We start from the raw sequence: 68,401 nt of genomic DNA on the forward strand, positions 1-68,401 counted from the left end.
TTGCCTCCAGCTCCTCATCTGTGCCCACTGACAAGGGTGGGTTCAAAGTTTCTCCTCTGCTGAAGCTCCTTACTTTGAACCTGTGGTTAGAGGTATGCCCTTAGCACACAAAGTTAAGTATTTCTGGCATATGACATGAAAAACATTCATCTTTTCAGTCCCTTGGAACCCAGGAATGTCATTCTACATCCTTCCAAGCCAAGAGGACTTAAGCAGACAAGATGGAAGAAGTTTCTGATATACAGTGCTGCAACAGCAGTAAGTTGACCACACTACACTGAGAATATCTAATTAGGATTAGTCTCTAAATTAGACTCTTCAGAGGCGTGTAAACTAAAAATGGGATCCTGATAAGCTGCCTTGTATATTGCAACAAATCCAGTTGCAGGAACTGGTCCTAATGCTTCCGGCCCCCAACTCCCTCCCCTCTCCAGGGGTTAAATACTGCAACAGTATTTTACTCACAGGCTGTTTTTGTAACAGCCATCACTTAAATATCTATGTACCTAATGGACTTATCCCTAACACCACAGTGAGGGAGGGAAGCAGCATTAACCTCATTCTGCAGATAAACAGCAGAGGCCCTGATGGCTGTAGACTGTCTTACGTCTTATGGAGTAATCGCATGCATGCCAAGTGAGTGTGAAAATGCTGTTACACCAGACTGCAGTACTCACAGAGCGCCTGACAGAACTTTGGCATGCCCTCTGCTCCTTCCTTCCATAGCCACGTATGACTGTGAGGACGAAAGAAGTTCAGGATATGGATAAGTTATCATTAATTTCTCAGTTATTGATTGTTCCATTCAGCCTTGGAAGACATGGGGCCAAGAACAGTGCCATTCAAAGTCTTGAACGATTCAACAGTGGGTAATCACACTGTTGAACTGCAGCAATCGAAGTCTAATGTTCTCCTTCACTACAGTTTAGGGTGGCAGAGGGGCCTGTGCAAAACGAACAAAGAAAACCAGTGTGGCCAATGTCATAAGAAATCAACTTTTTATTTTTCCAGCAAGACTGGAAATATCAGTATTGTGCATGTCTTGTCCTAGCAGAAGGCAAAAGATTTAATTTCCTGGAATAAATATAAAAATTGATTCCTACACATTTGGGACGGAAAATAATCATGGGGCAATCAGGCCGCCAGGAGCTAGTTTTCCACAAAAGACGCGTGCATACCTGTAACGCTTCGGAATTTCCTCTAGCCTAGCAATTTTCGTAGCTAATCAGACCGACGCCAACCGGACAGCCCTGGTGAAAGGTGAAGCTCGGCACCCATCCGTGCTGCACCGTGGTTGGTGACCTGGCAAGCCTACAGGGTCTCGGTTTCGAAACCCCAGGGCGTGTGCCGAGCGCCGGTGACAGGGCCAGGAAACCGGACTCCGGCGCTCCTCGCTTATGTAAGTGAACCGCGCGGCCCGGCGGCGGCCTCCCGCCGGGGAACGGCTTTGAAGCCTCCCGCCGCCGCCCGCGCGCCGCGGGCAGCGGCCTCACCTCCCCCCCGACCGCGCGGCTCTCCGGAACCTTCTCGCTGGCTGTCGGGGCGCTGCCAGGCCCCGGCGGCGGAGGGCCCCGTGGCGGCGGGGCAGCAGCGCCCCCGCGCCGCTCGGGGAGCGGGCCGCTGTTTGGGGACTGTGTACGGCGCTGCCCGGCAACGCCGCGCGTCCCGCCCCGCCCCGCCCCGCCCCGCCGGGGCCCAGCGCGGCCGTTGGGGACCGGGCCCAGCGCGCGGCCAGCGGCCAACGGTCCCTCGGCGGCGCGCGGCCGCGCGCTGACGTCACGGGAGGCTCCGAGGAGCGGGGGGGAGGGGGCGCGGGGCGGGGCCTCGTCCCCCGGGCGTGATGTAACCTCTGCCCTGCTCGGCGGGCGCCAGCTGCGCGGTCCGGCAGCCGTTGGGCAGCGCGCGGGCGCGGGCAGCGCGGCGCGGCGCGGCGGGAGGCGCGCGGCGGCGGTGAGTGTGCTACGCCGCCTGGCGGGGCCGCATCGGGGCGGGGGGAGGGGCGGTGCGGGGGGAGGGGCGGGCTGGCTGGGCCAGACTCGGAGGCGATCGGGGCTGCCGGTGGAAACATGGTGTCACACGTGAGGCTTATGTAAAGTGAGCGGCGTCCGGCGCGGCCAATGGGGGAGGCGGGCGCGCCGCCCCCGCCCCCTTCCCTGGGTGCCGTCACGCGCCGGCGGCCAATAGGCGGCCGGGCGGGGCGGGCTCTCCGGCCTCAGTCACGTTTCTGCCTGTATGAAGTGGGAGCCGGGCTGCGCCGCGCCGGCTGGACGCGTCGTGCTCGGTAAGTGTGGGTCCCCCGCCGCGCCCCGCGCCCCGCCCGGCACCGGGGGGCCGGCGCGCGCCCCGCGGCGGCGGGGGACCGCGGGGAGGGGGCGGCGGCGGGGGGCCGGGGGCTCGCCGCGCCTCCGCTCCGCTCCGCTCCCCTCCCCCGCCCGCCGGCTGACGTTACGTAAGTCGCCGCGCGCCGGGGTTCTCCGGTTGCCCGGGGAGACGGGCCGGGCCCAGCCGGGCCGGGGGCTCCCGGAGGGGCCGGGGCGGGCGGCGCGGCCCGGTAGGTGCGGATCTGCCCCTCCCGGCGGGGGCGCGCGCGGGGCGGCGGGGAGGGGGCGGCCGTGGCCCCCCTGCCCCATCCATCCCCTCGGGCCGGGTGTGGGGGGCGCCGGGGGGCGGCCGTGCCCCCCATCCCTTCTCCTGGTGCGGGGGCGCCCGGAGGCGGTGTCCCGCCCCCCCGGGCCGGCGGGGGCGCGGCGCCCGGTGGCGGGGGCTCCGCGCGGTTCCGGCCCCGCCTGGCTGGCTCTGGCGTCCCTGGCGGCCGCGCGTGCGGGGCGCGGGCTGTGGCCGCCCCCGTGCGGCAGGTCGGAGCGGGGGTGCGAGGGAGCGCGGAGAGGCGCGGTGGCACCTTTGGAGGGCACAAGTGTCCCGGTCCGGTGAACATGAACCGCGGCTCGGCGCTCCGTCGCCTTCCCCGACGGGGCAGCGCTGCGGGCAGCTGCCTGGGTGGCTTCCTTCCCCCCCCCCCCTTCACGTGAGGAGCAATAGGGTAGCAAGTAGCAGGAACGGAGTGTGCTATGGAAACGTATGAGTGGGCAACAGGTACTGCGTTTTCCTTTTTTTTAAATGTTCCCTACAATGCCCCCAAGCAGACTTTGTTCCTTGAGACTGTGTGGTTTTGCTACTGTTGACATTAGTTGCATGCTAGTACATGCCTGATTACAAAACAGTTTATGTAAGTACAGTTTCATGCAAATAGATGAGCAGTATGGTAACTGTCAAGCTGACACTTCTCCACTGACTTCTTGGGATAGGTTAGGATAGGATACAGCATTATTCTGTCTTCCACAAAAGCTTAAAAAGCCCCCAAACAGGTCATTATGAGGTCTTTGGTACTTGGAAGCTGAAGGCCTTTGAAATTGTATTCACGTGATACACAATAACTTGAAGAAATGTATTACTAATATTTTTTTTTAGACTATGAGATGCCCTTCTTTTTCTTTTCCAAATGTGAGACTCTGAGGTTTGCAGTCTTGTACATCTGACTTGCTGAATATCTACTGTTTAAAAATATTTACAAATAATTGGGAAATAAAGGTGGAAAACTTGTAATGACTGGCAATAAAGTTGTCTGGTCAAGTCAAGAGCAGTACCAGAAACTGCTTTAGTACAATGAGAAACTGTTTCAGGTTGCCAGTATTGTTCTAAGCACAGAGATTGTTTATGGATGACATAAGTTAGCTAACATTTCTCAAAACTACAGATGTCTTTTGGAGCTGGCTTTTGCTTGTTGTCAAAGTAAAATTCAAAACAAACTGCGAAGGTGGCAGTGAGGCATATCTACTTAAATGCAAGTGGTTAGTTTTTGATTATGTAGTGGTGCTGATAAAACTGAAGCGTGTCAAACTGATGGTAGCTAAGGATTTGATCTTCTCGCCCTAGTCCAGAAATGGATACTATTTTACATTAGGTGGTTTTGGGGCAGTGAGCTTGATCTTAAACTTTTCATATCTTCTGGGATGCCTCAGTGTCTGTACATGCCCATGGGCTTAGAGCTGTGCTCTATCCAATGGCTCTTGAATAGAGCACCCCAAGAGTAGGGCCTGGCATTTGATTCTGGTCAGGGAGAGGGCCCGTGTTAGTACTCTGTGACATCAACTTCCACCTTGCTTCTGTTTGTGTGTTTGCTTGCTCTTGTGATCTTTTTGCCCATTCTTGCAGAAACTGGCGCTATTTCTGCATAGCGGGGAAGCTTTACTGGAGAACTGGGCAGTGCCCTCTGTTCATCCAGGCTTTGCTGTTAGCCTGGTGGTTATGGCGCTGTCCTGAGGTGTGGGGGTCTTGTTTTTGACTGTTGCTGACCTGAGGCAGGCAGCTCATCTAACTAGAAAGACATAATGCAAAAGATGGAGCCTTTGGCCCACAGTGAAAGAAAAAATCGTGGTGTTGTGGGGTGCTTGTTGGCTGTTCCGTGCAGGTGTTCAAGGTAGAAGGGAGAACGCTTTAGTTGGTTGAGTTGACATAAGTGTTCAACGTTGTGCATCAGATGAATTTAACTTCACAGTGAGGTTGGAGAAGGGCAACTAAAATGATTGACCGGTGAAGCAGTTGCCATGTGAGAAGAAATTAAAAAGGTACTTAGAGAGGAGAAGGCTGAGGGCATATGTGACTGAGATTTACAAAAGTCACAAAGGCAGTTTATAAGCTGAGTGCAAAAACTGTTATTCGCCCAGTTCAGCAGTATTACAAGTAAGGGCACTCAGTGAAACTAGGAGAACTGCATGAGATGGACAAAAGGAAGTACTAACTTGCACTGCAGTTGGTGAACCTGTTGTCACAGGAGCATATGGAGGCAAATGATGTGGACTATGATAAATGGGCACTAAAAGGAGTAGGCAGGGATGTACCCCCTGACATCTCTAGTGCAACAACTGTGGCTGCTAGGGGGATAGAGTGTAGCAACTGGTCAGGCTCCTTTTCCCTAAATTGCATCTCCTTTCCTCATTGCCTAAAACAGAATACTGGGCTAGATGGGTCATTAATCTGATGCATTGCTTTGACTCTTAACTTGACATTTGCTCCTTTGACTGTATGTGTGATATTCAATCATGTGGTCACTTAATGTGTGTTTAAACCAGAGAGTTTTTTCTTTCTGTTTTGTTTTTTCAATTCATTTCTGCATTGAACTTTAAATTCTATTTTTGCGTGATCACTTCCAAGGCTAAATGTCTTAAGAGAATATGGCCTGTCCTGCATTGTGGAGAAGTAAAGTGTAGTTTAGTTGGACCTAATCCATAGATACAAGAGCTAGAGGTGTGAAAAGCAGGATTTTGGCTTTTCTGTACTTTCTTCAGATTTGGTAGGTTTTCAGGTTTCACTTATGATCCAAAGACTACATGATTTTCCTGTCTTGTTTGTTTGTTTATTTGTCAGTTGCTAGCACTTGTTATAGACTTTCACAGATACTGTTCATGTGTTAAATCCAGTATAAGAAGTCTAAATGATCTACTTTATTTTTAGAGCTTACTCTTATCCCCTTTGTGTTCCCACAGAGAGGCATGAAGACAGAACGTGTTACAGTAACTCTTAGCATGATACCTTTATTTTCAGCATGCCTTTTCAGTCACTGAGACTAAAATATTGGGTAAGCTGAGGTTGTTACATTAAACTTATTTGATCCTATCCCTGGACAATAGATTTTTATAGTAATAAATTTCCTCTGGGAAGAATCACACTTTTTTGAGTAAATTGAGATTTTGATGGAGTTGAGCCAAGGTATGCGAATACAGTGAAATGGGGAAACTGCTTGGAAACAGAGTTCTGAATTTTTTTTTTTTTCTATCTTGGACTCTATTATAACCAGGAAGTGTTTAGTTTAGTCCCAGACTGCAGACTGATAAAGAAACCAGTTTTTTTTTTCCTGGGTTCTTGCCACACCCTTATTTCTTTAACACATTCACACCTTCACACTGTTAAAAGATGTTTTACTGCAGAAAAGCTTTTTTTATTTTACCTCTTAAAGTACAGAAGGTGCTTTACCTCTTGTGGGCACAGAAGCAAGTTTTTGTGGGACAAGGTATAGGTGGTGTGGTGTTGTAGAAAAGCAGGTACATTATCACTAGCCAGCAGAACGAGTAAATTATCACTAGTCTAGATCGACGGTAGTGTTTTATAGAGGGTTGCTATAGTTGGCCTCTGTTAAAAGGGAACATCATGTTCTTACCAAGATGTTGTGTAATACTTGGCATGAATGTGCTGTAGACGTTTTATTATACTCGTAATGTTACCACATCATAATTGCTAAGTAATCAGGTGTTTCTGAAAATGGATTTTTGTGTCCAGGGTTGCAATTGCATGCCCTAGAATTCCTTTGTGAAGATGATGGGCAACAGAGACTTCCAACTGGCTTTTCTTGTTGCTGGAGTCATATTTCCCACATCCAGTTATATCTCTATTCTGCAAGTTTTAAACTGCTTCAATATTTATTACATTAACTTCTCTCTCCTTAAGCACTGAGGAGCAAATGAGTTAATTAATATCTGTGTTATTCTGTTAGCTTTATTAATTTAAAGGGCTTTGACTTTCTGGGTATGGATGAGGTTGAATGCAAAAATAAATGGTGGACTTGAAAGCAGTGCAGATGATGATGTTCTGTCCAGTATTTAGAGGCGCCTGACCCCTTTGCTGCCTCACAACAGTTGTCTCAAACTTACCTACTGCTGTGATGGGGGGCAGGATATTATTGCTGTATGTGGTTTTGATAGTAAAGCAAATCTTTTGCATGTCAGTTGTTGGTAAGTAAAGAATGACTTCACATTTTGGTATGCAATTTTTTTAGCTATAAGTGAAATGCTTCCTTCTGTGAAGCGTGTTTAATGGGTACTGGAGAAGATGGCTGTTAAAGGCACACTTTAGAGGCTAATGATTTTATAATCTCTTGTTGGGATTTCTTGTGGCCCTAGGCAACTTGTGTGAAACACAGTATGGCAGAGAAGACCAAAATGGAGGATCAGATGGTCTGGGTATGACTGCAAAGGCTGTGCAGAGACTGTGAGGCTGCTTTCTGTAGCATGTTTCGTTCCTGCTGACAGTGAACCAGCAACCATATGTAGTAGGAAAGTGCCCAAACACATGGGAATCCTCATGCCTGAGCGTAGTGATCTGGTACTCTAGTAAGTGGCTTTGTAGATCACCAGGCACGCTTGGGCAGCCTGCTTGCAGACTGCCTGCCTTCAGTGCTGGAACACAGGCAGATCAGGCTTCTGTGCTTCTGTTTGCTACTTCCAAGGTCATCCTTTAAGTGTAGATATGGTCTTTGTGTCTGAATGCCTGCACTAGACTTGTACCAGTCTAGTACAAAGTCTTCTCACTTGGTGCTCTTTCCTCCTTGAGAGAGGGAGAGAGTTCCTGAGAAACAGCAGCAATGTACCAAGTTTCATGCAAGTCGCATGGCCAGTGGCTCTGAAGAGCATGTTCTCCCCACTTACCCGCATATGCAAGTGAGGTTATGAGTGGTGGTGTGTATGTGAGAGTGAAAGCTATTAAAAGGCCAAGGAAAGTTTTGTGCATGTGACTTCATCTGCTGTTCAAACACTGCTGCCTAGCATACTGGCGTAGTAAGAAGTGAGGCTAAATTTACCTCCCTCAAGATAAATAATCATAGAGTGCAATTTTTCCCTTTCCTTCACTCTCTCCCAAGAGAGTAAACTTTTTTGGAAGTGCTGAAGAGATAGAGACTAAGCATGCTGTTTAAATTAGGAGGAGACTGAAATGCACACAGAATGCACTTTTGTAGGCAAGAGTTGAAGGTTATCATGCAGAGTACGTGAGCAAGCTGTAGAAGTTCTATGCAAGCAGTAACAATGTTCATCTTGAAAAGATAGGGTAGTGGGGAAGAGAATTGGTTTGTATGCCAAAATGACTGGGAAAAACGTTGAGGTTTGGCTTCTGGCTGTTGTTGAGTGTAGTGTGGTAATTCTTAACACTTGATTTTATTTATTTATTTCCTTATGGATATAGTGGCTAGAAGTTTCCTTGTATAGGTGTTTCAAACTGTAGCTTATGAAAAGTCGAGCTAAAGCTGTCCTGTCTTTTGAACATCATGTGCTTCTAAAACTGCATAGAGGTACTCCACTGTTAAGTAACATCTGTATTTGGCATAACTGAGGCTTAGGGGCACAAGATGAAGTGGTTAGGATGTCCAGTACCTCTCTCTTTTGTTGTTCTTACCTCCTATTCTCATTATTCCTTGCAGCTTTTGTATCTTAGTATGATTTTTGTGCTTGATCTTATATTTCATGTATGTACTTTGATGTATCTGTCTTCTTAGTTTCTCCTATTTAGTTTCATAATTGTACAAAGTTCTTCAGTATACGAAGCACTTCTTTGACTTAAGTTCCCTTTCTTCTGGGTGTAATAGTTACTGTCTCTGCTGTGGATTTCTGTGTGACTTGAGCTCTCATTTGTCAGTAATAATAAATCCAGCTCATAGGATAAGTATATCATATTTGTTAGCTTGCACACTCTGTGGGTTGTATTAGCAATGCAGGGTGGGGGGAGGCATGTTAGTAATAATCAGGCAGTTTATTTGGTATAGAGTCTTCCAGAACGGGACTTTCATTTTGACTGAAATCTTTAAATGTTGTGTTTCAGATCTGGTTAAAGAGTAGCATTAGACTGAAACTTTTGTAAATGTAATGCCATTTGGTGAAATTCTGCCTTTTTTTTTTTTTTAATAAGGAGGAGAGTGGTAGGCATTCAAATATACTGCTTAATGGTGATGTTAACAAATATTAAAGTTGAAATGTGGTATTATAGATACTTTAGAAGATCTAGTTTCACCTGAAATAAAGGTGAGGTATGTGACTGCGTGATGGGGGAGATAATTTTTCCTGCCTGTGACAGCATGTTCTCTAATATATCACGTAGGATTTTTTGCTCAAAAAGGACAAGAGTTGATGTATGCAAATTTAGAGTTTTGACTACTGTTCTCCTGTTTAGTAATCTCCAGTCATATTTAGTTCTGCTCAGGAAAGGAAAAGAGTTTTCCTTAAAAAAGAAGTCACATATCTTTTCTAATCACATTTAATACAAAGCATTTTAGTTCATCTTTAGTAAGTATACAGAACTTATTGTAGAGTTACAAGTTTGAAGGATGTCTAGAAACTAGCATGGGGCAGGTGTGGAGAATGCTTTTAGCTTTTTCATGAGATGTCTGGGCACAACCTGTAACAACTTGTGATGTCAAGGGTATATTCCTGTGTTCTCTGCAGAAAATGCTAAATCTGTTGGCAATTAAACTTAGCTCTGTGTCACAGCCTATTGTTCAAGGTGAAGGTATACATTTGAGAAAGATGACTTCTTTTTGCTAGTGGGGGATGATGAGTCCAGATCTCCTGTTAAGATAGGAGCACCATTTGTGGTGATAACAGAACCAAGACTGAAAGGATAAAATAAGCTTTGCTTGTGGTCTGGCAGAAGAGAGCAAGTGCTGCTAGATGACCAAGTGGTCGCTCTGACTACCTTTGGGGGTTATTTTTGTGACTGGCTTCTTATAGTCATGTGAAGACAGATGATGGATTAGGAGTTTTCTAGGTCAATAAACACAATCTACATGAGATTCTTTGGCTCTTCATGAGGTGAACTTGCTAAGTTCAACAGTGTGCTATTACCATGCTGTTTGTGGTAAAACTGAGGTGACTTTGTCCTGTTACCTTAGGTTAACTCTTTGGTATTAGCTACTCCACAAGAAAAATAGGCAGCTTTAAAAACAAACGATCAAAAAAGCCCCAAGTGGGGGAGCTCTGAGGAGGAAATGAAATAATAGTGGTGATTAGGATGCTGTAAAAGTCAAACTTCTCCTGATGGTTTGGGTGCTTCAGGAATACAAATGATTGGTGAGATAAACTTAGGTCCATTTAGGAACCATCTGTTGGGAAGTGAGGGAGTTTGTCCAGTTTGGTTCTTTGGGATGTGGCTAAAGAAACTTTGTTCTCCAGTTCTTTTATAGGTATGAGTAAAAGAAGCATAATTTTTAATAAGCTGAGAACAGCTTTTGCTTTAAGAACACCTACTCATGTCTTCGAACATGGAACTGGTCTTGATGATGTGCATGCTTTCACTCAGTTGAATTAGCTCTCTGGGGAGGTTTTCATCTGCTAAGGCTAATTTGTAGTTGTATTTCAATGGTAGTGTTTTAAGGCCATCAGTTGATGATCTGTAGGAAAAGAAACACATCTTTTAAATCAGATATGTGATCCTAAATTTTATACTAGGTTTTACTCATTCTTCAGCTTGGATGCTCTCAAGCGAGTACATGAGTGATTCTTAAATACATTGTATTGACATCTGTATTGTCTAAACAGTGTTCTAATAGTAAATTAAGATCACAGACAAAGATGGAAATTTGTGGGGTGTCTTGTATTTACAAAAGGGAACAGAATTCAGTAAATAGTTATTCTGTGCATTTTGAAGGAAACAATTTAGCAGTTAGGTTACAATAATAGTAAATGTTGTTAGGAATAAAATAAATTCTCATATTCCACTTTGAATTATAGTCTTCATGTATATATATGAAGATATGTATATGTAGTTATGCATATATATTTATATATGTATAACTGTTCTTCTGTATAATAGATATGTATAATTGTTCTTCATGCTTGGAATACCTATCTTGTATGGTTCACCTTGCATTTCACTAGTAAGTAGACTCCGAAAGAGAATCTGTTTTTCATAAATGATTTTTTAAAATCTTGCTTATAGAACTATATGGATTTGCTTTTTGCAGGAACATGCTGATGACGCTTTCTGCCTGATTTGGACGGATCATAATTAGTGTGCTCATTAAGGTAAGTGTCCTACATACGCTTTCCCCAAGAAAGCCATTATAATACCAGTTCTTTCTCAGTTAGTCTGAACTGACTTTCTGTTGTTGTTGCTGCTTTAGATGCTTCTCTTGAGCTGTAGTCTTGTCAGAGTGCTGGAAAATATAAAGATATTCAGGAGTTTAAGAAGAGCTGTTGCACAAATCATTACGCACATGGAAATGGTCTTGCTTCTCATTTTTAGGAAATTGAAATGATTTAATGTAACATCCAATTTCAGGTGCTACATCAGCACTGTTTGCTGCACTGTAGTCTATTAATAATTTTCAGTCTTTTTATTGCTCTGCAGATATTTTAAGGAATTTTAATGAACAGGAAAATTCTGGGGTCCCAAAAGAAAAGATGCTAGTGTGCTCAGGAGAAAAAAGTAAAATGTCATGCTTCTAAGCTTAGATTTAGAAAGCACATCATAGCTTCTAAGTGTATTTTTGGTCAGTTGTACATTCTAGTTTCTAACAAACGAATATTTTAATATCTATTCAAGAAGCTGAGCACATGGCTTCAGAGCTACTGATTTACAGATGTTTACATTCTGTGTGTGAGAAGCTGATGACAAAAAAGCTTGTGACTCAAGTGGGATGTGTGGTGGATGCAAAGAAAATGTAGAAAAAAATAAATTCTGTGATACAAAGAAAATTTACCCAAGTGGTTTTATTATATGTGATCTGGTGATGGGACGGTAATGGGCCAAAGGCAGGAGAGGAAGAGTTAGCAGTTCTGGTTAGTGCTGTAACACTCAAAGGAAGGTGAAACTGTAACTGAGTATTTTGAGGATTAGTACTAGAGTGAATTGTCTAAATGACTAAAAATTTGTTTTCCTACAGCTACAAGGCTTGACCTGTTTAGGTTCTTAAAGCTGACAATGTTGATTCTTTTTTAATGCTGCAGGTGAGACTTCAGTTCTCTCCAGACATTGAACTTGGCTGTGATCCTGTAATACAGGTGTGTTCCCTAAAGCAGGTTGTTTGTTCTTTTCTAGTATTTGAAGTCTTACTTCTATGTTTAAAATAGCTATACCTCAGTATCAAAAGAAATGTCACAAGTTCAATATTCTTTCTATACTGATGGAATTGAACTACTTTTTGTAGAAAAGCCCTATTGAGGCGCCATGCATGGATATTCTTTTGACTTCATCTAAGGATCCATAAGGAGAATTTCTTGAGGGAAAGATAACTCTCTTTGTTCTTTAGGATTTGGGCTAATTCAGTCACCTGCATATTTTCTCTGATAAATAATAGAACCAGAAGATTACATTTAACTTTAACTGATAAAATGACTGGTTTAAATGACTTTTATTTAGTTTCAGATAAATGCTTCTTGATGTAGATTTGTCTTAGCTTTTAGTTAGACTATGAAAAGGCTTATTGTGAGAATTTTAGGAAGCAGTAAGGACTGTTTTCTCTTAATTTCTTTCTAAATGCATTAAGTAGATGAAGCCAATATTATACCCAATTCACGTCGTACATGAAACTACTGTGAATGTCCTCTTCAGACCTATACTTTGGTTTTTTTTTGTAAAGCTTTTTTAATGGCTTATTACCTATGAAAATTTTGTGATGGGGTCATTAAACTAAATGGGTGTGATGTCACTTCATAAGTAGTCAGACAAATCCTTGTGGCTAATTTCTTGTAGATCTTCTTGATTAATGAAGTTAAAACTTAACTTCCATTAACTTTCAGGGAGATGAGTTGGCATGAGGGAATCGGAAAGGCTGTCTTTAAATGACTTTCAACTAGTGCTGAAAGTCATTCCACATTTTCAGTTTATGTGCTAAAAAATATAAAATTTGCAAGTACCTCTGCATAAAGCTGTTTCTAACACTTCTTGTGTTAGAATAGACACAGAGCTTATCATTTAAATCCTGTCTTATCAACTTACGATGAAGGCAAAACGTATAAGGAACTAACCTGTCCCCAGATTTGTATCATAATCTGAGACTCATAAAACTCTCACTGGTTTTGCGGTGTGGTGCAGAATGGAATGCTGTGAATAAATTCTTCCTTAAGTCTGGCCAACACAAATGTACTTTTGACAGCTGGTAGAGGCATAGCCTTTTAAATTAAGGCATGTTAACATGGGCTGTCTTCCAAAATGGTTAGCTTGGGATTTGAATGCTCTTCCAAAATTTTTATTCGAAACATTCCTTGTGCATATTCAAACGCAGTAGTTAAAAAGTGATGTAATCATTTGCCACACAAAGAAGTTTGCCTTTTCAAACTTCTGATTTTTATTTTGCAGCTCCGTTGTGTAGTGACATGTTCCAACATACCTAGTGTAGAAGGTTCTGTTATTTTAAAGCTTTACAAGACGTTACTCTAGACCAAAAGTGTTTAAAATGCAAAGTTGTATCTGTGATTCCTCTGTTGGATGACAGTTCTGTGTTTAACCAATATTTATCTGCATAGGGATGGCATAACTGTGAGCATCTCTCTGGTATCTGTTTGAAGAGGACACTGTTGGGGGGCCCAGGTATTTCTTTTATATTTTATAGTTTTAGAGGTGTCCGGACTCTGTAATGGTCAAAGATTTCCAGTAGAAGAGGATGAGACAAGAATAAAATGCATGTGGGAGACTCTGGACCTAGGCACTTCATGCTTTTGATGCTAGCTGGGAGGGAACTTGATATACACTTTTACCAACCTTTCTTAGAAAAAACAGGTAAGGAATGTAGATCATTGTTATGATTCATGTTAGAAAAATGCACTCTTTTTCTGTAGAGTTTATGCAGAAAATATACTGTTGTATGTTTGGTTTATCTCAGAACTATAATTTCAGTCATATACACACTCATTCAGAACTATTTGTTGGATATGAACTGTCGGAATTACGTTATTTGAAGATTAGAGGCTTTTAGCCTAAAAACATACTTATCCTTAAATTCAAGTTTGAGTTTCTTCACTGTGCGCAGAAGTGTCCTTCCTATGTATGCGAGGGCCTGGCCTGGTGCTTGTGCTGACTCCTCCCTGCATAGGAGCTGCTAGAAATTTAGGGTCTGGCACTTAGATGGCTCTTGACAAAGGCTATCTCTGGGTCAGTTCCACCATTCTAAAGTGAATGGCAACTGTAAGCATCAGCAAATTATGATCCTCTGCATAAAGATACTATTGACCTTTATTTATATTTTTGGGTGTGTGTGTGTGTGTGTGTGTGTGTGAAAGGATGGTGTCAAATTTAGGCAGAAAAAAAAGAGCTGAACTTTGAGAATGTGTGGGTTTTTTTTAAAGGTCAGCTGTCTCTTTCCACCTCTTTTTTCTTTCCTCCAGAAGTATACAATAATTTAGAATAGTCCTGTATTCAGGGTTTTCTTGAACTGTGAATCCTTACCAACAAAATGTGAAATTAATCTGTGAAATCCAGTTTCTGTAGAATACTTGTGATGTTCTAGATTGTCAATAAAATTATCAAGAATAATAAAAAAAATTCTGGCATATACACAAAACTCTTTTGATGGCCTGTAGTGTGATGGGGAATTCTGCATAAGAGGAATCTGTTCAAAAAAAGCCTTTGTTTCTTCAAAAAGGCTTGCTGGAAATTTTTCGTATACATCTTTTCTTATTTTTCCTATGGTTAAGTCTGAAACTAGCTTTGGATTTGTTTTGTTTTGGGTTTTTTTTGTCTTCCTAGAAAGTGGCCTAGTGAAGATATTCTGTTAATTGTTCTATCTATTGCTACAAAAAAGTGGAGCTCTCAGAGCTATTACTGGTGAAGTCATACAGGTGGACAAGTCATTTCTCAATTATTAATGTTTGTTTTTTCAACACTCTTCTTCCTACTGTGTTGCTGCCAAGCATTTAATTATTGTCTAATTGCACAGGCAGAATGCATTCATTGTACATGTTAATTTTCAATTTTCTCTAAAATTGCATGATATGACTAAATCCCTGCTAGTTACTTGTCATACAAATGAGAAAATTTTACCATTTGCAAAGCGGCCTTCCAGAAGGCATGTGAAAAGTCACCTTGCCAATAAAACCTCCAGTAAACTAAAATCCTGACCATAAGAAGTCTCCTATTGGTGCTAGCAGTTACAGTCCCCTAATGTTCAGATGTTTGAAATAGTCATAAACTGTGGTATACCTCTTGCTCCATTTTTAAATATTAAGTTCATCTTGGTTGCAAAATTGGAATCAAAGAAACCTTCAGAGTCTTGAAATCTTCTCTTCTTACTCAGTTCTTAAGTTGGTTCATCTTGGCTCTGAGTTTTTGGTTTTCATCCTTTAAATACCAGTGCTAGACATGAAGTTTGTTTCATGAAAGGAAATCTGGAAAAATCTGTTCTTTGCGTATAACCAAGCAGGCTTGTGCTGAGACCAGACTTTTGAGTTTAAGTGCCATATTTTCAAAAGGAACTTCCCTCCTTGGTGTTTTACAGTCTAGCCCAAATTCTTAGGAGGATTTCTCAAAAGCATAGAGCCATTATTTTCTCAAGGGTTGTGCATTTGTCTTCTGGGACTGTTAAACTTTAAGCTCTTTCCATTGTCTTGCTGGAGGATAAGAAGCTTCTCTAGCTAATGTGTAGCCAGAAGATGCTTTGTGTGTGTCTAACCTGGCAGTATTAATGCCTGTGTTAGTGCTCAGTGGAAGTGTATTGCCTTTTTCGTACACTGTTTCAGGGTATTGAGAGTTCTAGACCGACAGTGACTTTGAGAGGTTTGCCCTGCCAGGAAGAGTAGACTGCTTTTGTGAACCAATTACCTTCAAATTGAGCTTAACTTGTGCCAATTTCAGATTAAAAACAGGTACTTATTCAAAGAATCAAAACAGAAACACACTTTACAGCCTAGAAAGATGTAGCAGAAAGTAAACAAAACTGTTTAACTTCCTTATCTCAAGATCAAACCAAAAAACTCTTCCTCTGTTTCCTAGTGTCAAGCCGTACTTCCCTACTGAACTTAGTTTGGGATGCAGTTAACGTCCTCAAACTGCAGTAACAGGAGAGGACCTCAAACTGGGAAAGTGTGCTAGCTCTTGCTTTTTCATTCTTGTTTGGTTATTTATTTGGAATTTATTCTAGCATATAGATGGAATGGATATGTGCAATTTATTATGGCATTTTGACTGAGATTAGTTACAATATTAATTAATCTGTTTGGGATGACTGATCCTCTGTATTACTGAAGTATTAGCATGGTGCTTGCCTATGCATGCAGATGTTTCACTTAAGGTATTCTTCTGTCTGAGAGTAAATTCTAGCCAGATGCATCAGTCTGTTCTTATTTAAAATTACAGGCACAGAGCACAGCGTAGGGTAATTGCTTCTGATCTCTTCTTGGAGAATCTTTCCAAACTTATGGCATATATTATCATTGCTGATACTTGGGATAGTGTGTGTGGGTTTTTTTTTTTTTTTTTTTTTTTGTATTGTTCTTTTTTTAATATAAAATTATGTAAGATTTTGTTTTGGAGAAACTTCTCTTCCTTTCTTCTTCCACCTTGAACTCCACACCTCTCCCTATGCCCTTATGCTTGTTCTTCAGTGGGGCTTTTATTTATTTTATTTTATTTTATTTTCTACTGGTGCTTCAGGATGTTTTAATCAAAGATGGCTGGATTTAAATACTGCGTCTCTCACACATTCTGTCTCCAACTAACTGTGGACATAACTAATGTCTGTCTTGTTTAAGGGATTTCAGCACTGTCAGTGAATTCATCAGGGCGTTCCCCAAAAGCTCTTGGAAGTCTATCATAAATTTTTTCTTGTTCCTTGCCCCTTATTCTTCCTGTATTCCTTGATCTGGGATGTGCTGGTGGCACTGAGGCTTTTCAGATTTTTTAAACAGAAGGACTTTTGCCAAAGACTGACTTTCAGTGACATAAATCTTGGCTAAGGATACCATTCCATGTCTACAAGTTGAGGCAGCTCTAATAAAAGATGCCTTTAAAAAGAAGGTTAAACTTGCCTCTTCTCCATCACTGGTGTATACATTTTATCTCTGGTACTATTCTCCTCAGGCTCCAAATTGTAGTCCCTGTAATGTAGTTACACAGGAATTGAGTAGAGACTTGTCGTGGGCAAACATGCAGAAGCTCTGCTATGTAGCTAATTAGAGACAGCAGTAACGCAGTGCAAGTGTTTCCTGACAAAAGTTTTCGCCAAATGTCAAGAGGGAGAAAACTCATATGATATCATTTCTAGGTCAGTACCCATTTCTTTTGTCAGTCGGCGATTCTCTTCACTTAAACTTCTGAAAGCTGCTTGAAGAGAGGGGAAAAAAAAAAAAGCTTCTAGTATGTCACTCACTCAATCAGCTCTTATTCAAGGAGGCACAGAAAATTCCTCGAAAGTTGCATCTTGCATATATATCCTGGCAACAATTCTCTTCCACCTAAGGAAGCACTATTGAAATTTAGTACAAATATCTGGCAGAAGCTAGCCTACATGTCAAGGAAAGAAGAGACGAGATAAGGGATGATCTTTGGAGGTGGAAAAAAGTGCTCATCAGTGATTTTTACAGTTCAGGATTTCAAACCATAAGACTCTACATGCTAGCTGTGGCACAGTTTTATTGACTCTTATTAAACTTCCGAAGATTATAAAAAGGACTTTGGTGAAAATAATTTTCCCAGAAGAATTGATTCTGAAAAATTACTTGCTGGCAACTCTTGAGGGAGAAAGTACTGCAGCGTTTATTATCATATCCTCTGCAGAGTTCCAGGGAAGAGGTTTCTCACTCATGAAGGCTGATATACAAAGTGTTTGAATTCAGACTAGGAAACCTTTGGTATAATCATCACCATTTTCATAAATTGCACAAGTTTTCTGACATAAGCATTGTTGTAATATTGGACTGTTTATCTTTGGAGAATTTGGGGCTATGATAAGGGTCTGTCTTCTCGCAGTTCATGCTTATGAATCTATCTAGAGAGATGTTTTCCCTGAGAGATTTAAGTACAGCAGCCCAAAGGTTTGTTGAGAGCTTTTTCCCTATCTCTGAGGGAATCATGTAATGTAGCTTGCTGGCAGATATTTCGGTTGTGGCAGTGTATTTTTCTTTTCTACCTATTGAAAGCTCTCTCCAAGTAGCACTTGGTCAAAAAAAAAAAAAAAAGGAGGAACCCCCTATCTTGAGAAGAGAACGTAGTGCCAGAGGAATGTTGGATTTCATCTTAAATTCCCATGTGAAATTAGGTCAGACCTCCTTTTCAAGTGATGCATTCGCAGTCATCTTTCAAAAGCTTAATTTTAATCATGATGCGGTTAATCTGTGTAATTCTGATGTGGGTACAGCATTTACTTGAAATGAACAAAATACTGTAGATGATCTCCATCTTTAACCTTCACAGAGAAGGTAAAAGGCCATCCCATTGCTAGCTGGGCAGGTTGCTGGAGTACCTATAGTTACTGAGTCATCTATAGAGCTTTACAACCTCAGCTCTCTCTGAGATATAATAATATAGCTGATGCATGAAAAGTGGCTTCTTGAGAGTGGTTTCAGTCTTTTAACCAGATAGATGCTCTCACTTATGCAGTAGCTGAAATAATACTAAGAGAATTTACTGGGCTGGAATGGATTGACATTTTATAAAATGCTTCTTACCTACTCAGTAACAGGAGGTTTTTCCTCATGTGCCCTTCATATAGGTATTCCCTAATGCCACCTTCCCCATTTACTTTTCTTTTGAGCCCCATTATGTTTCAAGTTACTGGCAGAGAAAACTAGTGGTTGCTAGTCTGGCATCGTTCTTTCTGCCCTTGCTATGCCAGGGCTGTGAAACTGCGGATAGCGGTGTGGGTACCACTGAGCAGCAGCACCTCCATTCACAAGCTGAAAGTGTGAGCTTTGTCCACTGGAAAGAATCAATCACTAGGGATGAGTTGTCCTATCTGGTTTAATCATTTGCTGTCAGAGTATGTGTAAAATGATACTGGAATTTCATCTGAGAGTAAATATTCTTTTATCACATGTTCCAGTTTATGTAACTTTTAAGACAAAAGTGGCTTCCTTAGTCCAGAAAAAACTATTAGAGATACTAAAGTGTAACTTACTGCTTGTATCCTACTATTCCATACAAAAGCACAACAAGATGTCTATTCAGTATGGATTAGTGGACCTGAAGTGAATGCAGTAGTGAAATGTTGGTATGTTTTTACTCTCCCTGAAAGTATTCACTTTTTGTTTGTTTGTTTTAAACTACCTATAATGGGGTACTTGGAAATAATAAAGGACATGTATACACCAATAGCAATGGTTTAAATAAATGTCCCTAAACTATACTTCATCTTTCAACTGAAAACAGATATTTTGCATATTACTTTGGCCAAAAGAAGAGATGAGCAGTATTTTCTGCTGAAAAATTCAAAAATTAATGTAAAATGTCTGGAAAAACAGCTGTTAGGAGGGTAAGAAAATAGTTTCAGTGGTTCTGGGGGGAGGGGAGTAAGAGTACAGTACATTTAAAATGAATGTTAAGTTAAAGCTGCCTCTTCATAGGCTTTTAAAAATATTGTTTCTGTGTTAAACAGCAAGTTGTTGCAGTTAATATTAGCAAAACTTAGTTGCAGATTTTTTTGATTGTCCATGTTATTCCAGTCAAAGGAATTAGACAACAATTGTAATTTTGAATATCTTGAAGAAGAAGGAGGGCACAAACATGATTCTTTAAATAATAAACAAAACAAACCCAGAAAACTCCACTTTTTTCCTGATGTTGAATTAATGTTGTTCATAGTTTTGCAGTACGGTTGTCTTGAACTAAATGAGGAAATGAGTCAGATTAGGATATTTTATTTTGTTTGTGAGGTTGAACTACTATATAGCAGATCTCCTTTGGCTATTTGGTATTAGTCTGTTCTTAATTTATTTCCTTATATACTCTAATTTTGAGCCTGGTATATTAGAGTTTGCTTTACAAGCAGTTTTGTCTTGATTTAAAGTTTACCTTTGTAAACACTGCAGAATCTTTTTTTTCTTTTCTTCTGAATTAGTCATAAGTCGGGTAGGGAAAAAATGTTTTTATTCTCAGGTTTATTGTGCCTTAGCATTTTTGTTGCTGATAAAAATGTAGTTGTATATACTTACTTTCCATGTCCCTACAGTCTCTCTCTGCTCATGTGTGGTTTTTGTAATAAAGAAAGAATTGGTCAAAATAGAAGAATTGGCCTTAAAATAAGAAAACAAGACTTTACACAAAGCTAGTAAGGAATCCTCTGATGCCTGAATGGAAAACCAGAAGCTAATAGAATAGCTTCTTTGAAAAATGTTTTTCGACAGTTGTTTTCTAATTCCAGGCAGTAAACTTGTCAAGAATTGAGGATAATAGAAAGCAAATGAATATGTAAACTTTGAAGGTTTTTTCATATTTATTCCACTTTTTCTTTTTCTGTGAGTTTTGCTCAAAAAATAAATACTTTTTCCATGATAATACCTTGTTAGACTAGTGATTGTAATCAGCTTACACTTTTCACTGTTGAAATGCTCAATACATTAACTGTGGCTATCAGTGATCACTTACTAATTTTATCTGTTAATGAGAATTCTGGTTTGTCAGTAAAAGCAAACAATAAAATTTTTTGCTTCCTTCCCTTCCTCCTCAGGTTTGTGGGTCTGTGCTTCCAGACAGAATTTATACAGACAGAAAATTCTGAATATGACTTAACTTCTTGATATTGGCAGTGTTTCTAATGAATGTCCCATGGACTTTATCAAGTTCAGGAGGTTCTATACTAGCACTGCAGAGCAAAACCCTAAGCAGCAACCTGATATCAGTGAAAATATTTCTTCATCGTTCTCATTAAAAGAGCAACAGAAAATGAGTGAGTGTTCTGGACTTGCAAGCAACCATAGCGAGATGAATGCTGGAGATTCAGAAATTCAGGCAAAGCCTGAACAGTCTCCTGAAGTTCTTCAGGAAGATATTGAAATGAGCAGCGGATCCAGTGGAAATGACTTCAGCGGAAATGACACAAATGAAAACTATTCCAGTGGACATGATTCTCATGGCCATGAATCTGATGAAAATGGGAAAGGTTCGACAATGCTCATGGAATCTTTAGACTGTCATAAAAGGTAGTCACTAATTTTGGCTTTGTCACTGAAGGTTTTTTTCATTCAAATCTAATTTATTAGTAATAACCACAGTATAAAGGGTGTCTTCAAATTGGAGCTTATTGTTCCTTCTACTAGTTAACTCATAGTATCGTATGCTGTAAATTGTGTAATATACTTTATTTCATAAAGAGCAGGCCTTTAATGCTTCACAGGGCCAGCTTAATTTCAATGTTTTCTCATTATTGCTTGTTTGAATGGCCTTTTATACTTACTTTTGTAAATGAACTTTAAGTAGCGAAAGTTATCAGTATATTCTTATGTATCAGGGTGCAACTGTACTACTTTCATCTTTTAAATAGTAGCTTAGTGTACAGAGCAAAGCTACTGTAAGAACCTTCTTAAAGACAAATGTGTAACACCTCCAGCTACAGTTTCCATTAGTTATACCAGACAGAAGCTTTTAAAGTGTCTTCCTCTCTCCCTTCCCCCAAATAGCCAGGCATTAATGGGGAAATGTAAAGTGAAATAGAAGTTGTACATTAGTTTTACTAATACCATTCTCTGTCTTTCCTTGTTCTAGTTCAAGCTCAAATGCATTTAGTCTGATGATTGCAAACTCTGAGCACAATCAATCTAGCAGTGGATGCAGGTAAATTAATATGTATTAATTTTTAATAACCAGCTTGAGATTGCTTATTGACTTATTTCTCTCAGTAATTTACATGTATATACTGACAAATCCTGAAGACTAAATAGTGGGTTTCAGGGTTTTTTTGTGTGGGGGGTTTTTTTTTTTGTTTGTTTGTTTCTTTGACTATACCTGGAAGAATCGTACCCTTTTTCATTCACTTCCTATCCAGTCAGTAGCACATGCCATGTATCTTGTAGGTCCTCTTCACACTTCATTGATTTAGAGCTTTTTGTTACTTTTCCGTGTGAGTTGTGTAATAACCTCTGACATCTTCTTACTTTGTTTTGATTTTGTAATGTAACTCCATAATTTTATTTTTGTGGTTCACTTTGGGTATTGCTTCAGCTCTAGTGGCTTTTTTTTAAGTTTTTCTTTAGATATTATGCTATTCAGATTTTGGTCTGAAGCCCTTTCCTGGGGACTACCTAGTAGTGATTTAACATCAAAATTCACCGAGTGAGTTGGACGTGTTCTGATGTCCAGCAGCCATAGCATCTGCCTCTCCTGAGTTCCATTTGCCAGGATTCAAGCCTCAAGTTTATAAGGATAGACCAACATCAGCTGCAGGAGTACCTATATATGAACTCTGCTTCTGACCCTGATAGCCTTGAGAAACCTGGTGACATTTAATGCTCAAATTTGGACTCTTTTAGACTGCCCTACTGAACTTTAAGTCAGCTTCTGATCAGGAAGCAAAAACCTGATCCTAAGCAGATTAAGGATGTCTTGCTCTAGCATATTCATGTTAATATCCCTATCTATGCATGCCTGCCTGAAAGTGTTTCCACCTGATGCAGTTCCTAGAGAAGTGGTAGATTAAAATGACCCCTTTTCACTATTTGGTGCTTGATGAACCTAGTGTCTGTCTGCCTTGTGGGCACTGTGAGACCTTGTTCCATGCAGTATGTTCAAGTGAAATTGAGTTCACTTTGCTTAATATGAAAAACAGAGTGAAGCAAAGGTGTTTCTTAACATTCTTTTCCCAGTGATTCCATTTTCTTCACAGCAAGATTTTTGAGGGGCAGCTTATTTCAACTTCTTTGACAACTTTCTTTCTTTTTATTTTTTAAACTTCGTTAATAGCTCTCTACTCAGAAATAAATATGAATTCAGGTGGTATAGCATTTTCCTCAGCTGTCAGGCATAGTGCTAGAGAGCTACAGAACAGAATCTGATCATCTACTGGGAATGGGAGACTGAGGATCATTAGACAATGCTCTTTGAAGAGCTGACTAGAATACGCTGATAAGCTCTAGGTTTAACCTTTGATTCAAAGGCTATTGGGTGTTGGTTTCAACGTCACCACAACCCAGCTATGTAGTTTAGTATCTATAGATACCTTTCCAGTTCACTCTTCATATAAAGCAAAATGGAAGTCTCCTATTTTTATAGAATTTACAATTTTATGCTCTGCAGGTAAACCTTCCCTGCGGTTGTCTACTGTGCCTGACTATTCCAATCTTCTGAAATGCATTTGGATGACTTGTTTTCCAAGGAAGCTCATCTTCTGTATTTGCTGCCACTGTAGGATAATTTGGAAAGTTTCTTTTCTTGCCAAAGATTGACCACTTTCCTGAAGCATACGCAGAGGTTACAGAAACAGCAGTAGGCTCAGATATTTCATAGTGTTTCCCCTTTCTCTTCCTTCCCTCTTGCCAGCATAGAGGGCTCTTCTATTAATAAGGCCCTGTTTGATTCTGCTAGTCCAAACTGTCAAGCCAGATTGTAGATGTGGTTTTCATACAGAGGGTAAATACAACACTTTCCAAGGGAGTGCTACACTTTTTTCCTCTTATGCCTTGCCATTATTTCTCAGTACAGAATGACTAATGCTTAAGTGAATGATTATTTTGCATAGTGTGGGATGAGGTAAACAAGAATATTGATTGTGTATTCTGTAACACAAGCCAGCGTTATTGCTTTTTAAGCATTTTTGGCTAAATATATCCAACACCTGTCAGGTGAATTGATCTACCCAGAAGAACTGATCTACTTGAAGAACTTTTCTGATTTCTCAGTAAAATGTTCAGAAATCTTCTTAAACTACCTGCAAGGCTGAAGCCTCTTTACTGAATACAATGCAGTTGCCAAGACCATTGTTTCTGCAGTGGTCCTTAGGACAACTTCTTAGAGAGTCCCAGCTGTGACAATCAGGAGTTGACAGAACACCTTCCTTTTTGGTAAGAAAACATTGTTCCTCAGGAAGGTTAAAGAAAAGCTCTAGCATCCTCTAGATTGCTGTGGCTGATTTAACTTTTAAAATCTATTCTGATGAGAAAGACAAGGTGATTTTTCTTTTTCTTTTTTTTTTTCTTTTTTTAACTGTTGCCTATCCACCTGCCACCCTTCTTTATCGTCTTCCCCCTCTCTTTGCTTTTCTTCTTGCCTTCTTTTTTTGGTTTTTGTCAGCATGTTTTAGTAATGGCATGAGATAACAGGAACTGCAAAGGAATGCAGGAAGTTTCTGACACTGGCAGCGATTACCTCTGTAGTTTGACCTTCTGCCCTGAGACAGCACTTCTGAACATGTACCTGAGAAACGTGAACACAATTTCTGTCTCCATTCCTCTTCTCTGATTCTTCACTCTCCATATTTAGTCAAGTTTCCTTATGTTGTGTAATGTATTGCCATGCTTAACTGGGATACATTATTTCAGGGATTACTCCATTTGTTTTGTTATCTTGATGCTCTCCCACTGCCATTCCCTTTTCAAGGATCTTTCTTATGAGAACCTGCTTAAACAGGAGGTGAAGACTTGAATGGACCTTTTGCTTTTCTCCTTTGAAGTCCATGAACATTTGTATGAATATGGATTTGAAAGAAACTAAGGAATATAACACTAACAAAGGGGGGGGGGGAGGAACTGGCAAAATAAGACAACAAACAAACAAACAAAAGACAAAAATACCCAAGTTCTCTGGTGCTTGGGTATATATGCTATTGCATATACAGAGAGTATGTCATACAGTAAGATTTCAGGTGGTGGTAAATGTTTCAATTTAAGTGATTCTAGGTAAATTTAAAATTATTTCAGGTTGTGAATGTTGATATTTAATACTGGAAAAGTTAATGTGGCTAGCTGTACAAATTTATGTGACAAACATCAGAATATGTTTGGGCTTCTATGAGGATGGGGTGTCATTTCAAGCATTCAAGTGATACTTTATTTTTTGTCTTTAATCTTACAGTAGTGAGCAGTCCACTAAAGCCAAAACACAAAAGGAACTGCTGAAAACCTTACAGGAGCTGAAAGCTCACCTTCCTTCTGAAAAGAGAATCAAAGGCAAATCTAGTGTCCTAACAACATTGAAATATGCCCTTAAAAGCATTAAACAAGTTAAAGGTAATCAAGTATGATGCTGCTTAGATAATGCCAAGCTTGATAAAAGTAAACTTTATTTATAAGTTTGAATGTGATTGTTTGTGTAAAGCTAAGTTTATTATGTTTGAAAACCTCTCTAAAGAAATATTTCAATGGTGTTCTACTTTGTTGACTCTAACTTGGGCTCCTTTGGGAACTGGAGAAGCTTTCTAGGTGCTTGGTCTTTTACTGATGTGTTTGTTTAGTTAGAAAATTCATTTGCAAAAAAATTAAAATTGAATTCTGTGAAGTGTCATACAGACCAAAATATATTATGATGCACAACACTCTGGAAGGATGGTATATTTATATGGGCTACTGATGAGGAAACTATACTGAGGAAAAACTAATTTAGAGTAGTATCTAGATTTCCCAACAGTCTATCCTGTGCTTGTGCCAAAAAAAAATCCATTTTACTGCTTCCAAGCTGGATGTTTGTGGATGAGAGTTTTAATTCTGATTGTAAGTAACTTGTTTAATGTTCTCATATAGCCAATGAGGAGTATTATCAATTGTTGATGATTAATGAAACCCAGCCTTCTGGACTCAATGTGTCATCTTACACAGTGGAAGAAGTTGAGAATATAACCTCAGAATACATCATGAAAAATGCGGTGAGTATGCTGACCAAGTCAGTTTGTATATGTAAAATGTTCTCTGGAACTGGAATTCTCAGGTATGACTTCTTTTTACAATGTAAGAGCTGGTGGCTAGCACAATAAGCTGAAGAAGCTGGTCTTGCCTTCCAGGGGGTGTGTGGTAGAAACTCTGAGCCTTCACAAACTTTGACAGTAGCAGCTGAATTTACCCTCCTTTTACTGGATTTTTCCCTGGCAGTTTGGTGGGAAATTAGTAGCCTAAGCTCCTTGGTTCTCTGAATTGCACCTGGTGCTTAAAGGCAATGGTGTGATGTATGTCAACATTCCTGTGATATAATGCTCTGAGACGCATTTTCTTTCGTTCTAGAATACCTTCTACATTTGGAGAGTAACTCTTTCCAAAGCTTAGTCAAGGCACATTATGAATCATCTCAGCTTATCCTTATCACTAGATATTATTTTGATGTTTCACTTGAAATTTCACCAGTTTGTTGTGTTGATGTAACTGAAAAATGATCAAAACATTTGTACCGTTACGGGTTGGTATCCTATTCTGTGGTATTTGTCTAGTCCTTACAGCTCATATAGGATCATTGTATGGTCCAGTGGTAGTGTCTTTTCTTCTAGATGAGAACAGCTATGATGATCAATGTAACTCTAGCAGTAGAATGATAGTCAGGCTGATGTTTCTCACTCCCAGTTTTTTTATGGATGTATGGAGTCTTCCAAAAATTGTTATATCTAAACTTACTAGACTATCTTCCACTATATATATATATTTTTTTCCTGAAGCCTCTGGCTGAATGTATGAGGTTCTGAAAGGAGTAAAATAATGGGGGTAGGGTGGGGGGAGGAGTTCCATAGTTTAGCGTAGGTATTTTTTTTGTTGCACCTATCAATAGTAAAGGTTGCCTACAAGGTAAAATAAATAGGAAGTCTACTGTACAACTAAGACACACTTAGCCCAATATGTGTTGTTCCACTGATCTAAAACACTTGAGTTTATGCAGCCAATGTTCTGATGACAGTTCTTAAGTTTGTGTACAGTGATGCTGGATAGAGCACTAAAGGTTATGACGCATGTAAGTCTCTTGTGTCAAGAAGAAGGACAACATGAAAATGATACAAGTGGAATGTGTGTATGGTTGTGGCGGGCTCTTTTTTCCACCTGTCTACTGATTATTATACAAGGTAGTTTAGAGCACCTTGGTTTAGCTATGCATGAACAAGTAATATAAACAACCCTTCACAAAACAGCTGAATTCTATAAATGCGAAATATGCCTGTAAGACAAATCTCATCTTGAGAGGAAAATGTACTAAGCAGTTTTAAAGACAGCAGCTCTTAATTTATAATTTCTGCATCATAAAATTTTTAGAAATTATATTTAAGGCAGTGTAACCTAATAACCTGTACTATCTGTATCTTCTTCACAAACAGATTAATTTTATTTTCTTGCTTCCTGAACAGAATTCTGTCTTTAAACGTTCTAATTTATTTCCTCAATTTTTATTTTGAACTCCTGAATACTTCTATATCTATCTTCTTCCCTAAACAATACACACTAGATTAAGAATGTCTTAAATCGTCTAAATAATTTGAGCTTTTTGTTTTTAGGATATGTTTGCTGTAGCTGTTTCGTTGATTACTGGGAAGATCTTGTACATCTCTGATCAAGCTGCTTCTATTCTCCGCTGTAAGAGGGGTTATTTTAAAAATGCCAAGTTTGTGGAGTTCTTGGCACCTCAGGATGTCAGTGTGTTCTATACTTCCACTACCCCATACAGATTACCGTCATGGAATATTTGCAATAGAGCTGGTGAGTGGTTTCAATATCAGACACTTCTCTGACCTTTTGGTCATGCAGATGTAAATATTTAAACTGTATGGGGGGTTTTATTTTTTTTAAATGTCCTGCCATGCTTCCCTGCCACTTCTCGGGGGTATAATACACCTGTGTGATTAGAACATCTCTGAACAATTCCAGATGTATAGCATTCTTTTATGAATTAGCAAGGCTAGAAATCTTCTGTGTGACATTGTTCATTGGTTCATGGGCCCCTTTCATCTAACTGATGAATGGAAACAAAGTAGGTATTCATACTTAATAGTGGGTTTGTTTTCGCCTTTTCTTTCCTTGTAATCAAGTGGCCATAGATTTCCTTTAAAACTTCTTTCCTTGGAATATAAGAAGGATAATATTCTGCGTTCTTCTTTTTAAATGGTTATAATTTGAATACGGGACACTTGATTGCAGTGTAGAAAGATGTACTTCAGCTAACATCACAATGTATGAAACAAGTGTAACTGTATCATTGTTCTCTTAGCCTTAGTAAAATGGTGTTAAGCATGCTAATGGTGAAAGATCAGCAGACCTCTTTGGGCACTTCATATTTGTTTAAGGAAAGATTGTTTTGCTAGTGCAGTTACAGCTTTTAGGAACTGAAAAAATATCTGCCAACTATTTTTAAGCAAACACTTGAAATACAAGGTCTGCTCTAAATGTTTGAAATTCTCATTCCTTGTATACAAAGTCTGTAAAATTAAGCCAGAGCGTGGGCCTTATTTAATTTGAAAAACTGTTAACAATAAATATATACCAAGTATTTCTAATATTAAACAGCCTTAGAATTATAGAGGTCAGGAGGGACAAGTCTCTAGTCTAACCTCTAATTCAAAGCAGGGTCAACACTGAATTCAGACCACGTGGTCCTAATTAGTCATTTTTTGTGGGTGCTATTCAATTACACAGTTTTTCTGAAACAAATATTTTTCTGTAGTTTTGTTATATTTATGTATAACTTTGAATTTCAAAAATGTAGTTAGTGGAACTTTATACCCCATCCTGTGTATTGGCTAAAATGGATTATAATATCTAAAAGTATTACACACTCAGGCCTTTTGGAACTGTGAAAGACTGGAGCTTGCCTTGAAAATCAGTGTGCAGTTACTCTTGAGAAGGAAGGAAATGAGTTTAAAAGATGGGGGAAAGCCTTCATGAAAAATTCCTGTTGTTTGGGTTGGTAAGTGGATTTGATCTAGCTGTCCTAGTGCCTTTCTAGGAAAAAGGCAGAGTCGTGGGTCCTGGATAATCCAATATTTTAGGTCAACACTATAAATTACAGGAGAAAATCTAACGAGTAAACAGCTCAAACTAGAGAACTGTTTAGGTACGTTTTTGGCAGAAGGCTTAATAAGCAAGCAGCTGTGATTTTCACGCTAGCTTCAGTATCCCTGTGGTATTCAAGTTTAGTTGCATATAAAGTATATTGTTTAGCAAATACATGTAGATTTTTGTGCTAAAGTGTAGAGGAATTCTTTCTCTGAAGTGTATTTAAAAAAAGACTTTGGGGATCTTAAAAGATTTTGAAGAATTCAATTTTTGTCACTTTTTTTGTTCTGATGGGGAAGAATTGCTGTTCTAAACATTGTCTTCTTGTAATAATTTTGTAACTTGTTATGAAATATTTAATATTTCTAGAGTCTTCCACCCAGGATTGCATGGAAGAGAAATCTTTTTTCTGTCGCATCAGGTAAGATGACGGTATTACGATGAGACTTAGTATTATATTATGAAACTGTGCAATACAAAAGTATTTGACTCCATAAGTATCATACGGTATACAAGTTTCATACTTGTCTATACTACGAACATAAGGTGAAACGTATGCACGTTCTGTAGTTGTTCATCTTCTAGAAGCTACAGAGAAAACTGCAGAACAGTTTCAGGAAGTTACATCTTAGAAGTTAATCAGTCTGAATGTTGACCTTTGCACAATAAATGAAACTGATATCGTATCTCCTATGGCTGTGGAAGGTCTTCAGTTCATGTTAACTGTACTGTTCTGTTCAGCACTTGGCACAGATTCTTTCATTTTACAAGAGTAATGGCAAATCTCAAATTTATCTCAAGTGTCTAGTAAAGAATTGTGCATGAGGGTAACTTGATTTGTCTTTTCCTCAGTCACTAGATGCTGCAGTTCTTCTGTTTTCATTTCTCTTCCTTCTTTTCCTGCCTTCACTCCCTTAAATTGTTTTATTTAGGAGATGCTGGCAACTTATTCCTTGTTCTGTTTTTTCTTTTTCAATTTGATTTCTTTCAGCCTATTGCCACTCCAATAGCATTTTTTGAAAAGAGAAATTGTGGCTCCTATCATTTAATGAATTCTGGAGTAAATAAATACCATTAAAGTCTGAGTATATTTTAAAGGAATTTGGGAGAGTGCACCACTCCAGAGAACTGGGTTGGATGCACTGTAAAAGTACTGCAGGTGGTGGTGTTTACTAGAACAGAAAACATCTACATTGGTTGCAAAAGTTCTAGCTATGGAAGGCTGTGCTTTTATAAACTCATTACACCTGAAATCATTTTTTTGGTAGCTGTCTAAAGGGTTGATATTTTCATCACTATGCTTTGGATTCATATTAAGTAAACAACTTATAACATGTATGAACTTCTGGGTCTTTGTTCTTTTTAGATCAGGATAAGCATTGAGTAAAGAAGGCTTTTATGTTTACTGAGGGATATAGTAGTTTTATAAAGTGTAACTATAAGTTCATCACTGCTTCTGAAGGATAAAATGAGGATTAATATCAGAGTAAGATTATTGGATCAGTAAAGCACATCTTAGTCTATTATGGTGGGTGGGTTTTTTCTTTTCTTTTACTGTATCTCATAAAATGTAGCATTTAAAGCATTTGTGGATCTTTTTTTATTTCGGACAGTAGAAAGGACAATGTGATCTTTATTGCAGTTGGTATGCCAAGGTTGCCATTGGAATTAGATCCTACTCTACAGACAAGAATTCAGAAAATTACATTCTTGGGCACTTCTAGGAGCCATCATTCAGTCTTGTCATGAGGAGTTTACAATAGGTTCATTTTATGCTAAATGAAGTTTCAATGTATCTGTTGAAATAATTAATAACTCTCTTTAACAGTGCAGGAAAGGAGCGTGAAAATGAGATTTGCTATCACCCGTTTCGGATGACTCCTTACCTTATCAAAGTGCAAGATCCGGAAATAGCAGAGGACCAGCTTTGCTGTGTGCTGTTGGCAGAAAAAGTACACTCTGGTTATGAAGGTAAATCCTTCAGCATACAAAGACTAGTTCAGTTTCATGAAAATAAGAGCTCTACAGGAATTTGCATGCAGTGTAACAAAGCTTAATTTCAACCTAAGATAGCTAACTGTATGATTTATTGTCCCTGATCTTAAGCTTTACAAATGTGAAAGTTAATTGGTGCTGTGCTCTGTCCTTGCTGAGAGGCTTGGAGCTAGCAAGCTGCTTTTGTATGTGCTTTTAGACTGATTTTTAGACTTTACTCAGCATTTATTTGAAGCACGTGCCTTAAATGATTCTCTTTATGCAAAAGTTACTAATCTGTTTTTATTTTCCTCTCAGCACCCAGAATTCCTCCTGACAAAAGAATTTTTACAACTACACATACACCGACCTGCTTGTTTCAGGAGGTAGATGAAAGGTAAATTACTAGAAATACCAATTTTTAATTTACTGATGAGCAAGCTGTCAAGTGTCTTGTGCAGGTGTTTTTAGGATTTAGTTAAGACGTAGGTCATTAAAAATTTCTGGGATTAGTGAAGAGAATTTAACCCACAAAAAATACCTCTTCCAGTTTTTACTAAGCGTGAAACACATTATGCTGCGATCTTTATACGGAAAACTGCTTGCCTTCTAAAAAGTTGTTTTTCTGTTTTCCTTCCATCTGGGATAACTTTGGGTATAAATTCCATGAATGAAACCCAGTGGCAGGACAATTCCTGAGCCAACAAACTTTTTTTTATTTTTAAGTTTGACCCAGTTATTAACAAACAATAAGCTGCTGTCATTTTCTGCGGGCTCAGATATAGCTAGAGATGTGGGAATGTTTGTTTTACTACAACATTATCCATTTTTAAATGGAATTAATATTCTGTGTTCCGAGTTGAAACTGCAGTCTTCGTAGTTTTAGTTGGTGTTGGTATGCAAGAACTGCTCACATTTTACTGGCTGAAGGCTTCTGATTGCTTTGACAGTCATAGAAGCTGCTTAGAGCAACCATCCACATTTCAGAGTACAACCCATTATGATGCCTGTGACTTGGTATGCCCAGAGGGTCAGTAATTAAGGTGGAAACTAAACTTCCCGTTAGTCTTTTGGATTGCTTTTGTCTGGGGCCTTTCAAAGGATGTTTAGGTGATGGAAACATGTGAGGTCTATGAAAACAGAATAAATTTCTTCAGAAAGAGTTTTTTTGGGAGCATGCTAAGCTGAACAGGAGATGATCACAAGCTTTTAAGGACAGTGATGTTTATTGAGAAGTTAGGCTAAGCTAGAGCCAGTAAGGTAAAAAGTCACGTTATTTGACTCTCAGAGACAGGATTTAGATTTATTTGTGGAGGGGTCAAGAATATCACTATTCAGCGCATTTTTGCAAAAGAATTGCAAAAAGTAGCTATTGGAGATTATTACGGAGGAAGACAATGGCTAATCAGTGAGAACGAGTGTCAGGGTCAAGGTGAATGGTATACAGCTATTTTTGGCTGACTTGTGTGGACGTTGTGGCTTAGTGTGAAGAGTTTTTGCGGAGTAGAAGACAGTGTAATGCTGACAAACTTTTTCCATGGTATGATTTATACAGTTTATCTCTACAGCTCTTCTGTCAACTTAGCTTAAGGTATTTAGTTAATGTAGTTCTGTCCTCTTGATGGATTTTTCTCTTTCCCACACGTGCTCCAAGCCAACCTCAAAACTTTGCAGCAGGGGTTTACCTTTTGAAACTGGCTAATGACATAAGCTAAAACTTCCCTTCCTCTGTGTACCCCAAGCTCAGTAATTTGTTTCCAGTAGTCATTTAACAGAAATGGAGGGATTGCCGAAGGGAGAGCATCACCTTTATTCTTGGGCTTGCATGGAGTGAGTATGAAAAATCCCTTCTCTTTGGCCGCTATTGTGGGAGCATCTTACCTGTTAGTCTGGTGTTACCACTTATTCTCAAATACATCTTCACACAGTCACAGTGGAGGTCCGTTACACCTTAGTCTTATGTGAGGACTTTGCTTTCTGTCTTTGCAACCTGTGTAGTTGATTTTTGGTTTTAATTATTTAACTCCTGAGAGCATTGGTGGCCAGATAACCGTTTACCAAGGTATGTGTATGGAGCTTATTGTTATTCTCAAGCTATACTACTACTACAATAAATTTTTGAGAAAGCTGAGCCTAGAATTTAAAAATACACAATGGAATACCCACTGTCAAGTGTGAATTATGCATAATATAATGCTGAAACTGTTTGACTTGCATAAAATAATTAAAGTTCATACTGTGATCAGTGTGTATTTATGGGTTGCAAAAATGCTTTTTTGTCCTACTACTGCAACTGTATGTCTGCGTTCAACATGTTCAGTAAAAATATTTTCCTTAAATTTAATGGATATCTTTAAAATTTATTTGATATTGATGGGTATGACATCTTTGTGTAAGGACTTGTATATAGTTCACAATAAAGTAATCTTAGTGTAGGAATTCAAAATAGCTTCCTAGCATTTTAACTTGCAATAAGAACATAAGGAGATTTCTTATTACATGCTGTTTTGACACTTTGTTTTGTGTTTTATAAATGACATTTAAAGTTGTTGCCTCACCTCATCAGCTGTTCTCTTGCCATATGTGCATTTGCATTCATGAAACAAATTTATTAACTTCAACTCTCAATTATTTTTTGAGTTATTCATAATGAGGAAGCATAATGATGCTGAGCTCCTGCTTCTAGTAGATAGTAAATCATGTATTCTCAAATACACTGTTATATGATTACAGAAGCGCTGGTTGGAAAGGACTGCTGGAGGTCTCTGTTCCAACCTCTTTCTTTACACGTACCTGTTGCCTGGTACTAGGTTAGGTCAGCTGTGCCCTTGTAAAGCCTGAAAAGCTCCATGGTCAGGTTCCACAATTTGTACGGGAAACTCTTCCAGTATTGCACTACCTACTTGTTAAGAAGTTTTTCCTAGCATGCAGCGTGAACCTTCCAGACTGCCATCTGGGGCATTTTGCCCATTACTTTGTCTGGCACTGCCAACAATTGACTCCATCTTTCTAATTCCCCTGCCAGTACCTGTGGGAAGCTCCTGGGTCACCCCCTAGATTCCTCTTCACCAGAGAAAGCAAGCCCAGCTCCCTCAGTCATACTCATAGGTCCTACACCCCAGATCCCTGACCATTCCATTGATATTCACAGCAGTCTAAGAATGCCTCAGGGATTTTGGGGGCGGGGGGCATAGAAGTGACTAAATTAGCATGTTCTGTTATAATTAAGTTAATTGTTAACAGCTTAAAATTTAGATCTCCTTTAGGCTGGGTGCTCTGGTGCAGCACAAATGAGGCTTTCCATAAAGCAGGTGGCAAAGAACAGGAACAGTGCAGAACAAAAAAATTCCTGTTTTCTCCCACTTCTTGCAAGCTTATGTGATAAAGTCCTAACACAAGTCATGCAGAATAGATCAGTATTTTAAACTCCTTGAACTTTATTTTTTTTATGTGGAACATTAACCTGGGCAGCATATTTAAATGTGTGTTTTGAAATTGTGTGATTTGGTATGAGTTATCATGCCAGTTTCCTTTCTGGAGTTGTTGCTTTAGATCACCTACAAGGTCTTAAGACTCTCTTTCTGATTGTCAAGACTTATTATTCGACTAACTGTTTCAATGGTAAGGTGTCAGCTGCTATCCTCGTTTTCTTCCAAGCATCTCAGCCTCTTTGCCAGAAGGGTATGCCTGAGTTTTTTGGGAACAGACCTAATCTCTGCCAGATGGCAGACTCTTCCAGTAGGTTATTAGAAGACTGGTGTTAAGGAAGGTATTTGTCCCATCATGCTTTTGAGTTCCAGCACGGTAGAGATTCTGCTTCTGTGGCACAGTGGGGCCCAGTTCTTCATTGACGGTTTTAAGATACCTGAGTATCTTTCTCTTACTAGGCCTTTGCTAGTGACTGGGACCAGGGGAAAGGTATGTAGCACTTTGAGTTTACAAGATGACTTGCAGGCATCTGACAACTTCTTAAATGTCACTAGAGATTATTAATTTAACACTTGGTCAAAGTATATTTTTGGAGGTTAGCTTTCAGAGTAAGATGCAAACTGATATTTGTGAACTCTCACTCTTTTTCTCCTTATGCTTTATATGTACTTAAGGTTGAATGATTTAAGTGGTCAGTAAAAGCAGTTTGGTTACATAAGCTAGTGGTTCACATCATTAGAAGAGGTTGCTGATAACATGTAGGAATCCAGTAACATTATTTTTAATTCTCTGAATATTTCAATTAATGAGCTTGCTTCCTTGCAGCTCCTTTATTAGTTCAACTCCTAACCTGCATGTGAGAGTTTCCTTGAGCCCTAGTCAACAACGCTGTTGTTAATTCTGCTATAGTAATCCTGTGTGATCCTTAGCCCTGGCTTGCAGCCCATAGATTGGAGGTACTACTTACTTTCATGAGAATTTTACAAGATTAAGCTTTATTAATGCTCTTTCAAAATTAGGGTAAGTATCCTCCAGAGCTAGGCAGCATAGAAAAGACTGGAGAAGTGCTGTAACAGACACCTTGATTTGGACTGATCACATTGTTTTATAAGGTTACAAAAAAGAGCCTTGTTCAAAGAGTACTTCTGCTATTAATCCGGCACTGGTATTTCCCCAGTGCTATATTCCACGCTATTCTTTCTTGTTAAAGAAAAAAGAGCAAAGAAAACTTGAAATGTAAACCTTTTTAAAGAGTAAATATACATTTATTCCTCTTGATATATTTTTTTGTTGTTGTTTGTTTTTTAATTTCCCCAGAGCGGTACCTCTGTTGGGATACCTACCTCAGGACTTAATAGGAACGCCAGTCTTGGTGCATCTTCACCCGAATGACAGACCCTTAATGCTAGCGATTCACAAAAAAAGTAGGTAGCTTTTTTATTATGTCAAAAATGTCAGGTTTTTCTGAAAGTGAATAGTATTGATTATAAAGACTGCAGGGGGTAAGAGGTAGAAATTAATACTGATCCTGACTCTTCCTGCAAGTAAAGAAATATTAAAATACTCCTTTACTCTACAGCTTGTTTCTTAATGCAAGCTCATGAAAATGAGAAATCACTCAATTTCATATTTGGTATGAAGCATAAATGTCTGCTGTAAACAAAGTGGCCATAAAGGAATATTTCATGTGTTAAATTGTCCTCAGAATGTAATGCTAGAAGTTGTCTCAATGGTAGTCTGTCTTGTTTCATAAATTGCCATGGAGGAGAAAATATGAGCCATTCTGGCAATGCTAACTTGTTAAGCTATGTTTTCAGTCATCTTCCCTTAGCTTGCTGTGTTCTGATGTTAATTTTCCTGATATAGTCTAAGATATTGTGAAGGTCTGCTTATCCTGGTAACCCAGCATTTCTAAATGTGTAGAAGTATCTGGTATCTGTTCCTTCAAATACCATCTTCCTTTGCAATTCATTGTAAAACTATAAATCATTAAGTAGAATTTAAGTTTCCTGGACAAATACTAAGCTGTTTTTTTGTTTGTTTGTTTGTTTTAATCAATCAATTATTACAGTACTTCAGTATGGAGGACAGCCTTTTGACTATTCACCAATCAGGTTTTGCACTAGAAATGGAGATTATATAACCATGGACACTAGCTGGTCCAGTTTCATCAATCCGTGGAGTCGAAAAGTTTCATTTATCATTGGAAGACACAAAGTTAGGACGTAAGTCCATAAACTATTAGAACTTTGTATTTTTTTTCCCCCAAAGTTTACACAGCAGTCCTTAACAAAGACTTATAGGGGGTTTATAGAAAGAAATCACAAATTCAAATTGCTTCCTCTTATTTTTGTATTTGGGTTTTATGATTGCAAGTGTATATTATAGTAACTGCTATAACAAAAAACTTAAAGTGCTGCAAATTTTGCCAATATTGTCAAGAGTTGCTTCAGAGCAGAAGCCATGCTCAAAGTGAGTAAGGATGTATATCTTTCCAGATTCAAACTTTGTAGATGCAACAGAATGAGAATGAGATTGTGTTTATTTACTAGGTATTCATGGTAGACTGAAACTGGTTTTTCTGTGATTGAAGTAGCTACGTTTGTAATCGGGGATATGTTTGGTTTGTGCAGGGGTCCTTTAAATGAAGATGTTTTTGCTGCTCCCAACTATACAGAGGACAGAATCCTTCATCCCAGTGTTCAGGAAATCACTGAGCAAATCTATCGGCTATTACTGCAGGTACAGCATGTGTTTTCATGTTATGCTTTTAATTCTCAACTGGAAAAAAACCATTTATCTTTGTGTATGCTGTTTTGTTTAGCTCTCTACTACTGTACTGGGACCTATAGTTACAGTCCTGGAAATTATTCACGTTCCTGGTTACCAGAAATGATTTACTGAGTTATCTTAAAGCTCTGTTTGGTATTTTAAATGATTTTATGCATTTACGAAGACTTTACCAAAAAAAAAAAAAAAACCCCACCAACCCCCAAACTTCTTTTGCCTCATGTTGCCTTATTGGCAGTTGTCTCATTCCAATTTTGTTTAAAGCCGGTGTGCAGAGGTGTGTGTGTATACACATATAGTTTTGTTGCTCTTAACAGCCCGTGCACAACAGTGGATCCAGTGGCTATGGAAGTCTGGGTAGCAACGGCTCACATGAGCACTTAATGAGTGTGGCGTCCTCCAGTGACAGCACAGGAAATAACAATGAAGATGCTCATAAGGATAAGCCAGTAGGTTTTGGGGTTTCTTATTCAAGTATTTGGCACAAAGCAAAAAAAAAAAAAAAAAAAAAAAGCATTTTTTACTGTTTAACATAATTCTTTCAACTTAGGGATGGAAGGAAGTATAAGCGAAAAGTCATCCTTTTCTCTTATTTAACATCAAGAAACTTTCTGTGGGGAAAATAAACATTTCTGGTGTAGATGAAGTTTCAGGGTACTGAAACACAGTTACAGGTGTGAAAGTAAGTGTGTGCAAAAAATTAAACTATTATTGCTACCTGGACAAAGAGTTGAGTTGTTCTAATGTCTGTTACACATTATATACTGTTATTCTGGGAAAACCAGCTGGCTCTTTGAAAGCATTTTTTGGGGGAGAGGGACGTCTGTAGTTCCTGTTCTCCCAAATAAAACTAAGTAGACAAAATACAGTAAATAAAGCTCTGATAGACAACAGACTATGGTAAAAATTATTTAATTCTTTGCATTTAGGGATCTCACTGATAGCTTGCAGCTTTTTTGATTGCAAAAATAGACTTTATAATGTGGAATGAAATGAAGAGGTTTTTGACCTTAAAATTTAGATTTACTGTAGATTGGGCCATTGCTACACCTAGTTGATAGTGAGATGTGATTCTTTTCTTTTTTTAATTCTAAAAGTCTGAGCAAAGCAGCAGAGTTAAATTTGTGCCAACACAAGTGTTCCATAGCCAAAGTAAACAAGAGATGGACAGTTGTGTGAATGTGAATGCAGCCAAAGAAACTGCACCATCTTTTAACATTTCTAGTTGTCTTAGCATTTCTGTTGCTTTTCCCAGCTTTGTTGTAGCCCACAGAGTTGCGTTTGATTTCTGAAAGCCAGTATTTTCCTTCATTTAGTATTATAGCTCATAGGCAATATCCCCCAAACCTAAGTTCTGCTTTTGTGGCCAGGCATGGCAGACTGGCTCACTTGCCAAGGTGGTTGCGTTTAAAGACTGAAAGCCAGGAAAGTTACTGGCTTAGGTAGATGAAGTCTCTGGGTGTTTTGTTTAACAGATACTCGATTACATTTTAGAGCTATGTAAACAAATAACACTCAAGGAGGTCTTGTTTTCGAGAGAGACAGTTACCAGCCTTTCCTCCTTCACTATTTCTACAGATAGTGAAGACTGTTGTAGTAAAGCATAGTTCCACAACATCTTGTCAGTGCTTGTTTAAACTTCCAGCAAAAAAAGAGTTCTCAGTCTTACCAGCAATATTTTGTTTAGTCAGGTTAACGTTGTTTTCTTCTCTGAAGTCTTATCGATAGGAAAACATGAAAACATAAAGATGCATTACGGAAGTCATTCAATCATTCTAAACAAAATATTGAATACAAGAAACCAAATTTTAAGTTTCTTCTCTTTCCAGTTCCCAAAATTCTGCTGATGCACAGTAAAATGCTATATATTAAGTTTTCTCGCATGATCAGACTAACTTTTACACAGAGGTTAGCTAAGGCTGGGTAAAGCCTACTAAGGAGTCAATATGCATGACGTCTTATGTCAGAATTTCCTAATAACTGTTTATAATGGCGTTCTTTCAGGAGACTTGTCAGGGTGCCCGTAAGGTCAAAAATAAAGGACAACATATTTTCACTGACGGTAAAGCAAAACTGGAACATAAGAGAGAGCCTTTTGCAGGTAAGAGAGTAGCATGTTAGCTATGTATTGGTTTATTGTGCGGCTGTCTGGTGTAGTATGAAAGTAGGCTGTTTTTTTCCAGTGGAGTTTAATTCATATAAGTGCTGTCTTTGTACATTATATTGTCCTCAGTCTCTCCATTGCATTCAGGAAAATATTCTGCCTGGCTATGTCTGAATTGATAATGATATAATGTACAGTTTGGGCATGTCCTAGAGTTGTTGTTTTAAAGTACATTAATTGTAGCTCATGTTTTCAGACTAGTCAAACATCTTTTTTTCTGTTAGATGGAGAAAAATTTTTTGGATGTTGCCAGTCTTGTTTACATGTAAACTCAATTTTAACTTGATAAATGAAAATCTTATGAGATTTAAATTTTATATAGATTAATTTATTTTTTAATGGTTTGTTATAACTTGTATCCACTATAATTGTTCTCATACTGAATGTGAATGTTTCAGTTCTAGTTTTATCTTTTCATGTATATCCATTATATAGATCCTCTTTGGATCCATTAATCCAAGCTAAACTTTTGTGTCTAAGAATCCATAAGGAGAGAAAAATGTTTCCACAATATTCTTCTGTTAGCACACAAACATCTCGCTTGCTTTACTGTGCTTAGCTTCTGATCTGTTAAATACATATGAACAAAAACATCTACTGTTTTACTGTTGCTTTTAGGAGAAATTACAAGGATTAATACATAATAGCAATATCTTTTTTTTAAACAGAAAAACAAAACGGTCCTGGAGGTCATGTTAAAGATGTGGCGGGAAAGGATACTGCAATCACAGCTGCTCCTAAAAGTGTGGTCACTGAGGAGTTGGCTTGGAAGGAACAACCTGTATATTCTTATCAACAGATTAGCTGTTTGGACAGTGTCATCAGGTAAGCAACCAGTGTGTAAATTGCTCTTGATCTCTAGACTAAAGACTTGCATATCTAATATTGTTAACTCTTCATATTTTAGATATTTGGAGAGTTGTAACGTGCCTGGTACATCAAAGAGAAAATGTGAACCTTCATCAAATGTTGCATCGCTGAATTCTGGTGTTCATGAACCAAAAACAGCTGATAATGCTATACAACCCCTAGGAGGTATCTCTACACTACATCTCTTTCCTGATTGATTTTTATTAGCATTCAGTTGGATGTTATAATATGTCTTTGCAGAACAATCACAAGTGTAACTTAGGCATGACCTTGTAGCCATTTTCTCAGTGTTAGATGCTGGTGATCTAACTTTCATCATGAAAAGATTCCCTAAAATTAAAATACTGAGTAGGTGCAATAAGCTTGATTGGTTTACAGTGTACAAAACACAGCAGGCTTTGGGGTTTTAAGACTTGCATCATTTTCAAATAAGTTTTTCATGATTAGAACTTGTAAAAACAGCTTGCTGAAGACCCTGACAGCTAATTGCAACAAAAAACATGTAAATCTCACTTCATTTTTTAATTTGTGGGCATTTATGTTCATGGTGTGAGTGTACACTTATGGATTTGTGCTGGGTAATTGTTTGAAAATGAATAAGCACTGGATTTAACTCTTAGTTTTGCCATTTAAAGTAACAGAGTGATTAGATGGTCTCTATTGACAAATTCAATTGTCTTCAATATTAAATTTGCTTTTTTTTTTTTTTTTTTTTTTTTTAAGTTGGTGGGTGCCTTTATTAGCAAAGTTTGTATCTTTATTTCAAAAGGAAAAAGAGGGGTAAGATGCAGGCTTCAGGCTCCCCTCAATACTATGTGAGGCATGAGAACACATTTGAAAGGAACGTCCAGCCATAGGAATAAATTAAAAGAAGGAGATTACTGTGGATAGCTATCTAAAAAATCTGTTGTGGGGAAAATCATTAGCTTTCATTTGTTAGGACTTCAGGATAGCATTTGATATGGCCTCTGGTGGGGAGTTGAAGTGAGGAAGGTAAGTGATTAGTACAAGAGCTGTGAGGTTGGTAAAGAACTAGTTCTAAGTGAGATACTTGCTGATATAACCTTATCACTGTATGAAGCTGAAGAGATGAGTAGTGGAGTTCTGGAAAAATTGGTCTTGAGAATGATCTTGTCTATATCTCCTTTTGATGGACTAGAGAAGAAGAAAGAGAAAGTTCTAATATAGCTTTTGGAATAAAATGGAAAGGTAGCATCAAGATCTTGAAAACTAGAGAGGAAGAAATGGTGGAATTTGCATCATGCAGTTAGGAACACAGTGTCTGCTATCATCTGGAGTCTCTTCAGTTTCAGTTGACAGGAGAAAGGGGGGAAGATGAGGGTTCACTAGTTTCTTGGTGCACTGATGACTTGAGAATGACCAAGCCACCAGCATACTGTAGCCAGGAAAAAGGCAAACTTGAGGTCTTAGAGTATGAATTATGCCAAGTATTCCTGCATGAGAGGAAGAGATGTTTTGATGCTGTCTTGTGAGGCACTGGTGTGACCTCTGCTGGATTACTGACTATAGCTTTCAGGTGAATGGGCTGAAATAGGCAGATGCTCAGAGCAAAGCTGTTAGGATAACCAGCTAATGAGATTAGTATACAACAAGCTGAAGCTGGGAGGTCTGAGGCTCAGAGGTTAGAAACTTTCTTCCAAAATTTTGCTGTCAAAGGAGAAGGAAGCTCAGGAAAGGACCAGGAGTCCTTCTTTAAAAGTTCCACTTTGGCCGTGTGTGAAAGTAGAGGACTGGCTGTGATTGCCCAGGAGCTGTTTTGTTTCTAAAGTGTTTTGGATGCAGAAAGTCAAGTCAAATGTTCATTTCTTGTCTTGCCAAACACAGTTTAGCCTCTGCTGTTTTGCAATCCTAGCAGCATATTACTTTTATTTGTTCATGTTTACGTTCAGGAAATTATAATCATTATTATTATTTTTTTTTAATAGACCCTGCTGTGTTGAAGGCATCTGATAAATCAAGTGCCCCTCCAGTAGTTGGCGCTCACTTAACCTCTTTGGCTTTACCTGGCAAACCAGAAAGTGTTGTATCTCTCACAAGTCAGTGCAGCTACAGTAGCACCATAGTTCATGTTGGAGACAAAAAGCCACAACCTGAATTAGGTATGCTTTTTGCTAATAACATTTTTCTCCAAAATGGTGATTGCTACTAGTTTTAAACTTTGAATGTTCAAACAACTAGTACCTATTTGTGACTTACACTTTCTTATAGCTGTAATGTCCCTATGGAAATGAAATAGATAGGGACAGAATTTCTATTTTTAAATTTACAGCCAAATTGCTACAGAACTCTAATAGTTTCAAAATACATATGTAGTTTTTTAAACTTCATTTTGTGCATTTTTCTTTTTTTTTCTCTCCCTGTTTCTGTTTAGAAATGATAGAAGATGGTCCTGGTGGAGCAGAACTCTTAGATGGCCAACTTCTTGCCCCTCCATCTAGCTCTGTGCATGTAAATCAGGAAAAGGAGTCATTTAAAAAACTGGGACTTACAAAGGAAGTCCTTGCAGTGCATACACAAAAAGAAGAGCAGAGCTTTTTGAATAAGTTTAAAGAAATCAAGAGGTTCAATATTTTTCAGTCCCATTGTAATCACTACTTACAAGATAAACCCAAAGGACGGCCTGGCGAACGTGGTATGGCACTAGTTTTTATGATTAAGCTTGCCTTTACATAGAAGTGAATCGTGTTGAGGGGGCAGTTGCATTTGTAATTGTGTTGTGGGGTGACTGTGAATAGTGACAGTTGCATACCATTTTTAAGTCCATAGCAAAACTCTGATGGCAGTCTTGCTTGAAGATTGAGTGGAATATAGCTCTTAATGTAATAATGACTGTTAATGTAATACCCCCCTCCACCATCCCCTTGGGGGAAAACTAGATGTAAACCAATTGGACTATTAATTGTATCATCAGTTAAATAGTTTGATAATGGTTTGGATGCCATTAGGTTAAGAATGTGGCCAGTGAAGGCTGGGAACAGAGTAGACTGTCCAAAGTAGAGAGAGTTTTGTTAGAGCTAGGAAGTCAGGATAGCATTTTCAGAAGTGCTTGGTACAGTCCTGACTTTGCTTGGAGCAGAAGTTAGCCAGTGCTAAGCGCTTTTTGCATGTTTTTATTTTGCATTTTTGATTTCAATAGTTTAGCAGGTTCCTGATTTAAAGAAACCTGTTCTGGAATCCTTTAGTCCCCATGTGTTTATTCTTGACAAACTTTCAGCCTAAATAATTTAGATAAACTAAAAGTTTGAGCAATTTTGAGTGCTAAAAGTTATTTTATGGATTTCCTTATGTCTGTAAGCAGACAGACTGACAGTGCTCACCTGGGAAAAGAGTCACGTAGTGCAGACTTCTAAAATAAAGTTCCATGCTTTTCCCACTAGACTTTGTGAAGGTAGCATGCTTTTTCCCCACAGAAAATCCTTCTCCTTATGTGTATTTCCTCTCCTTTCCTTCTGTTTCGTTTTGACCTTTTTGATTAAGGACCTATATGACTGTAACTGTCAAAGTGCTTTCTATCATGTCTAGTACTGCTTTCCTTGTAATTGGTGGAACGATTAGGTGTTTGCCTGTCTGGGAGCTACTCTTTTGCAGCTTTGTGCTGACTAGGTGGCACACATTTGATCCTTAACCGATTCACTGCAGCTGTCCTTTTCTCCCTCGGTGTGTCAGCATGGTTTATCTTGCCCAGTCTGCTCAGCTCTTGTGCTGGAGATAAAAGAGTGAACCTGGCCCATTACCTGGTGGTTCTCTTCTGAGAGATTAAGTCCAGAACGACAGTTTTGAGTAGCTTCTAGGGATGATGACTTAGGTGAAAGGGAGTCATCAGATTGTAAGTAGGATTCTTCCTAACTTTTTTTTTTTTTCCCCAGGTGGCCGTGGACAAAGAAATGGCACTTCTGGGATGGATCAGCCTTGGAAGAAAAGTGGAAAAAACAGGAAATCAAAGCGCATTAAACCACAGGAGTCTTCAGACAGTACAACTTCTGGAACTAAATTCCCCCATCGGTTCCCACTCCAAGGTTTAAATACCACAGCTTGGTCACCGTCAGACACTTCACAAACAAGCTATTCAGCCATGTCTTTCCCCACTGTTATGCCTGCATATCCACTTCCTGTTTTTCCAGCAGCTGGGACTGTGCCACCGGCTCCTGAGGCTCCACTGTCTGGTTTTAATCAGTTGCCAGACTCTAGAAATACTTGTCCTATGCAACCATCCCAGTTCTCTGCACCCCTTATGACACCTGTCGTAGCTCTTGTGCTCCCGAACTATGTCTACCCAGAGATGAACAACAGCTTACCTCAAACCCTTTACCATAGCCAACCCGACTTTCCTGCCCATTCCACTTTCTCTTCACAGACAGTATTTCCAGCACAGCCACCATTCACTGCCCCCAACCCTTTCCCACAACAGGGGTTTTTTCCAGCGCAGCCATTCCATTATAATCCACCAGCGGAGAGTGAAAAGGTTCCTGTTACAGAGCCACGAAATGAACCATCCCGTTCCTGCACTCCACAGTCAGTTGGTCCACAAGACCAGGCTTCACCGCCTTTGTTCCAGTCAAGGTGCAGTTCTCCTCTGAACCTTCTACAATTGGAAGAAACCACCAAAACCGCTGAAAGCGGAGCTGCTGCAGGTTTACATGGAGCTTTAAGTGAGGAAGGAGCTATAGGCAAAATCATGACAACTGATGATTGCAGTGGAAAGGGATCTTTACCAGTAAGTATGCTAATGGTTGTTGGTGTTGTTGTTGTTGTTGTTTTTCTATTTTTTTTTTTTAAAGTCCCGGCCCTTCAGAGTAGCTAAGATTAACATGTGGAGATGCCTAGAGATTCCTGGCTCATTTAAATTCCAAGGATCTGTTTAACAAATTAAAAATCTTTGACAGAAACCTCAGGTGGAGTAATATCTCTGTAGAGGCTTCTATGATACTAATGACATAAATTAATATTAGTGTTGTCTTACCACAGGATATCTTTATGAATGCTAAGTCACTGATGGGATAGGGATGCAATCTAAACCTTTTGGAATGGCTCCTTTCTCCCTCCTGCTTTCTTTGCGTTGCTGTGCTTTATAGTTGGTTGCTGCATCTAGTACTGCCGTTACAAAGTACACCTTGGGTTCACTGCTGATGAAAGGAAAGCAGACATTGGGAGAGGAGTGGTTTTTACTTTTAAGCATATCTGGGTACTCGATTACCATAAGCAATCAGTAAAACCTACAGTTAGTGTCAGTGCTGATAAGATGACTTTGCTGTGCAATCTGAGTCATGAGCATGTATCTACACTAGAATTTTAAAGAAGGAGGAGAAACTTCTGAAAGTGATTATTCTGCATGCTGTGCAAAGTTGATGGAATTCCCATTTAGTTATTCATGTTAAACTTTTCTCCTTGTTTAGTTTCTAGATGATTTATTTTACCTAATATTCCTTACGTTAATTCTTATGGAGATGGAGAGAGGTAGAGCAGAGAGAAATGGGTTTTGTATCTATATTTTCCTAGGAAAACTTCCAAACCTGATTGACATCATGCAAAAATTTGTCATCTTCTGTTGTTGCATGCTTTTTATCTGTAATTCTTGAATAAATGCATTCAATTTCCACTTAAAAAAATTTTTTTTTAATCATGCTAGTCATGCAAATGCCACTTACTGAGAACTTTTCAGGGCTGTATGCCTCCAATGCCATATTTGAACTAAGGTACTGTGTGTACCACATTACATTTCTGAAATGTTACCTCTATAAGCAGCTTTGACTTGCACTGTAGTAAAACAGTGCATCTGTGGCAGTCTAATTTGCAGTCTGCTCTGAGATACTACCACTGGGTTAAGAGAGATTTGATAACAAAAATTGATAGCAACAATTTTGCTGGTAAATGCTGTTGGATTTCCTCAGATGCATAGCTCCTACTCTTAAGAAGCTTGCAAAATGTTACCTTTTGTAATGTCTTCATCGGTAATTTTGAACTTGACAGCAAGACAGGCATTGTTTCAGGAATGTGTCAAGCATTTTGTTGGAGCTAGTTCATGCTATTATGCACTTTGCTAAATTCTCTGTCAACCTTAGTTTTCAGCATTGACTCCGATCTTCAGACTTCTTATTTTAGCGATTAGCATAGTTAATGCTCCGTCCCTTAAAACATAACTTGTTATATTCCCTAGGAAACTTGCATCTGGAAAAAACCTTCTGCCTTATCTTCCACTGAGTAGTATCAGTGATGGGCTGTTGGTGCAAATCTCTCTGAGGTAGATTATATTAGCAACAACCAGTAATGTATCTCAGCTGACTCAGGTAAAATTGAGTTGTCCAGGACAGAGTCTGTCAAAGCTGAATAGCAAATGCCTTGCTTGCTAGATTATATTTATTTTAAAGAGAAATTGAATTGAAATCTAAATCTTACTGAAAGATCTCATGTCTGCCTATCAGTCCACTTCATTTTGCCTCAGTTGGTCTTGGTATCATATGTTATTTTGTTGTCTTTGAATAACTGTTTGTACATATTAAACTATAAAGTGAAATGGATTTATACAAAATGTGAGTGAGTGGTGATGAAATAGTCTTGAATTTTTTTGTTTGTTTGTTTCCCTCCCCTTCCCATCACCAGGCTGAATCTCCAATGGATGCTCAAAATAGTGATGCGCTCTCCATGTCCAGTGCCCTGCTTGACATTTTGCTTCAAGAAGATGCATGTTCAGGCACTGGTTCGGCTTCCTCAGGAAGTGGTGTATCTGCAGCTGCTGAATCTTTGGGCTCTGGATCCAACGGCTGTGGCATGTCAGGGAGCAGAACAGGTAACACTGGCAGTGAATACAGTTTCTCTGTCAGCAGTTTGGAAGGGTTTGGAGTGTGAGATACTGCAGATATCACTTGAACATAAAGTGCTTTTGTATCAAAATCTTGATTCTCTTTAATCCTCATGGCTTAATTTGTTCTTGAGTTTTGTATTACATAGTGGGAAAGTCTTTCTAGTATGCTTGATCTACAATATGGAACTTCTACATTTGTTTGAACGTGTACGGTGTATAAAATAGATTTTTCTAACCAGCTAAAACAGTATCAATAAAACTATATCGTATAGGTTTGACGGAATAATGAAAAGATCATGCTCCCTGATGTTTCATTGCAAGCTTCTTAGTTTAATTCTTCTATTGTAATTTAATGGGGATTTAGCTTGAGACTTTTTGTTTTAAAAGTACTATTAAAACAGCTTCTTGTGGGGAAAGTTGTGTGTGCTTAATAAAGTGGTTGTACGTAGACTCTTGGTATTCTTTAATCATGTTTTGGGGAAAAAAATCAACAATCTGTGTATTTGATTTGTAATGAAACTTTAAAATTATTTTTAAAGGTAGTAGTGAAACTAGTCATACCAGCAAATACTTTGGGAGCATTGACTCCTCGGAAAATCATCATAAAACCAAAATGAAGACAGAAATAGAAGAAAGCGAGCACTTCATTAAATATGTCCTTCAAGATCCTATATGGCTTTTGATGGCAAACACAGATGACACTGTTATGATGACTTACCAGATACCTTCTCGGTAATACCAACATCGTAGTCCTTCATGAACTGCTTATGTGTTGGGGGAGGGTGGGAGTGTGTATATATATATGAATTATCATCTCAGGGGAAATTTCAAGAGCAAACTTGTGTTAATGTTTAGCTCAGTGTGAAGAAGAATCCTTGCTTCCTTTTATATCTTCTGTATACTAGGCAATAAGTTCTGGAAGAGTGGATGTAAGAATTACTTGATTAATCTTACCTGTGCTTCTAGATCTGTTACACCAAATAGAAATAACTGTGTATACTTGTTGAAGCTGGTGCACAGTTAGTGATTTGTAACTACTTGCCTGCAAATCCTTGCAGTCTGGTTAATAGATCCTTGCAAGTATGCTTGAATCAAATGAGGGTCTGTAGTGTGGGAAGTCTGTACTCTCTGGCTGTTGTCCTTGAAATGCCACATTCAGTGGTGCACTATTTTCTCTGCCTTGTGTCTTTTCCCTTGGGTTGTCAACTCCCACATGTTCTGTTTTCCTTAAGTTACCATTCAAATAGGAAAAGGAATTAGAAGTTAAAAATAATAAGGCTTCTAATGAAAACACTTAATAAATTTTCCTTGCTTCAATAACGTAGAGCAGGTATAGGTGTGAATGGAACCAGGGGAAGACAGACTTGTAGTGTTTTTTTTCTTTAATCATGCTGTTTATATTTCTTGGAAACAATGAATCAAAATACAGAACCAGAGAAATGAAGATGATGGGGAAGAAGATAGACCACATAGTAAGAACTTGAGAATTTTACCCTGGGTTTAAAAGTACCTCAATTTCCCTTGATTTGTGTAGCCTGGAGGGTTGATAACTACAGATAGCAATTCTAGTGGAGGGACTGAGAGAGTAACAAAGCCTGCAAACCTATAAATAGTAAATATGAAACAGTGTACCATGATAAGAGTTTAGCCCATTGTCACAGAGGCTGATGTGAGTGATGTCCAAGAGGAGAAGTGGAGAGGCAACCTATTCTTACCTATGTTGTAAGGAAAAAAAGCAGTACTGGGTTTCTTAGAACCTCCTTTCCATTGTCATCTTTTGTAGAGGTGTACACGTTCGTATAGAGGTGTTTACGTTCACGTGATGTGGGTTTTTTTAATGTCTCTGAATCAGTGTGCCAATGGGAAGAGAAAGAACTTTAGCTGCTGAAATGGAGCAGTGTCTAACTTTCTCCTTCTCAGTCCTGAAGTTTAGTTTGCTCTTAATGACCTTCTTAAATGTATCTTATTTGTTCTGTTGTAGCATCTCATTTGTGCATCTACTGTCTATTTTCGGTTGTCCTCCCCAGTGAAGGGGAGCTTGGAACTTTCTCCCAGCAGCAGAGGAAAACTGGAGCCCTTGGTGGTTTCACTGATTATGCTGCCTGAATAGCTCTCAGGAAAGCTGTTTTCATTGGGATTTGAAAAGACTGAGCAAGCAGAGATGCACTAAAGCTGTCTGCAAATGCAGAAAGCTGCTGAAATAACCACACTTTTTTATTTTCTTCCAATAAAAGATTTTTAAGCTAAACGTTCCAGAATAAAAATAATCTTTAGAAATGTTAGTATTGGACTATGTAACCTCATGTAGGCGTAAAGTCCAGAAACTGTTGAAGCTAAACTTCTAAATACATTTTATTTTAGAGATTTGGAAACAGTTTTAAAAGAAGATAAGCAGAAATTAAAGCAAATGCTGAAACTACAGCCAAAATTTACAGAAGAACAAAAAAGAGAGCTTATTGAAGTTCATCCATGGATCCAGCAAGGTGGACTGCCAAAAACAGTAGCTAATTCTGTAAGTTTAAAATAGTTCACTACTCTTGCATGTCTGACAAAGCTTACATTTTTAGCTGCCTATGTTAGATTTCTCCTTTCCTGTTGCTATGAAAGTTGGCAAGTTATGCTGGGAAACAGTTTAATTCAAATTTTCATGCGGGGCCTTGTGGCTTGATTTAATTTACTGTTTCTCTTCTTCCCAATGGGAAAGTCAAAGTAGTGGATGGGCGAATACAGTAGAAGAAATTAATTACCTCCATGTTTCTAAAAGTTATGCATAAATATTTGAAATCCTGTGTAAGTGTAGCCAGAAATTTCATTACGTAAGATTCCATGCATAAAATAGAGCTGTTTATGCCGGTTGCTTTCTCAACAGTACAGAAGGATTGGGCATCCATGATTCCTTTCTCTCAGACTTCTCTCTCAGCACCATCTCTTGTCTTGATTTTGTAGTTAATGACTTGAGCTAATTAAAGGGCATCTTTACAGTTTTACTGGTTAGCTGTGAATTTTGCATGTTCACATACAAATACCTATTCACGTTCCCCTTTACCTAGACTTTCCATCAATTGTGGCTTTTTTCAGATAATCTATTGAATGCAGAGACTCTTTTCACACATGGGAATTTCAAAAATTAGCATAACAGAATTGATGTGGGATCCTAATCCTGATGTTAATTTTATGGCAACATTAACATTACAATATCCAGCTGGTGTAAACCTACAGTTGCTTCAACTCTTAAGCATGGCAACTGACAGAAATGCATTACTGCAGCATTAGCAATCAAATGTAGAAAAGGTGATTTGAAATGCATGTGAAAATGTCGGTATTTCAGAAGATCTATGGCACAGGTTGCTTCCAGTAGACTTCTGAAGTACCTATGTTGATATACTATGAGGTATAAAATCGCTGTGTGTGGGGAGGAAGCTGGGAGGTGGAATGTATCTAGTACAGTTGGAGCAGTTTTAAAGGGTCTCCTGGAATAATGCATCACATGCAAACGGGCAGGTGTCTGTGAAAGACGTTTTTCTTTGACTTGTGAATGTTTCTGTTTTTTAAGGAATGTATTTTTTGTGAGGACAACATACAGAGCAATTTTTATACATCGTATGATGAAGAAATCCATGAAATGGACCTTAATGAAATGATTGAAGACAGTGGGGAGAGCAACTTGGTTTCTCTGAGTCAAGTCAGTGAAGAACAAACATAGCCTTTGAGCCTCTAGTTTTTAAAGCTGCTTCAAAATTACAGTGATGATCCATAAAGGTTTTAATCTTGTTTCCAGCAAGATGAATCTGGTTCATAAAACAAATGTATTTTTTCTGTTATAGAAGAATCATTTGTGAAAGAATCTCTTTTTTAAATGGTGGCAATCTCTTCCCAGTAAGGACATTGTTGAAGATGGCATAGCTTTTCTTTAAAAAAAAAAAAAAAAGAAAGACTCATATTTTGCACTTACGCCTCAAGTATTTCTTTATAAACTATTGAAGTTTTCATTGATGCCTACTGTTTTTTGTAGAGTGGGTTAATGAGTACTGAAAATCCCCGTATGTACATACGGTTCTTCAAATCTCCTTTCAGTAATGATGCAGCGTCACAAATTGTTCTAGCAGTTTTGCTTAATAGCTCTTTAGCATTGCTGTTAATAGTTGAAGTGGTCCAGCATAATAGAAGAAATAACCTTCAAGCAAATTCACCCTTGTTTGTCTCCATATCAGTTGATCCCATCGTCTTTGTTTGTTTCCTATAGTTTTGACTGTAGGATTTTTTTCTTTTTTTTTGTCTAAAAGCAAGGTAAAACTGTTTTTTGTTTTTTGTTTTTTTAAGAAGGCCTTAGGTTAAAATTCTTATGTGAATGTGTAAGAAAGTATAGACGAGTGCTGACAACTTCGTAGCCTTTTATTTAAATGGATGCTGCAGTACTATGAACTGTTTATTATCTTGAAGCATCATTTCTGAGAACTTATCCGCAAGATATTTTTATGCTTAAAGATTTAAGAACTGAGACCACGGAGAATGACTGTGTATGCTCCAGTGACTGTTAGACAAAGCTTGGTATAACTTTATCTAACCTCTCTTTCTGATTTGTTCCTTCGTGAAGCTGGCCATCAGTGTTGGCCATCAGTTTTTCCTGTTTGGCTAAATAAACATCAAACTTGCGTGTGGCGAGAGAGGAAGAGACATTTCTCTTAATTTGAAGGAAGCTCTTATAAAAATAAGAGATTTTGAGAATAGGGTTCACTTTCACTGTATTTGAACTGCATAATCTAAAGCTTAGTGTGGGTAGAATCCTTTGCTGTCAAGGATTTAATTTAATGTCTCTGAGATTGTATTGACTTGAATGTGTGTGCTTTTATGTTCTTGTGCTGTTCGTACGTGTCGGCTGTGGGAAGAGAACAAAAAATAACTTTATCAATATTGGTTAGGTAAAGGGCATTTAGTTGCAGTACTGCTAGATATCAGCTGTAGGCCTTGGGTTGGAAAACATTTGGAGAAATTCAATTAACTTTGACATGTTTGTCTTAAAATATTTTTCATTAATCTTTTTTTAAATTAGGATAACATTTCTATTCACTGAAATTTAAAGTTATCTTCATTCTATAAAAATAGTTCTCTTTGCATAGAAAGAGGACATGAAATTAGATTTAACACCACCAAAAACATGTGCAGAAGTTGCTGGTATTTGCTGGGTGGAAGAAGTAATATGTGTGAAGTAATTGGTTATTAATTGGACAGTGTCATGACAAAACTTGCATCGGAGACAGGTTCTGGAGTTAGCAGAGAGAATGATCTTGTGGAACAAGTAGAATCACAACTGAAAGAGTAAATATCTTATTTGTAGTGTGAAACACTACCCAGCAAGATCCAGTCCCTGTCTTTAATAGTTTAGCAAGATCAAACTTAAACATATGTAAATATAAACTGAATGAGAAAATTTAAAATGTTGGTGTTCAAGTCCAATGTATTAAATGTTTTAATCATAAATGGAACAGTGCAGCTATGCCAGCATACTACATATATTCCTTTTTTTTTTTTTTAAAACTTTTACAAACAAATGGTTTTAATTGGACCAGGGTTTGGGAAAATAAAAGCTTTATATAAAAGGAGTGCATCATAATTATACAAACGATTTTCAGGGACTTCTCAACCACTTTGTGAACTTCTTTGCTTTAGCATGCTTTTTATCCTTGTTTGTTTTTGTTGGGTTTTTTTCCTTAATGACCATCTTGTAACCATAACTTAGTGAAAGGAAGAGAAAAGTATATTTAGAGCATTTTGTGGATGTGCTTACTTAAGAACTTATTCTTGCATCCTTTAAAGTGTTTGCGTTTACAGGGTGGTATTAAAATATTTTCCTGTAACTTTAAATCTACATGCCTCCATTTATAGATAAGATTCTGAAGCTGTAATTTTTCCAAACTGTTGTAAGATGACTTATTTGTGATGACACTTTGTCAACATGTCAACGATGTTTTCTGTACACTGTGCAATATATTTTGGTTTTGCCACTTGTGACTAATTTTTATGACTTTGCTTTTTAGAAAACTGGTAAATAAAACGGATATATTTTTAGTTGCCTTTTTGTTTATTGAGCTTTTTCCTCCATGTAAGATGCAAAAAATATATACATTACAACTAATATGTGCACAGGTTTTTTTTTTTTTCAAACAGAAAAGAATTTGTAAGCCACAGTTACTTGTAGCTTACTATTCTGAAGTATATTAAATAAAATTTTGGCCAACTTGTCTGGCCTGTAAGCATAGTGCTCAAATGGAAGACTGAATCTTCATGTTGACTAGTCATTTGGAGAGCATGTACAGCTGTGATGCCTGGAAGAGGGTGTGCAGCTGGGTTCTCTGTGTTTGAATGTAGCTTAAGATATTAGTTGCTCAAAAGCAGTAGAAGACCCGGTCTCCTTTTGTGTGTGTTTAATGTCAGCTACTGTTACCTTCTCTTTTGTTGCCCTCCGTAGTTTTATACTGCTGGCTTAGAGCTGGAGAGTTCCAGTTAGCCCCCTGAATTTGCTTTGTATGGTGATTATTAGTCTTCTGAGGCGGTGTAAGATTGGAGACTGCTGAAACTGGTCATGGTGGGGCACTTTCCTGTTGATTTTCTTGTTTCATATGCTGATGGGTGGAAGAAACGGAAGGAGCAAGTGCGAAGGTTTGAAGATTTCTGTTTTCTTACTTTGAACGATGGAGTAATTTAGTGGGTGTGGGGTGTTGCTCTAGACCTCCTGGCTCCTCCTCCTCAAGTTTAAGAAGTGCTCAGATTATCAGCATCCTCATTAAGTACTTTTTAATGATTCTTTTGAATTTCTCTTAACAGAAAAAGCTACTCCAAGCCCTAGTCTGGTCATGGGGGACCAAGCAGTTTTTGCGAGCTGCAAAATGAGGGTGTTTCTGTACCGCAAAACAGTGCAGCACTCGGATATGTGAAGTGCCTCCGCGTGCCGGGTGGAATTCTAGTGTTGGGCACCCGTCTGCAAAGGCTTACTGTGTTTTAAACCATGCTTGTTCAACGCGTTTCCCATGTCCCTTTCACGTCTTCTGAATTGACCCTAAGTATGGGAGCAGTTCTGTGTATGTGAAGTCTGAAAACATTTTGCTTAACTAAGCATGCAGTGGAGAGATGTGTTAATGAAGCTATTTATGGAACTGGAAATCCAAGAGCCCTGCACATACACAGGGCAGTTGTGTGCTTTGGGACAGGTGGTGTTGTGCTGATGTTCACATGTGTGTTTTGATAATTCGTATGTAACAGTGGGAGAACAGAAGTGTTGCTGATACAGTAAATTACCAACCAGTAACCTGATTTGTAGATAGAAGAATTAAATTATTTTTTCTTTGTACAGTTATTTCTGATTGTGTTTTTTTAATTATAAATGTAATTACGGGAGTATGAGTTAAATGTTGCTTCAGGTATTCATATATTCTTTCTTGGTGATCTACCTGCTGTCAGCACCCAAAGGTAATGGCTTGCGGTACGCTGCAGAACCGGTGGTAGCAGTCCGTCAGAGCTCCTCGCACCTCCGCAGCCCCTAGGCGTCACTGGAGTCCTGGGATTAAACTTGCCAGTTTTGCAGCCCCTGTTCTTCCCCTATTCAGCTGCTGCTGCTGCTTTCTTTTTCTTTTCTTTTTTTTTTTTTCTTGGGCTCTTGAGTTTGCTGGTACATTATTTGCTGTGGCTTGAATTTCAAATAAGATAATGAGAAAACTCATAATAAAGAGCTGTTGGTCCAATGATAGTGAATACAAGATACAAACTTTCTGCCTGGAAAAGGGAAGCAGGCTACTGAAAACCGACAGACTTTAGTCTGCTTACAGCTGTCAGGGATTTGGAGAACAAAGGTTTTCCTTATTGTGCATCAAGGATTTTGATTGTGGCGGGGGAAAAAAGAAAACAATGTGTTGGTCAGCTCTTGGCTCAAACAAAATGGTGGAATAAGTTGCATGCTTCTAGCAAAGTAACAAACTAAGGACTACTAGAAGAATAATGTTTGTAGGTGTAATTTATAGAAACTCCAGCGTTTACTTGCTCACAAGTGGCTAGGAGCTTGAGCAGCGTGTTAGATCCGTTGTTGAAGGAGATGATGAGCAGCTCACCAGCTCCTTTTTCTTAGGGACTGTGGAAGAGGACAGCATTTTGGGGGATGGTACACAAGGTGTGTAACTCTGACAAATATACTTTGTTGGTACTACTTTAAAAAGGGGGGAGGGAGGGAGGGACTTCTGCCAGGACTCCTAAGTTGGAAAAAAACTATAAAATATCTAGGTAAGAATGGAGACAACTGGTAACTGTTGTCCATGTGTTTCTCTCATGGCATGTGCTAAAAAGATCCGAGATACCTTCTGGCTGCCATGTGCAAAAGGAGTGAGTGTGATGGGATTCATTCCACAGTATTTCTGGCTCCAGATTACACCTAGCATTTGCAGACAAAAAGAAGCCGCTGACAGCACATGAATACTGTTTTAACATCAGTGAACAATACAAATGTTTGAAAACTTTTGTCATTCATCAAGAACATGTACCCTAGCAGTAGAATACCCGGTGAAAGAGGTACAAAGTCCTGAGGCACCTGGAGAGCGCGGCTCCGGTGGCAGGCCCTGCGCTCTGGCACACAGGACACCTGTTTATACCTCTGAGAAACTGAATTGTCAGCAGAGGATTAGCCAAAAGAGCAGGTGCTGTGGCATAGCTGTGATGCATTTCCTGTGGGGGCACAGTGATTTCTGTGTACTACAGAATGGGGAGATCAGTAGTGAGGTGGTTCTCGAGCACCTGCTGCCCCTGGGATGCATATATGGCTTGGTGAGGAAACGGGTACGTTGGCCAGTATCTGGCTTGAGCTCGGGGTCATACTAATTTGCGCTTTATTTGCTGTTCTAACTATACCAAAGCAGGGCAAAAGTGAGGCTGGAATAGACTTTCCTGGTATTTTAGGATTTGTGTAGGTACTTGTTTGTAGCCTGTTGTATATTAATACAGTAATACAGTGAACACATTATCCTCTTCTAAATTATTGCATTGTCAACTTCAGAAATTCTACTGCTGTCCAAGAAAATATTGGCTATACTTTTTTCATGTATCTGACATTGCCTAAGGTAAGATCTACTGCTTTCCCTTCCACTGTCACCACTTGACTCCTTTTAGATTTCTTTCTTTTTTGGGGGGGGTGGAAAAGAACTCAATCATAAAAGTGCTGACAACTAATTGGTTGAATAAATTTGGCAAATGCATTTCTCCAGTTGGCTTTAATCTTTGGTTCTCCTAGACAGGTGTATTCCTTCCTCTGCCCCCCCCCCTCCCCCAAATCCTTTGTGCGTTGTCCCTTGTGCTGTCTGTGGGACTGTGGAAATCCAGCTCTTGCTGCTGCTGCTGGTTGCAGAAACGTGCTAACGTCCTTATCTGTGACATGATCCCTTGCAAACAAAAACTGAAGAACCATCTTGATTTCTTACTCCATCTTCTATTGTAATTCTTAAGGAAACAGCCTGCTAGTATGATAGAAGGTAAATATGAAATAAAGACTTCATAATAGTCCTTCTAGTGTATAACTATAAAAAATGCAAGTGGTGATTGGGCTTGACTTGCTCAGTCAGATCAAGAAACTCCAGTGGGGCTTAACAGCATAAGGTGAAGCAGCTGCAGCACTGGGAAGTCCACAGGAATATGTGCTCATAGAAATAGTATGAGATACTCGGGAATACTCCTGTTGTGGCCAGGAAATCCATGTCACAGTTATGTGACGAAATAAAGTGGTGGCAGAAAATATGTAGCGCATTAGTACTGTTAGAAGTAAAAAGGCTTAACAACTTCAATGGGTTCAATATTGTTGTGCTCTCAATACGGTGATGGGGCTAAGTCACATAACACTCAATGTTTAGCCCCATAGGCAAGAAGGAACTTTACCCCAGTGATGCTCTTTTGTTTTACTTCCCCCCCCGCCTTGTCACTCGCAAAATGAGAGAACATGTTTCAAGCCACCCAATGCTGCAAGAGCCAAAATAAGAGTTGGGTGGCCTCTGTTTTACCGCTGTTCTCCGATTTAGACAAGCTCTGGGAATGGGGTGACTCAACTCCATGGAGGCCTGACAAGACTGACTCAGTTCTTCCTACTTTCCAGGTAAAGGCCACATCCATAGTGTGGATTATAAATAGGCATTTATCCTAATGTTTTAGTCTGAACCATCTGTCTGTTTTGTGTACTATGACTTGTGCTATGCCTGAATGCATCTCTCCATTTTTTAAGTGTTTGCATCCTTGCTGAGAGTTTATACAGAATTACTGGAGCATATTAAGATTGGAGACTATATAGAAGTTGGGTTTAATGCTTCTCTTGTGCTTGTGTTATAACTTCTCCCATCACCTCTAAATTTCAGTGTGTATTTTGAGTGTTGACAAATCTGTCAAATCTGACTTTCCACACTTTAGAAGATTTTGCAGTTCAGCTGCATTTTTAAATTTGGTAAAACCAGAGGTTTATGATGAAAGCGTTCAATTAGACTACCGAGCAACTTTGTACTAAACAGTTAAGAGCAGCGAGGCCCTACTGTAGCTGCAACGGTGGGTATTGTTACTGCTACAGTCCTAAAATACATTTTTTTGTTTCTGTAGTAATGCAGAATTTTAAGAAACAAAGTAGTGTGTTGTTATTTTTTGACAGAATGCACATAACTTACTATACCAACCAGGACGTGCAGTATCAGATGGTATCTGTACAAACTTTACTGTATTCTTTTATTGTGGAATGTAATAGCTAGCTTTTAGAGCTGTTTTTCTTCCTATTTGGACTAGCTGGTGTTTAAACTTACCAAAAAAGCTCTCTCTGGGAAGTAGTGGGGTTGAAGGAAGGTGTACGCCTTTGCATTAGGATGTAGAAGTCCTGGGGGTGACTGAAAGCGCTCTGGTCCTACGGCGCTCTGCAGAGTGGCCTGGAGGCCGTGGTCACAGCCCCAGGCTCCCCGCTGAGATCCTTCGCTCCAGGGCTGCTCTGCCTGCGCCTCCGGGCCCTCGTACCGAGGTGGCTGCCAGTGCGGGACCAAAGGCGCTGTCTTAAGTGTCGTCACGCGTGCGCTTCGGAAAGCGTGTGCTGTGAAACAACGCAGAGGGACCTGACAGTCTGGAGAATGTGCCCTTCAGGAGCTATTTCCAGTGTCTGTGTGGCAGTTGTCTTCCAACGCCCCTCCTTTGCTGTGCTGTGCTGTGCTGTGCTGCCTGTAGGGAGGACTTGGTCCAGCTGCTCTGTGCAGACTTTCTTTAGGCCACAAGGGGAGGGGAGCGATGGGAGGGGACGCTTGTGTTCAGATCTGATTTCTGGGAAGACGCATACCTCTTCCAGACTCCACCTCCCTGCAGGCTGCTTCACTGGCAGACTTTTGTTTGTGCTCTTAGCCCTTACGTTCTCCTCTGCCTCTCCTCCTTTCAGAAACAAATCCAAACACATATATTTTAGAATTGTGTTAAAGTTGGTAACTGCCAAAATCATATGACAACAGTAGAGAAGCCCCACATAATGTAAAAAATGAGGAAATTGTTCCTCTTTTAGTTATGTATGTAGAAAAAGATGGTTAGCAAACTACTTTGAGTGGAAGCATCTTCAGCTTTGCATTTAGTTAGGCAGTGTGTTTGATACTTCTAGTACTAGTTATCTTGCATAATGTGTGCTGTGAATTTAACTGCAAATAGATATAAAGACCGATTGGGAAAACACTTAGGAACAGCTTGATATGTATTATTAGTCCTACCAATTCACCTAAAAATCTCTGTTCTGCATATACCTTGTCATTATGAGGTAACATTTAAATCTTAAATTTAAAGAACAGAATTGGCAAGAGCTTATGGTTTGGATTTTCAAGGAAAATCTGTCCTTGACAAATAAATAAAAAATTTCTGTTTGATAGACTATTAGTTAACAAATTAACAAAATAGGGATATCTGTGTCCTAATCTGTGTACAATGTTTTATAGTTTTACTCAATTTCACAGCAAAGCGATACAGAATTGAACCAGACTGCATACTGTAAGTGGTTTTACAGATTTGTCTTACTGACAGTTAGTTGGATGAAGTGATATATGACTGCCTTTGTCACCTAATTTAGTGTTCATAGGCCTGTGAAGTTTATGGTGTTAACTTTTACTCATTACACTGACAAGAGTGGCTTTACAGGTAGAGTCTTTTTGAATGTATTTGACAGGATCAAAGGGTCCAAATGCTCAGGAAGTTGTTGAACAGTAATGCTACCCATAGTGCCTTTCAAGGGGACAAACTGAAGTAATGCAGAGGAAGGTCGGGATATCTTGGCCAGCATAATGTAAATCATCAATGTGTCTGAACGAGCCAGCAGTACATCAGAGCCAGGAAATGCAGCAGTTGCCTTCTAATGCCTTCTAAGAAGGGTCTATAAATGGAGATGGTATTTATCACCAAGTTGATTTATGCAGTCTAACTTGCTCATTTGAGAATTTCCAAAGAAGTCTTAAAACTTTCAGATATAAAAGTTTGGTTTTTTGGATTGAAGTGGTGTGTGTGTGTGTACATGTACACGTGAGAAATATGTAGTATTAGTTTTGCAGAAGTGTTCCCAGGAATATGGATGCTAATAGCCTTCTCCAAACTTTGTAGGTTTTACCAACACATGCGGTAGTTGCTTGAAACTGATTGCCAAGACTTACTGTGCGTAAATTGCTGTAATTAAATGTATCCCCAAGCTTCCAAGCATTGTGTGTTGCCATACCTCTAAGGCTCTTAGATAAGACAAGGACTGAATTGTAACACATGGGCTATATATAGGACGTGACAGTTTGCTGCTCGGGAAACATTTGGGTTGTTTGACTCTGATTTGTGACTTCCTTGAAAGAATTGGAGGAAGAAGATAATAGCGCAGTTCCAAAGTGCACAGCCTCTTCTTTGAAATCACTTAGCGCTAACTTTTTAAAAATTGTTTATCTACAACTAAATGCAATTTTATCTTCCTTTGGAAACGATGTAGCAGTTACTTATCAGAAAGAGGCTTTGCGAAAGAGATGAAGACGAATGCCCCTTACGTCATGTGGATATTTGAACTTTTAAGAACCGTTCAATGGAGACAGAGCTGTTAAAATACAGACACAAAAGGAAGGCACAAGGTTAAATCTGGGTGCCTCTATGGGCTGCAACCATAAAAAATGAGGAAGCTGTCAAAACAGGGAAGGTTGGAATTGCCCCATGTCTAGACAAAAAGAAAAAAATGAAGGAGAGAGAAGAAAGTGTCGTTACAGCTTTTGGCAAAAGAAGCTTCAGTTGCAGAACCAGCCTCTTGAAGGGTTATTCGCTTGGATTCTGGGGCTAATTTAAATTTCTGAATACTGGAATTGTCAACATCTCGATCCAGATCTGAACTCTGAGGTAAAATCAGAAACCGAGTCAAATCAAAATTTTCTCTCCAGACACTTCAGATTTTGGTGTCTTTGAAACCTGAAACCGAATAGGTAACTGCCAGTTGAATCCATCTATAACTTCACTTAGAGCAACATGTAAAGTAGTTTTGTTTAAACAGTTTCCTAGTACTAATGTTCCCTGAAAACAAGAACAGCAAGTACTAAATTTGTGTAATAAAATGATACTCTTTTGTTTCAGGGTAAGGACAGGGGAAGTGGAAACGTTTCCTTTTTTAAGTTGCGTGGGTTTTTTGTTTCTTACTGCTCAGATGCCATGGTTACAAATGCTAGAGAAAACAAACCAGTAGTACCAGTTAGGCTCCCCTGCTAAGCACCAGCGGTAGTAATTTCTGTGCTGGTTAGTGGAATTCTAACGGAGAATTGAGAGAGGCCAAATGCTGATACATTTTTAACAACGCCATGGAAAGGACCACGTGTTAATACTGGAACTTCTGATTCAGACCAGAGAGCAGAGTTCTCCCCACAGTACGGTAATGCAGTTCTGCTACCTTTTTACAGGAAATGCATCATGAGCAACAGTGGTTTTTTGGTTTCTCATCCACAAGAATTGCACAATCATTGGGGTTGGCAGGGACCTCTGGAGATTATCTGGTCTCAGTCCCCTGCAGAAGCAGGTCACCTAGAGCAGGTCGCCCAGGACTGTGGGATGTGAACATCTCCAAGGATGGAGGCTCCACGACCTCTGGGCAACCTGTTCTGCTGTTCAACCACCCTCACAGTGAAGAAGTGTTTTCTTATGTTTGAGTGGAATTTCCTGTGCTTCAGTTTGCCTCTCATCCTGTCACTGGGCACCACTGAGAAGAGTCTGGTCCCATCCTCTTGACAGCCCCCAAGTAAATATTTATAAACATTGGTAAGATCCCCCTGAGCCTTCTCTTCTCTGGGCTGAGCAGTCCCAGCTCTGTGTCTCCTTGTACAAGAGATGCTCTAGTCCTTTAATCATCTTTGCGACCCTTCTCTGGAAGCTTCACAGCTTGGCTGCATGTCATTCTGGTTTCCTGAGCTACTTATATCACATTGATTCTTTTTATATTCATTTCCATATTTCATTTACAGTCTGGTCTGTGTCACGTCTATTAATTTTACGTTTGTGTATGTTGGTGAGTCAGAGTGGTCGTTGTTAGGCTGACCAAAGGCAACTGGTCTCTGAAGCATTCCAGGTGGGATGGAACTGGCTAAACCAGAGAGAAGATAGAGCATATGCACCTGTCATTTGCCCTAGATATATCAACACTTGCTATTTATGCAAAACCTCAGCGTTTCACCAATCCATGAGTTGCACAATAATTTAGACAGAGGAGACTTCAGAACATAAATTCTGTGTTTTTGTTTACCAGAACTGGACAACTAAACAACAAAAATGCCACCTTGAGAGACGTGACTAGTTCTTATTTAATGTAATTCTGATGTTAAATCCAAACTGCATGAATAGAAAATGGAAGGAGGGAGCAACTGGCAACAGACTCTGCCCTAGAGAGGGGTAAAGCCTTCGCTTGCTTTGTGTGTACTCATTTGAATCTAGTGTATAATACAAAATGAAGCATAAAAAGCCACTGGCTACACCTGATGGCAGTTGCTCCTGTGATGAGCAGCAAGACCCTCAATTTTGGTGAAGACTTGATGAGACATGAGGAAGTGAGAGCTGAGGAAATGCTCTGGCCTGTATTCCTTCTCCCTGTTAGTTTAAATGAGCATTACTCATTGAAGCCCCCCTTCCCTTTTTCCTCCTGGCAAATAAGGAAGCTTTAAGGAGATTTTCATTGCTTTCTTTGCACCATTTCCTCCCTTTTGTTTGTGCTGTAATTTGATTATAACAGCTGTAAATTGGTGCATAACTATAAATTTGCAAAAGGTGTAGGCAAAAGTTTTTTCCATAGTAGAAAACAGTCTGTTGGAAGTGGTGGTAGTCAGAGTCTGAAGCTAGACTATGCCTTGCGAGGCAGTCGTTCATTTGTTGTTGGCAAATTGCTTCTACATTTCTTCTTTCCTCTCAACAAAAAAGGAAAAAAAGCTGTAATAACACTTACTCTTTCTTTGTGAAGCCCTGTTAGAACTATGCAAGAAAAAAAGATGTAATTGGCTGTCATTATAACAATTAGTACATCAGTATAATCATATTTTGAGTGTATCTTTTAAACTTCAAAAATCCCAAAGTGTTAAAGCAAGCAGAGGTATTATTGTTTGTCCTCTGTGGAAACACAGCAAGTGTTAGGATAACCTAGTAAAAAGCAGAGAGGTAAGATTTTGTGTTCATTTTTTAAAAAGGGGTTTCAGGGAGTGGAATATAACTTCCCAAATAGAGAAGCGGTGCTTCTGGGGAGGAATGGGAGTGGGAATAGACTTCTAAGCAAGCACAGAGAATCAGAACTTTTTTTTTTTTACAGTGCATTTCGAAGACACTCTACATGAAGACTGGACTGTTTCTAGCCTTGGAACAAGGCTCTGGTTCTATGCCAGCTGAAAGGATGTGAATCATCTTTCCTATTCCCTGCAACAATTGAAAGTGAAGTCTGTCGCACTGTTAGTGAGTCACCCTGACAGGCTGTGCTCTGTGGCAGCTAGTGTGGTCACTGATAAAAATGAAGTACTGCAGATAACCCACTGTGGCAGAAAAACGGCTGTGTAGACTTGTCGGTTGGCTTGGTTGTCCCTGTTGCCCATGTAACAGAGCTACTCTAGGCAGCTGCTTCTGTGCAACCACACACTGGTCAGATAAAGTATGATGTGGGAGTAATTGTGCACTTTGGGTCTTTACAACTCTTTTTGAGAGCAAGCACATTTGGGAACTTTCTAAATTACGTATCACTTCATATAAAGCTTTCTGGTAGCTACAGAACATCCTGGACACTCTGTCCAGGTATCCCAAAGTTCTCTCTCCCTGAGGGCACATCACTGCTAGCTTGTATGGTGTTGTCATGGACTTTACTGAGAAGCTATGTTGGCTTATTTAAAAAATGTCAAATTTAATGGAAGAGTTAATAAGTGAGAAGCTCATAGCTGCTTTGAGAATAACTACTCAGTAGAGACTTGCTCTAGAATCCTAGGTTTTGGTAAGAAGCTGTGTGCTCCTTCTGCTTGGACTAGTGGATTCAGTTACACTTTTTGTCTTCTGGCCAGGTAATCTGCTCTTGTGAAGGACACATTCTGGACCAGACTCAGGTTTATGTAATGTAATCTCAAACTCTCAGTACTCTGCAGGGAGTTTCCTGAGGGTCTTTTGAATGGGAAAGGATTTGAGGTATGCTGGTTTGGAATGGGTGCAAAGGCCAATTTTTAGCTAGAATCCACCCGTGTTGGGATTCGGCTCTGATTAACAAAGACACCCATGTTTTATGAAGGCTGGTCATAAACACCAACTAGCATTTGCTGGCCATAAGTAGGTAAATTAGCTGGTGAAACTTTGGTGATTCAGGCACGTGGGTACTGTGAACAAGCTCTCTGAGTTAGTGGAAAACTGTGGTGGAGTAGATTACAGCATCTGTGTGTTGCTTCTGTTTTTGTTTGTTTATTGGGTTTATTTTCTCCCTGTCTCAATTTGTGGAATGTCAACTGCAAAATTGAGTGTATGATGAAGATAGGGATTTTACAGTGACCTTGCTTAGCACATGTCAGTTCTGGTGGACTCAGTTTTGGGAGAGTGAAATTCTAAAATGCTGCTGGTGTGCCTGCCATTTCCATATGGTCCTGACTTAAAAATACAGTGAAGCGTCTATAGAAGGGTAGAAATTGAGATGTATTTTGAAACATATCTCTGAATGTATAAGGCTCCAGTGATGCCTGGTAATTTCAGTTTCCCCTCAGTGAGCACATTGTGTAAGGATACTTTTAAACTGTGCCATTTTCAGTGGTAATTGTGAATTAGGCTGCTTTACTTTGTACCAAAATGGTCTAAGAGCTTCTGCACAGTTAAGCAGAGGGTGATTGAACCTGGGCAATTTCTGAAGCTATCTGCAAAAGCTTGTTTGAATACGCCCTAGGTCTGCACTTTCCCATATGCAAAAAAAAAAAAAAAAAAAAAAGGCTCACCATGTGCTCAACCTATATATTTTAGTCTGAGACCAATGTGAAAACTGTAAAATTTCCTCAATTTTTACTTAAGAAATCTAAGGCCAGAAGGGATGATCTACTCTAATTGCCCATGTGTTGTTTCACCAAATATTTTTGTTGCTATGCGAGCAACCCGTATTTGTTTCTGGAAGGATACTCTGATACTTTACTTGATGATATTGAGAAAAAGGGAATTTGTTACTTCTCAAAGTTTTTTCCAGTGTTTATTTTCAATTCTACCTTCTCATTTCAGAGTTTTGTCCCAGTATCTAGCTTTTAGCATTTATAGCTCTGCTTCATTGTATTAAAAGTCCTCTTGAAGGCACGAGCCTTCTTCAGTTGGAAGGTACATATGCAGCATAATCAAATCATCTTCAGTCATCATCTTGTTGAACTAAATAAGCTTCAAGTCTTTTGCTGTAAGACACATTTTCATATTTGAATGTTTTCTCTATCAGCTCTGATTTTTTTTTTAACTTTCCTACTAAAAAGCAGAAACTAGAATTGCATTTGCTGAAATAAATAATGAAACACTATTTTCTCTAGGAAACTAAAAATCCCATGGAAGGAGAGAGAATCTTTCTTCAGTTTTGCTCTTACAGAAGTTCAGTGGCCTGGGAGGCTTAAAGTGCACAGTTCGGTGGGACTATCCATTTAGATAACTGGGCTCAAGAAATTTGTATTAGAAAGTATGTAAATACAATTTGGAATTGGAGATCTCATGCAAGAGAAAAAAAAAATCTGTCCTTGGAGAACTCGGCAGAGGAAGGATAGGCTCCTGGTTTAGCCAGCTGCCTTGTGTTGGTGAGGTCTTGTTTTGATCCTTGGGTTTTCCACTTGCCCCCTATGACCTTGTTCAAACCTCTGTACCCATTTGCGGAAGAAGATGATGTTCTCCTCCCAGGTCCTGTCCCTAGTGGCTTATGTATTGCAGAGATCCAAGTGAGCAAGGCCCAAGCCATGCTTGGTGGGCCAAACTCAGTAGGGGACATGCTGTTTGGCCCAGTTTTCCCTTTCAGAGGAGAGGGAAGGTCTGTTTGGACAGAAGTCCTGGTGCATTCTGAAAGCTGAACATAGCAGTTTTAAAAACCTATGTGCCTGCATCCCTGTCCCTGCGGGGAGGAGGAGTAGACAGGGCTGGAGACTTTGTGTGCATGCGTGCTGACACTCAAAGATGAGGCCATAAAGGGGGGAATCCTGAACCTGGACACCAACAGCTGGAGATGTCAAGACTGGATCATTCCCATGCCTTAGGGATGATGTCTGTGGAAAGCTTGCCATAAAGCGGTGAGGTTCTGGATGCCAGGGTTAGCCAAAATTAATCCCAGCATGCTTCTTGTAGAAATAAACCCTCCTTTTCTGTGATTTGTATAAGTAACATTCTGCTAGTGACAGCATCCTGGATGGTAAGAAGTTCAAGTTCTCGGTGTTGCAGACAATTGTCTACTTAGCAGAAATTTTCGTCCCATGATATGTGCATGCAAGTTGGCCTCTTCCTCTAATCCCACCTCTGAGTGCTGGACTGCATTTTATTATTTTTAATTGAAATAGACTGAAAGGATTTATTTGGAGGTGAAAACTCCGTGGAGAGCCTATGTGATGGGAGACAAAGGAAAACATAAGTTGATTTGCAGAGTTTGAAAGCTTGACCTTTCATCCTGGGCCGAAGGGCTCCAACAAAAGATCTGGTAGGTGTTGCTGATAGGTTGGGGAAGGTTTGAACCGTAAGTCCTCCCAACTCTCCTAGTCTAAGAAGGAAGAGTTTCCTCCTGCAACAGGTGTGAGTGACTGACATGCAAAGAGGGGAAAATGAGCCCTTCTTTCTCTTATTCTTCAAGTGCATATCAAACGGGAGCCCCTCTGTTAAGTGTGCTGCTCCTCTCTCCTTTTACAATGCAGTACACTGTCAGATCAGATAGTCTATTTATATTACTTTGGAATGGAGAAGAATAAAGGCAGCTTCTATAGAGAAGGACTTGAAAAGGCTCCATTCGTTTTTCATCAGAGCTGCTGGAAACCTCTCCCCACCCTTCCCCAGTCCCACCCCCAAAGTGCTCACCTCTTCCTTTGTCAAGGAAGTGTCAGATTTGACACCTTTGCAGTAAGGTACAGAAATGCAAATGGAGAGATCCAGCAACACCTAATCAGAGGATGTAAACTTTCTGTGAACCTAATTTGTGGATTAAAAAAAAGCCTTATTGCTAACACATTTCTAAAATGCTTTTGACACTTAAAAAAAAGCAACTAATAATAGCATTGCTTTGACCTAGCTTTTTCTTTTTAACTACTAAAGGATTGAGAATTGCATGCAGAAAGGTCTGTTATCCGGCTGTGGCTCTTCCTAGCCATCCTGGCTGTCGGAAAGCAGATAGCTTGAAAGCTGGCCATCCAGCCTTAGCTAGCATGCTCCCAGCTCCCTGCATGTTGGCTTCTGCAGCCACAGGGGTGAGACATGCCCAGGTCCCCAGCTCTGGTAGAGCACACACCTGTCTCAGCTGTGCAGGGAGCGCACATGGGCCCACAGCCCTGTGAGTTGCCCGGCTGTGGGAAGAGCAGCACCCCTTGCAGCAATACATCAGCAGCAGTGCTGTAAGTGGATAAAAGCATCACTGGGGGTGGGGGTGGGGGGTGCAGCTAGCTCTGATTCTCCAGGGCCAATACAGAAAAAGCCCTTGTGTAGGTCTGCGGTGTTGCTTGACAAAGGTGGGGACACAGACTGACTTGACTGCCAGCTACAGCACCCACCACTGAAGGAAAGCTGGCACTTCTATGTTGACTCTGGGCTGTGTTTCTGTCAGTGAAGTGTCAGGGTTTGCACTTGCTTTCACAGGAGTGTTACGGAAGAGCCCTAACTTGGGAGTCTTTCATCTCATGGAAATGAAGCCAAGCTGGGATGCCTCTGGTGTTCCTGCGGCCCTACCTGCGGTGGAGGGGCTGTGGCCGACCTGGGAACAGCCCTGAATGTCTACCCCGGGAGGAAGATGGCTCAGGGAAGTGTCCGCAGCCCAGCCCCACCGCCTCTGTATCGGTGCTTGCAGTGAGCTGCCGGGGTGGGGGCCAGGCACAGCTGTGTACTGACTCCAGCCCGGCCTCTCTGCAGCTGGGTACCCAGCTCCAAAGGCAGGCTGTCCTCCTCTCCCTCCTTGGATGTGCTGGGAGCTGCTGCTGTGGATGTACTGAGGAAACAGGCTGCGGCTTTACCTCCCTTTTGAGACCACCTTAGAGAGTAAGGGGCATTTGCTAGACATGAAAGGCCAGGGGCTGTCTTAGGGTTGTCAGCAGGGTAACATATTGCAGTGTGTAATGTATGAACTGCCCTTCATTACTGTGGGGTAGTCATCTGCACTAATTGAGCAAAGACAGAGTGAAATATTAAACACTACATGATACTTGAGGGAAGAGGCTTTATAAAAATAAAACCCAGCCTTGCACTGGACTAGAGAGACAAACTCCCTCAAAGGTCATCTTGTGTGTAGGGTGTTACTTTTAGTGCAAGTGTCCCAGGCTGCTCCTTCATTTACACTTCAAAACACTCAACTCCCTCCCTAAAGCAGAAAGGTCATTACAGCAGCTCTCACCTCCCTTTGCTGAGCTGGTTTTTGCCCTTCTCCCCAGTTCAAAGAGAATTTAGCACAAAAAGCAGGGAGAGAAGCTACACAAGTCCGATGGTCATCTTTGAATAGGAACACCCACCTCAGGTAACTTAAAATTACAAAGTAGTAGTCTACCAGTAACAGTTTCCACTTTTTTTTTTTTTATTCCATAAGGTTGTTAACAAAGGACAGTTACATTTCTAGTACCTGGTAGTTCAAGTTGCTTCCTTCCTTGCTTGTTCTATGTTTGTGATCTTCTATGTATTTAATAACTTTACAATCCTTTCTTTTTACAATCACAGCCCTGTGAAAGGTAATATCACAGCATAAATAGCCTGCATCTTCCAAAAAGGAGGAACAGGGGAGGTGTCAAAGCTCATGTACAGGAATCCTGAAGCCCCACAGGCCCCCAGCAGTATTTTCTTTTGAAGAATACTTTCCAAACCCATTGCACCCTCTAGTCAACTTCGCATTGAACAGCAGGGAAAAAATAGAATTAAAGTGAAGTCATGCCTCAGGAGAGTATTTGCCCAGCCCTTCTGAAGTTAGGGCTGCAGCTGTATGAACACCACCTCCAGAAGGGAGAGGGAGTAGAGTAGGCTTGAAACTTGGCATCCAGATAAACTAGCCAAGAAATCTGCGTCCTAAGC

The 68,401-nt window shown here is 39.6% G+C and overlaps 1 protein-coding gene across 6 annotated transcripts; it reads left to right on the forward strand.

Moving 5' to 3' along the window:
- Window positions 1-1,800: 1,800 nt before the first annotated feature.
- PER2 (period circadian regulator 2) lies at window positions 1,801-52,744 on the forward strand. Of its 6 annotated transcripts, none has more exons than XM_064516947.1 (26): window positions 1,801-1,950; window positions 10,781-10,841; window positions 11,766-11,819; window positions 13,284-13,536; window positions 20,414-20,885; window positions 21,448-21,516; window positions 24,748-24,902; window positions 25,413-25,534; window positions 27,137-27,338; window positions 29,001-29,052; window positions 30,460-30,602; window positions 30,924-31,002; window positions 35,352-35,458; window positions 36,106-36,259; window positions 36,668-36,776; window positions 37,142-37,273; window positions 38,829-38,925; window positions 39,657-39,813; window positions 39,896-40,023; window positions 41,805-41,978; window positions 42,251-42,511; window positions 43,746-44,593; window positions 46,477-46,663; window positions 47,218-47,410; window positions 49,040-49,190; window positions 50,232-52,744. In XM_064516947.1, the coding sequence occupies exons 5-26, from the start codon at window positions 20,512-20,514 to the stop codon at window positions 50,379-50,381; spliced, it is 4,044 nt and encodes a 1,347-aa protein (XP_064373017.1). In that variant the 5' UTR covers window positions 1,801-1,950; window positions 10,781-10,841; window positions 11,766-11,819; window positions 13,284-13,536; window positions 20,414-20,511; the 3' UTR covers window positions 50,382-52,744. The 6 variants fall into 6 exon arrangements, with proteins under 6 accessions (XP_064373017.1, XP_064373013.1, XP_064373016.1 ...); XM_064516943.1 differs by lacking the exon at window positions 1,801-1,950 and adding an exon at window positions 2,165-2,281; XM_064516946.1 differs by lacking the exon at window positions 1,801-1,950 and adding an exon at window positions 2,165-2,281 and having other exon boundaries at window positions 13,284-13,347.
- The last annotated feature ends 15,657 nt before the right edge of the window (window positions 52,745-68,401 follow it).

This window comes from Dromaius novaehollandiae, chromosome 9, assembly GCF_036370855.1.
Source record: "Dromaius novaehollandiae isolate bDroNov1 chromosome 9, bDroNov1.hap1, whole genome shotgun sequence".
Lineage (NCBI taxonomy): Eukaryota > Metazoa > Chordata > Aves > Casuariiformes > Dromaiidae > Dromaius > Dromaius novaehollandiae.

Excerpts from the sequence above, each read along its gene's own strand:
- PER2 (XM_064516947.1), top strand. The coding sequence starts at position 20,512 with ATGGACTTTATCAAGTTCAGGAGGTTCTATACTAGCACTGCAGAGCAA. Across the intron at positions 35,459-36,105 it reads GCTAGCGATTCACAAAAAAA|TACTTCAGTATGGAGGACAG; the intron begins GTAGGTAGCTTT and ends CAATTATTACAG. Across the intron at positions 47,411-49,039 it reads ACTTACCAGATACCTTCTCG|AGATTTGGAAACAGTTTTAA; the intron begins GTAATACCAACA and ends ATTTTATTTTAG.